This window comes from Simochromis diagramma, unplaced genomic scaffold (assembly GCF_900408965.1).
Source record: "Simochromis diagramma unplaced genomic scaffold, fSimDia1.1 OVJJ01000816.1, whole genome shotgun sequence".
Lineage (NCBI taxonomy): Eukaryota > Metazoa > Chordata > Actinopteri > Cichliformes > Cichlidae > Simochromis > Simochromis diagramma.
The window spans coordinates 16,483,314-16,555,402 of record NW_024386908.1 but is presented as its reverse complement, the minus strand read 5'-3'; the positions used below and the strand labels follow the sequence as shown (position 1 = coordinate 16,555,402).

The window sequence follows — 72,089 nt, the reverse complement described above, 5'->3', positions numbered from 1 at the left end:
GACACACTGTCATCACTACAGGCGCTTCTAAGCAAACCTACACATCGGATTGTGAGTGGTGCAGCTCTTCCTAGCAGACTGTGTGTAGGAGGGACAGAGCCACAGGCGCTAAGTGTCTCTATAGCCCATGTGAAATCACATGTAGGCTGCGATGAGCCTCCAACCATACCGGGCGCAATCACATGGAGAAACAGAGGGAGAGGGAGCTTTAGAAGACCACCATGGATAGCAGTATGGCACAGGATGCCTGGGCTGTCTTCATGTTAAGGCCCTTTTCTTCACTGTTCCAAAGTATTCACCACTTAAAACAGATTAAGAGCTTGGGGAATAAACAGGCCCGATGCTACGAAGTGGGGAAAACACAGGAGGAGGGTTTCAGGAATTAGCGAGCAGGACGAAAAGGAAAGAAGCCTTTCAGGAGATAATGCCTAGAGAAGCAATCAGGATTGTTCCAATATTAAGGCACTTGTGATGAAACAGATGAATAGATGAACAAAAGCGGGGGGGTAGAATAGACACTTGGATTGCTTTATGGGAGAAGAGCTCCTTTTTGTATTTTGAGATGTTCAAAAGCTCAGTTTTGGACTGAAATGAATGGATGACATTGTTATATGGCGTCTACTGTAGTTCTTGTTGTGTTTGTTGTTCAATTACATCTCTTAACTCTTTATTTGAACTAAAAACATCACCCAAAGTAATCCCTCAGGCAATACGGTCAGCCTCTTTCTGTTCATTTTGGCTTGGTTGGAGATGGAGGAGGTGGATGGTCTGATGAAACTTTGCCAGCATGTCCCCATACTCTTGCTCCACATTTTCCCATTCAGTATTTTTGCCTGTGGGACTGCTGAGAGTGGGAGAAAAACATCAGATTAGATTATGTATCAGAGTAGTTTCCTATGGGATGGTGTGATATAATATTTTGGCATTTTGGGCCTTTTAATAAGTTCTAAAGAAGACAACACTGAACACTTCTGATATAATGGGTATGAAACATTTTATTATATGTAACCCTTCACAGCATGCAGTTGCTTAGAAAATGTGAGAAATACAGCACATATTATTGAGAGTTCAAGTAAGTCATTTAACTCATGGAGGTATCTGAGAATGCTTTACTGTACTTATTGCTGGCACGTAGAGCATCTGTATTAATAACAGTAAAGCTGTTTTCACACAGTTTCTTTTTCTAGACATTGATGCAGTTGTTTAGTTAAAAATGTGTGAACTGGCCAATTAAGCTCCAACTGAGGATGTATCCAGTCACCGAAGGAAAATTTAAAGCAAGTGAGAAGGCATCTTCTGTACCTGTCTTCTGTACTTAAAAGACAGGAACAGAAGATGCCTGTACCCTTTCCTGCAATAAGCAGAGTATTTCCAGAAGTTTATTGTGATTATTTAACGCTATTGTTGGATGATTTTGAGTTTTTAAGCTAATATGTTGGGTTTTTTTACAGCACTAAGAAATTAGTGTCAGAAGGAGCTATCTGGGGTTTATGGGTGTAAATAAGTAAACAACTCTATTCAGAAATATTTAGTTCTGTTATTAAAACTAATGCAAAAAATTCTGGTGTAACGTCAACAGAGGAAGATGGAATCATTTTGTAGGTTGTTTTACAAGACGTTTTTAATACAACATCTAAAAAATCTGACACACTTGTGATTACTATTATTACTATTATTATTAATAATAATATTATTTTACTAATATTAAAACATTATTTAAATATCTAATGTAATTTTACACTTTTGTGGTAATGTGATCATGGGTTTTTACAACATTACACTGACAGACAGTCTTCTGTGTGGAAATCCTTAATCTTGGCATTAATTGAATACTACCACGTATCTAAACAATATTTAGACCTCCATAGCGAAGGCAGGACAATGCATTAGTCCCTGACCAAAGAGCCATTTATGATTTGCGAAACATGAGAGCATCAAGGTGTTCCCCCGGCCTCCAAACTCCCAAGATCCCAATGTGATTGTCACATTTGAGTAAAGTTAAGTTACTGTGAGGATCTGCTGCCTATGTATGATACACCACAAAGCAGTGCCAAAGTTCATGTGTCCATGCTCCAATGCATCATAGCTGTTTCTCTCTATTATTGTAGGGTTTTTACCTTACAATAGAAAGCGCTATATAAGTCAAACTGAATGAAATTGAAAAACAGCAAGTGGTGTTAATGTTGTGTATTACAAAGAGTTAGGCTGGGGCTTAAATGGTATTTGAACTAATGTGGAGCAGCTCAAACCTCTGGCTTTTACCCATAAACCACAGCATTAGCATCACACACTGTAAAGTCAGTTACGTTGTAAACTTTTGACATCGCTTGTGAATTTATGTTGTGGTCAGCATGTTCTCGGACAGACAGACAGCACTATCATGAGACTTGATAGAAAAGGTTAAAACTGGATCTCGGCCAAAGAAACGGCTCCAAAGTTCTGAAGCAGGCGCACGCACTGATCAACAAAGAGAGAAAGTGAGGGGGAGCCTGTGAGAGCGAGCGAGCGAATTGCTGTGTATATATAATACAGAACGAGCGCTGAAGACCCGCGTTACAGAAAAAAGGGGGTGTTTAAAATAACATTTAACTAAGTTGCCATAATGATGGTGATGATAATAGAAAATGCCACCAGCGAGCATGGTGGGCGTTATTGTCCCTTATTGGCCCCCCTGCTGCTTTGATTTGCACAAAAGATGTGAGAGGGAGGAAGATGATTACCATAACAAACACACTTGCAGACGCACACTTCCCCAGGGAAGTGTCAATCTAAGTGGAAGAGTATGTTGACATTTATAACCATCTGGGGGGGACATGGTACCCCTCAGATGCTATTTCTCAGCTGCTTAACTTCAATTAGGAAGGCCAGAGAGGGAGGGAGCGCAGGGGGAGCGGGGGAGGGGGGGGGGGGGTTAGGAAATCAGCAATGGGGACGAATTGTTACCGAATGGTTAAGTGGCGGCAGAATGGGTGCTAAGGGGAGAAACACATTTATGGGTGTCTCCTAAAGAGTTTGCATTGTGACTCGGCCTTTGTGGCTTCACATTGATGGAGGACTACTGATGGCTATAGGAGATTATGTATTGACAGAGGATGTAAATGCAGACCGGAGCCTTTTTTTTTTTTTTCTTCTCCATTTGCAGACTGATTACACTGGCGAGGTCTCGCACTACCTTGAAGTTACATCTATTCTCCCGAAACACAAACAAATATCTTTTTTTTAAGGTCAGTGTCAAAAACCGCCGCCCAGTACTCTAAAAATTGAGATGGTAGATCACAGCGGGGTAGAAAAAGAATGAAAGACAGAAAGCGGGGTGACAAAAAACACGCCAATAATAAAATGATGAACAGGGGGAGGAAAAAAAAGGTCCTATTGGACAGGAAATAAAGTGTGCTGTCAGTCAGTGGCTGCGGCGCTGCCAGAGTCACATCTCCCAGGTTATTGCTTATTGTTTACTCCCTTCTGAAAAGGTCAGAGGTCACTGCGACCACATCTATTTTTCTCTCCCACCCACACGCTCCATTCTTCTCCGAGCACATGGAGGAACAAAGAGCCATGGCGGGGGTGGTAGCAGGAGAGGGATGGGGTGTAGAGTTGGGAGGGGGGGGGGGGGCGGTGATGGAGGGGAGTGGAATTAGAAAAAAAAATATAGAAAGGGAGAGCAGCGATCAGACAGCGCTGATAAGGAGAGAAGGCAGGGGCGGGGTGTTGCTGTGAGCTTTTCGGGGGGAGCAGCAGTGGTGGGGAGGATCGCGGGGATGGGGGGTGGAGGGGGGGGGGGGGGGGGGCGTGATGTGTGTATTCAACTCCGGGCTGACTCCTCTTATGCTAATACAGCCAATTTCCTCTTTTATTTCATTTCTGGAGCCGAAATCTGCGATCTGCGATAAGGTTGCCGTGGCGACCGCCTGTTCCCCGGGCGGATGCGGGCAGCCGTGTGATGGAGATGTGTAAGTCGGCGGGAGCAGCAGGGAATGAATAATTTAAAACTCCACCAAGCTGGAGAGATAAGAGAGAGCAGGGCTGAGGCCTCTCTCACTCTCTCTCCCGCTCTCTGTCTCTCACTCACACACACACACACAGACACACACACACAACTCCTCACCCTCCATCTCTCTCCCTCTCCCACAATCCATCACTTCACCTCACCCCTTCTGACTCTAACCCCCCCCTTACACTTTCTATTTCTCTCTCTGGACATCTAAGGCTTCATCCTCCAAAGCAAGTTGACCTCCAAGGTCAAGGGCATGATGGGTAATTGAACCAGTGGGTTGGGGGGACGGGGGGACGGCTGGGATCAGGCCTATGGGTGATATAGCAGAGACGAGCTGAAGGCCTCAATCTGCCCGCTTCTCCTCCCGCTCGATTCAAATGTGATGATTCTGCACTGCTGAGCTGAAACCGCCAAGCATGCGAGCATTCAGCAAACTTCACGTACTTCAAGTTAAGCCCACTTGGCTCGTGCAATTCATTAGTCACCGAAACAACAGCCGCTCTCCAGCGTGCCACAATGGCCCAACACTCGAATGTAAAACATGCTTGGAATAGTTGAGCGTGCTCCTTTAGAAATGCACCGAGGCGGAACAGGTGAGGTGTGGTTAGTAATGTAGTTACAACACTGAACTACTCTTAAAGCTTTGTTGCTGATTTCGTCAGTGTGTATGAATTTGTTCTTTTGATTCTGTAAAGATAAGCACTGTATGCTGTAGGAGTGTGACGGATCTGAAATATGTGATCTAAGTAATTGTCATGATGGCAAACAATGTTAAGGCGTCCAGCTCTTTAAGTTGGTCTGTAGTGAGTTATTACCACTTTATGCATTACAGTATATCCTGAATTGTTATGAGATTTACATTAGTATTTTAAAATTTCCTCCACCTCAGCAATAAAAATTGCAACTTAAATGCTAATATCACTTTTTGCCGTACTTATAAGTGCTTTATTTTTCAGCCAGTAGTAAATGTTTTAAATGTATATATCTTTTTTTGTCACTTGGTGATTTACTCACCACTCTAAGAACATATAAGTTGTATGACTTTCCTGTTCCTTATGGGATATTTCATTTTCAGTATTATTTACTTAGCTCCATTCTCACAAGAGTCATCACTTTGTATTATTACATATTAGAAAGTAAACCTTAGTAATCTAGCAATCCCCTATGAGCACTTGGCAACAGTGGGGAGAAAAACAACTCCCTTTTAATAGGAAGAAACCTCTGGCATAACCAAGTTCAGATAAGGGCTGGTGGATGAGGGCAAAGAGAGGACAGAAAAGAAGAGAGCAGAGATGACAAACGACATTCCAGTAAAGTGCAATATTGAAAAGGGAGATTCCAGGTGATGAGTGCTTTTACTTTCAGTACTTATGCTTGACTTATACTTCCGTCAAAGTATTTAAAAAACAACATTTTATTTATATTTTTGCATTACTACTAAGTTTTTCACTAGAGCCTCTGGACCCCACCATGACCACCAGCGTCACATTAGCATTAAATCATTGACCACCTGTATCCATCTGTTAAATTAATGCCGTTAACACATGTATGTTTCTCATAATCTTTTATAGATTTTTCTGTTCATATTTTATACCTGCTCACACCAATTACCAAGTTCCATTTTTCTTATATATAAACTGATTCTTACTCTTATCTTGGACTTAGTATGGCTGACAGTATATATCTCTTTGCTTTACTGTCCACAAATTGCATTTAAAAAGGAAGCAAAACCAAAAAGCTATAAATTGGTTGAACTGTTAGCAAAGCCTGACATATTATGTATGGAAACGTGTGTGGAAACGTGTGTGGAAACGTGTAACCCTTGACAGCACCACCCTGCTGCTTTAAAGACCCTGTAATGTGCCAGGTACATGGCAGAAAATAGCACTCCAATTTCACCGCTCACTCCTGTTTAAACCAGGTTAGATAAAATGGTTTTGTTTACTTGGGTAATAACCACGATCATTTAGGTTAAAGGTATTTGCATTTTCTACTAATCAGCTAAGAGAAATCTATCAAAGAAGAGGCAAATGGATAGGTTTTTCACAATCATCACTGCACATCAGAACCTGTTGCTGGTTAACATTGATTTCACTGTTCCTGGGCTTTACTGGAATACCTCTACCCCTTCAGTACTCAAAGGCCAAATAACTTTTGAGAGCACACTTGATTTTTGGAAAACGGTGTCTAAAATTTAAATATATACATTTTATGAGGGAAATGAGGTCATTAAGATGATATGCTACAACAGTTTAATTGGAAACTGATGTGAGATACTCAAGGGGATTTTCTTCTTAATTCCAGCTTTGTGGAGGTAAGGTAGGTCACTGGCTCGGCCACTCCGCTGGTTGGGGCGGCGTGTGTTACGTTACATCTCCGACTCCTCTCTGTCTGGCCCCGTCAACCTGTTTTCATTCCACAGCCGTAGCACGAGGTTTTATCGTCATGGAGATAAACCAGGGTTATAAACACCCTGCAGGTCATGTCCAGGTGAGGGGTTCGCGGTGAGGTGTGGCTGGCTGGCCGCCGCCTCCCTTCCCCCCCACCTCCCCGGGTGTACGGACCTGTCCTTAAAAGACACAAGTGGAGGGGAAAATTGGAACAAAAAAGCTGATTCATAAAAAAGCCACACAGGGCGCCCGCACAGGTAATCTCAGCTCAAGCGTGAAGCCTTCATCCCCATGGCGCCAGGAGGCAGCTCGCCCCGCCAGGACGCACAAAGTCCAAAACAAAGTTGGAGGGGTTCAAAAAACAAAACCCTAATAGACTGTATTTAAATGCACCTTCAGTTGCTGATAGTTCACCTGATAATTAAGGTTTAAGCCTTAATTAATGTGCTAATTTACACGATATTTTCCTAAATAAGCTTTTTAAAGCAAAGTCACTTCACAGCCTGTTTGCCCACCGTCTTTCATCTGAGCTGAGCATCTCAGCCCACATCTTCCTTGGTCTTCTTCACATCAAGGGGTTATAACTTGTTTTGTCTGCAAAGTGCAACATCTCACATTCCTTCATCTGGCTTGTCCTGCCTACGAGGAAACACGCCAAACAACACGTACAGCTCAGCAACAAACATGCAAACAAACCAGAGATGCAGAGATCCAAACAGGCTGCGTTTCCTTCAGCAGACACATGGTGGCACTATGTACTTATTGGAGTCCCTGCAGCTGAGGTTCCCTCCATCCTGCCTTGAACCTAGAGTCCCACACCAAGCAGATCAGAGGTAAACACACGCACGCACACACACGCAAACACCTAGCAGATACTCCAGATTGCATTGATAATACTGAAAATATTGGCCCATAGAAATAATACAACACCGTGATAACAGAATGCTATCTGGTTTGATCATGATACCACAACTAAACGCAAGCAGAATATCAACTCCTGCAAACAAGAAGAATGAAGAAACTGGGCCTCACATCAGCGGCATGACAAAATAAAACAGGACTGACATCCTCTGTCGGACACAAGACAAACCCAGTAGCTCAAAAAGCTGCCATATCGATGCAGCTGATGAAAATTACACTGATTTCTTTTAAGTGAGGGGGGGAAGAGTGGTGTTTCAGCTCCTCTATGTGAAGCCATGTAAATAGAGCGGTTTTAAGAGGCTTTCAGGGCTGCGTGTGAGCAAATATGATTTCATTAAACAGGATATGAGCTCTCTTTTCTGATGGGCCTTAATCTAGATTAAGGTTCGTCTGGAAATTCACAAATAGATGTTGGAAGAATCAAGCAAATTAAGCGCACGCCAGTCATCAAATCTATTCAAACAGGGTCAAAATAAAGAGGAATTTCTGCTCTTTATTCAAACATTATTATCTCTTTAATTAAATTATTCCCAAATTATTCCTCTGTTAAAATTGTAATCTATATAAAGGAATAATAATAACTTTAATATATTTGTTTTAAATGAGGAGATTTGCCTGCATGGGATGCACATCAGTGTGTTTTGTTCTTTTTTCCCCTTTTTTGAAAGGCACTGGTAGATTTACATTTGTTTAATTATGGAAGCTTGCGATCGTCTATCTGAACTGCGAATGTGAGGGGAGGAGAAAATAAGGAATTGTGGGGGCCTCAATTAAATCTGATGTTAATTAAATCTGATCTTGTTTTGTGTATTAATCAAGCGGCAATTTTAATCTAGTGAATACACAGGCTGTAATAAGAAATGTGGATATAGAGGGAGAGCAAGAATTATTTTAATTTCATGCTTGTGATGAATGTTTTTTAATATTTTATTTAGCTGAGTTGCATTAGTTCCCAATCTCCCCCTTCTTCTTCACCACCACCACCCCCACCTTCCACTCTCTCTTTATGCAATCTGAGCATCAGATTCATCCAGTGCAAAATGCCTGCACACATATAAAGAGAATGGGGAAACAGCTTGCATGAATAGGCCTACATTCAATGAGGTGTCTTAGAATAACTTCTGGTGAGTTATTATGTGAAGAAGTCTTCTGTGGAGGAAAAAAAATAGACGTATAAAGGGTAATATTTCATTTACTTTCCCCCCCAAAGTGTTCAAAGAAAGGGGCCCTGTTTGCACGTAAGTCACCTTTCTTTTATTTTCACCTGTTATGCTCAAATACTTAATACACCCTTAACCTAATCTGGACTTCTGTTTGTGCATCAACCTCCTCACGAGTGTGTGCCCATGCGCTGCATGTGTGTGCGTCAGTGTTAATTATGTTTACATCAGCATTAAGCCGCGCTCTTATCAGATGTACTATTCCTTTTCAGAGGCAGGTTCTTGGTAGAGTGACACCAGAGATAAGTGGGAAAATTTACTCTGTGGTCAGCAACTCTTTCCATAGATACACACACTTTATTTCCTCTGGTTATTTTAAGCAAATGTTCCTGCTGAATGCAGAGATAGGGAGGAAAAACACAACCTCTATCCAAACCACATTAGGCTAATTAACAAACTCATTTAAAGTCGCAAAAATATTGATTGCCATACATTTGTAGAGGTGGTGGCGGTGGCTGCAGCAGCGGTGGGGTGTGGGAAATAAATAAATAAGAGTGTGGCAGGTGTATGTAAATTGTTTGTTGGCAATGGAGAAATTTAAATTACAGTTCAATCAGAGAGGAGGAGAGAGGGGGAAGAGAGCGGTGAGCACCCTGTGATTTCCCGTCTCCACGCTTAGTTGATATTTCACTGGGTGCGGATTGAGCGCTACGGGTGCATTTCACACCCTGAATGAGAAAGGCAATCTCGCTCAGCCGACTAGAACAATAATTAGAATGGAGATTAAATAAAAATAATTAGAAAAAGTTCATCTAGTTTTGATGTATTAATTATTCCGCCCCTGCTTTATTCCAAGTCTAATTATCTGCTTCAGTGAAAATGCCAAGATTTTCTGTGAGTCATAAAAAATTACATTCATGTAATTATGTCAGCAATTTGGGGGGAAGTCAGCTAAGCAGAGCGTCGGCTCTCTACTCCCCCCAGTTTAAAGTAAGTAACTTCTAACTACTTATAACTTATAAGTTAATACAGTCCCTTTCAAGCCAGGGGTATAAATAATAGAATGCAATGGGAGATTATTTACTCTTTAAATGAGGAGCTGCTCTCCCAGCTCCCGACACTTCCCGCCTTCACACTCACATGCTCTGCACACCACAATGAAAACAAGACGAGTTTTTATCCATTCTTGGTCAGTAGATAATAATTTGCATATAAATGGAAATATTTATTGTGACAAAAAATAAGGAAAGGGAGATGTAGGAAGTAATATGCTCATTTTTCAAAAACTCACGGGGCCCAACTGTGATATCTGTATTTTAGGAGTCAAGCAGTTTAAAAAATAAGACGAACCGAATCTTTAAAAAAAAAGAAGAAGACGACGAAGAAGAGAGAGAGAGCAGTGAGAGAAAGAATAAATAAATAAATATCAGGGGAAGAAAGGGAGAGGGGAGCCAAGGGAACCTTTTAAGATGTTTACTACACAAATGGAGTCTCCAGAGAAGACAGCGTCCTGATGAAATTTGAGAGATAGCTGTCGACATTCTGTACTTTTCTCCTGGCTGTGTAGATGGAGGCAGGCAGGCTGGAGGACTAAGCTGTAATGACTTCCCTTCCTCTACCTGACTCACTGGGGGAAACCAATAAAGTTACAAAAATAAACTTTACAGATGTGGAAAATGTATTACCAAGATAGGAAATAGGTGACTACACTTGAAAAGAAATCACATATTGAAGGTGTGCCTGAAAAAAAGGGGGGCAAAAAGAGGGTATGGAAAGTTAAGGTAAAAAAATTCCAAATGCAAATGTAAACACACGTTACATTTAGTTTATTCAAAGTGTAAAGTGATACATAAAAGCATGAATATCTTCAACATTCTTTTTTTTTGATAAGGCACACGAGGTGGCACGGAACGCAATGCTCGGCTTACACAGTAATCAGTCAGACCCGGCACTTTGAAATGCAGAAAATACATAATTTAATGTTTTTTGGGTGGGGGGTACATGTTTCATGCAAAATGTTAAATGGGCTTTCAATGTGTAAGAGAAATTTTCATTCATAAACTCATAAACACTTTTATAAATAAATTCTTTACAAAGCCTTAAAGAAAAAGTACCAACTTTCTACGACCTATTTTCAAATCCTCGTTACTATTATTCATTAAATTGTAACAAGCATAAAGCACTGTTAGTGCACACTGAGGGTGGTGGTGGGGGTCTCCTATGGGGAACATTTAAATAAAATGTATGAAACCATAGGTAGACGGAGCAGATGTGATTGTGGAGGTGTGGGATGCATGTTAGGCTAAACCGATTGAAATCAATAGGAAACAGGAAGAGGTGTAGAATATTACACAGTCAGTCTTTCTGTTAGCGTGCTTGCTTCCCATGTAATGGCTTCACATGAGCATACATACATATGAGGCCCCACAGCAGTGAGCTCAGAACAGATAAGGGCAAAGGCTCTTTGACTTTCTATTTCCTTTTCAGAAACCCAGCCGAGGCTACAGCGGTGAGGTTCCTGCACCAGTCATCGCAATGTTGTATAAATTTTCTTGATTTAGATGGTCCCGAGTCCCCAAGACCGGTTACAGTTAAATCTCATGAGTGAATGGAAAAAATCCTTCTGAGAGATGAATTTTTAGACCCCCCCCCCCCAAAAGCATGAATTTTACTCATGTCACGTCTGTAAAACGGCATTCAGACAGTAATGAGACAGAAAAATGGAAAAGGTTTACCCAAGAAACCAACACTTTTTTAGTATGTGTGTTTTTTAAGTGGTTTAATGTAATGTTTTCCTTTAGAGAATTTATTTCATATGAGACCAACATTTCTGCTTTCATTCTTTGTACGGGTTGAAATGGCAGTTAGGTAGTTGTTAAACATACAGCTGTCCACACTCTACTGCAAATCTGAAAATAACATACTGCCATATTTTGTTCAATTTAAGCATCAGGGAGCTACCTTTATGATTTGAATAAACAACATCTGAAACTGTCAGTTGTTAAGCTACTACATTCACTAGAAACCTGTGGTCAGCGAAGTAACAAAGGACGGCACCGGCAGCTTCATATCTGATATTTAAATTACCATACTAGCATATATGAAAACTGATATCCATCTTACTATAAAACATATTTTTTTGTAATCGAAAATGTGCACAATACTGCAGCAAAAACGATATTTTTTATAAAGCAACATTTCAATATGACGTGCAACAGGCTTTTTAGCGATATTTTCTCATCTTGTGCAACTTTGGGTTCTTTCTTTTAGCCCTTTATCTATATTTGCATCTGCTGAGGAGACACCATGTAGGAGTAGTAGTTATCAGGCCCTCATCAATGCAAGCAGGAAACATACTGATTAGAATATGAACAGACCACAGAGAGAGGAAAGTATGGCCACGCATACACTCACACAGAAGTTTTGCAAGATATTTGGCCTTTTTCTTTGGAAATGTGCGTGTCGTGAAATGCATCTTGAGCTTTCAGATTATGACCTAATGCAAGAGAATTTTCTTTAAAAGTCTAAAAAAGCTAGAGCGCTGTTCCTCCCTGATTTTAGTCATCCAAGGTTTCGGCACAAAACAGAGGTGACTCAAATCCACATTCACAAGCAGTCCGTTTCTAAAAGCTCACATTTGTGATCACACGAACAGTTTCTGGTACTCAGCTGCTCCTCTTGCTTTGAGAAGCACTGAAGTGTGTACAGGTCTTCTCTGCATTGTGAGGTAGCTGTGACCTGGGTAAGGTTTAAAAGAAGTCCAGGAGCTTAACTGCACTTCCACCACCATTGTTAAAGTTCCAAACATTGACTCTGGCTTTGGCTGGATACACAATACTTAACAGAACAAGCTCTGAAACTGGTACTTCCATTTTTTTTATAGTTGGTCTAAGGGAATGTGTGCTTTACAAAATCCTGTTAATCATTTGATGCTGGGTTGTTTTTCACGCCACTCATTTCTCATTCATCTATTATTTATTATATTTTCTAAATGGTTTATATTTGTAATATAGTGTATATCATTCATGACTTAAATTTGTGCTTAGACAGTTTACTAATATTTTTCAATCAAACCAGGGTATATTTGTTTCGTTGTTTTTTGGATTGCTCATTTCATCAACTAACTCTTACATTCGTTAGAGAGACAATTTGTTTAAATTTACCAGCAAGACTCACTTGGAATTTAGGATAAAATGCTCAGTAAAGTAAAGTAAAGTACAGATATTTGTTTAAAAAAATAGGGGGTAAAAGTAAAAAGTTATCAGAAAAATAAATGCTCGAGTAAAGTACAGATACCTAAAAATTCTACTTAAGTACAGTGTTTGTAAGTATTTGTACCTTGTTACTTCCCACGACTGGAGTAGTATAATCTCGATTACCTTAACAGTTTTTGCCTTTAACTACTGAGATGATGCATTTAATGAATGAACACTGGTGGCAACGCTGCGTTTTTTTCTCAACATTTTATTTTACAAATAATACATAATTGATACATGCACACATGACAGTCCTGTAGCTGGTAAAATTACTTCATAAGGTCAATTAGAGCCAACCAAAAGCCTGAAAATCAGTTGCACACACACCTAAAATGGCTCCTAGCTAGGGCATGTTATCGAGTAATTAAGGTCTTTACTATCCGGTCCCAAGCTCTTTCTGTCCAAAGCAAAACCCCAAATTACTGCTCACTGTTTGAGTGTGGGAGAGACAAGGTAACTGAATCAAACTGGATTGTACACGAGGCAGAAACCTACATAAAAGCACCTTAGAATGGAAAAACTCCAAATATGTTTACTAATATAACACACAAACACTGGAAAAACATGAGATAAGTTGAGTAGTGAGTCCTCACTTTGGCAGACAAGAGTCACTTCTGAGGTAGCTTTGGCTTCCCGGTGGGAATGTCAAAATGTGTGCATTGGTATTTGTGCAAATATTAGTGCTTCTGTGCATGTTAGCTATTAACCACATGGATGTGGATCAAAGGAAAAAGTAGTACAAACCCTGGTCAGTGAGTTGTGTTGACTTACCTGCGGCCTCCAGCAGCTACTTTGCTGGTTAGACTGTGAGTGTGCAGCAAAGAAACATGCAGCTCAGTACACAGCAAAATCTCCAGTGTTAAATTAACACTAGAGAGTGTCTATATGGGTCCACACCTCTGAGTGTTAAATACAACACTGTTGAGTGTTAAATTAACACTTTTGACAGTGTTATATGTTTAAAAGTAACCTAGTCAGTTTTGAAGATTAACAAAGACTAACACTGAGCAGTGCTGATTTTCTAACACTGGAATATTTCTAACATTTTGAGTTATTTTCCAGTGTTAGAAAATCAGCACTGCTCAGTGTTAGCCATTGTTAATCTTCAAAACTGACTAGGTTACTTTTAAACATATAACACTGTCAAAAGTGTTAATTTAACACTCAACAGTGTTGTATTTAACACTCAGAGGTGTGGACCCATATAGACACTCTCTAGTGTTAATTTAACACTGGAGATTTTGCTGTGTACATATATTATCACAATGTGTGGAAATGAATTCATAATGAAAAGAAAGTTAGAGCCCTAGAAGTTTTCATTTGATAATTCATTCTGATGATGATGATCTTCAAAAAAATCTTATGTACCCGAATGAATGTTGTTTGACGACAGTTGCTCTAATATTTACTCAGTTCTAAAATATTTGGACTAACCATACATTTAAAAATTTATACTGAGCATTATCTCAAGAAGTAGTTCTCAATTAAGCAATCAGTCAGTAAGCAATCAGTGCTTAATGTTTATTCATCATGAGTGCATCTGAAAAAGACAAAATGAAACTTCTTTTCCATGACCTCACCCTTGCCAAAAAACATGGCCATTATTTTCTCTCAAATATCCATTAACAACAGTCATTGACCCGTAAATTCCCAAATAAACAGCCAACAAAAACACAGCACAGTCACTCCCCCAAATCAAATCAAAAAAAAGAGAAAGAAATACAGTTAAAAATTATTGCAACCCATTATTATCAATGTTTCCATTTTGGCTGTTACAAACTAGAGTCCAGAGATCGTATCTGAAAGTCAACTTCCTGTTGTCGGACCAGTTATTCTGTTTTCTGTTTGTGTGGTTTGTATTGTTTCTGAGCAGCAATCTTTTTATATACCCGGATAAGGAAGCACATAAAACCAAAAAGTGACCCTGCCAGAAGGTTTTATGGCAGATTTCTGACTTGAGAAAGAGTCATGATTATGTGCAGTGTTTGCTTTAGATTGCTATTTAAGGCCAGTTGTTTTTGGCCAACAGAAGGCGCCAAGTGGGGGGATCGAAAAGCGGGCCTATCAGTTACTGACCTCAATGGTCAGACTTATGGCTCATTTGGACTCCCATACTCTTTACACACACACACATGGGGCAAGCCACAGGTTAAGTCTAGGGTTTTGGAAAGATCCCAAAGTGAACATTAATTTCTTAATGCATTTTGGGTCCCGTGGGGGCTGTCCTCAGGAGTAAGCCACATGGGATCACTCTGCCAACTCTCATAATAGGATTGAGTGACAGTGCAGTAAGTGATGCAAGAGACTGTGTTTTGTCTGTGCAGTTAAAATGTTAGACTTTTATAAGTAATGATTTCTTTGACAGCTCTAATTTTCATAATTTCCATCTCTCAACTGTTTTCCATTTTCTGTTTTGTGTGCGGTTGTGTGTTTTGGTTTGGTGGTTAAAGTCTATACCATACAAAGTAAAATAAAGCCGTTATTAATTAGCAAGGTTGAGTTCCTCCTCTAGGAGGTTTGTTATTGCTATGTCTGAAGCTGGAAGAAGGCTGACGCCTAATTGATCGACAAGCTCTCTGGGACTCAGTAATGATAATCAATATTGACACATGTTTTCTGCCCTCACCATAACTCATAAACATCACTATGCAGGCTGCCGCACAACCAGCTGTGTATGTGTATGCCAGCAGCAGCCAAACAAAAACAACCAGCATGTTCAAATTTAGACTGGAGATGAAATGGAAAATGTGTGCTCAGACAAGCCTTTGACCTCTGTGGGTTACAGACAGCTGATTTTTCATTCTGGTAATTTTGGATGAAAAATACAGAAATAATAAGAAAAAAAAAAGAAAGTAAAAGTTTTCCACTGAATTCCTACTTAATTATGATCAGGGTGAAAGTTTTTGTCCTTTGAAATTACCAATAATACAGTAATGCATGCCTTCAACTCTACTGTTACCATCGGGTTCTATTTCAAACTATTTTCTAATTAAGAGTTGGTTATGTCAAGTTAAGTCAGTATAACTCACGACAACGAAATAACAAACCAATGTTTGTGCGCAACTTTGCATCAGTAACGATTAAAAAGACATGCTAGCTACCGCATTTTGTGAAAATAGGCAACCTGCCAAGCTTCTGATCGCTCAAAATATTAAACTCTTCTACAGTGAAAATGGCAAATCAAAATGTCAAGCAATGTCATAATACATGTATCATTTTAATGCATGAAAAACGCTGGTTATTTATTAGCTAGTTAGCATGGGCATTGCAATCCACAACTGACAACATATTGTGATATGTTATATGTTGTTGTTCTATGCTATTCTGTGTATTTAAGGTATTTGGGACATGTTTTATGTGTTTAGTTTAGTTTAATACTTTGTTACAAAGTAGTTTTCAGACTTTGTGATACAGTAAATAAAGAACTTTTCACTGTCACAGCCTCCCTCCATGTTAGCCCCCTAGCCCAAAAGGGAGAACACTGATTAAAGTATTCTTATCATTTTGAATAATGCAATCAAAATCATGTATTTAAGGACGTACGCTTGCTATTTAACACGTAGCTTTGGTGCAAAAGCTGTTTTAATGATGTACAGTATGTATGTTTTTGGCACATTTTCACCATCAAACCTATACATCAACTACATTTTAGATTCTGCAACAGATTTCTTGTTTGGAAGGTTGTTAGGAGAAAGCATCTTCCTAAAAAGAATTCAACAGCAAGGCTTAGGTTTGCAAAAATTTAATCTGAACAATGGACAAGACAATTTGGACACATGAGACCAAAATGGAGATGCTAATACACAGCATCATGTTTTGTCAGAAGCAAAAGCAAACACAGCATATCAGCACAAACATCTCATGCTAACTTTCAAGCACGGTTGTGGAGGGATGACGATTTGAGATTGTTTCACAGCCACAGGATCTAGGCGTCTTCCAGTCATTCAGTCCACCATGACCTTCCTTCCATATCAAAGTATTCTAGAGTCAAATGTGAGGCCATCTTCACATTTGACATGCATCAAGTCCTGTAGAAACATACTTGTCTGCACAACTGTAAATTTGATAATGTAGTTTGCTGGCTGCTTTGGTCCAAAAATAATAGTCTTAACTACTCCAATAAAACACCATATGTGTAGGAGAACAACAGTGTAATGTAGCAGGAGTTTAAAAGGCAGAAGGCAAGAGTCTTATTGGCACAAGTGGAGGGGAATATGGGTGTGTGTGGGGGGGGGGATGTGAAAAAGAACATTTGGGTCACTGGGCAATTACCAAGACTCTCCATCACAATAAATGGATCCACACATACTTCCCCCTCAATTAATGCATTAGTGGGGTCAGGGGTTATGTAAGCATCATCCTCTCTGCCAGAGCAGGGAGGGGTGTTGTAACCCAGGAAGTGTGGTGGTTGAATGTGATTGGTTGTGTGTGAATGTTTAGCTTATGTGTCAAAGAGATGTAAGGGAGATGAAGAAAATGCTGTGCTGTGTGAGTTTTGTTGGTTGTAACTGTTTCATTCAAAAAAAAAAAAATTCTACCACTCGGCCAGAGCACCTGATTCTTTACATTTTAATATTGATAGTAAGGATAGATAAAGCACAAGTTCACTCAGATGCTAAAATAGACTTCCTCGGTATTTGTATAGTAAGAATGAACTTTTTCTTAGGAATCACTTAAAGCGCTTTCTGTGACAGGAAACTCTGGAGGAAATTTTACATGTCTGGCCTGTATATAATAATACCACAAGCTTAACAGAAATTGCAAGTAACTGAACTTTGTTTGGATAGGGGCCCATAACAGGATGAAGGCAACACAAACTCCCACAATGTGCCACATGCAGAAGCCCTCTGTTTATTTATTCAAATTGTGCCCTGAATGGTGCATTATGCTGGCTTTCATCTGTCAGGTAAAGGTGCAACACTTTATTCCCCTCTCTCTTCCTTCCCCTCTGTGTTTCTGTGAGGAGGGTTTAAAGTGAGAGCGCCATCAGTCGTTGTGCCTCAGGCCAAGTTCCACATTCGTGTTGAACGTACGCACAGCAGCTCTCACACACACACACACACACACACACACACACACACACACACACACACACACACACACACACTGCACTAGTTAAAGCTTTCTAGGAAATGTGAGTTGACCTGTCCTTTCATCATATGCCACCCTTTAAAGAGACAACGAGAATTCAGACCTGTTTTATTGGGTAATAATGAGGTAAGTGATGCATGTGGCTCTTTGTTTTGTTATGAGGTACTTCAAGAGATGAGATCAGGTTTTTTTGCTTGTGGATAGTTTTATTGTAAAAAATTATTCATCATTCAAATATTTGCAAAGTCCTTAAAGTGAAGAATTCAGAGAAAACACTGAGTGACATGCACCACATACTTAGAACCAAAAGGTTATTTTGCATGACAAAAGATACAAAATATAAGTGTGTTATAATGCTGTGTGACAACAGTCAGTTAACATATCCATGACAAAAACACGACACTTAAAACACAACGACGTAAACAGAAACCACCATATCTGATGAAGTGTCTCATAAACACAAATTAAACATCTGTCAGCAACATTTCAAAAAGCATAATGACATTTTGAAAATGGGCACCAACAAAATGGAAAACAGAAGTATGAAAAAAAAAAACATTTCAAACAAGACAATAAGCAAAAAAACACAACCAAAACCTAAAATTCTTTTGGCTGTTTGTTTCACCTTTGGATCAGTGTAGACTTTTATGAGATTTTTTACAAATTAAAATCCTCTATCCAGTGTCAGCTATGATTAACCACAGACCCTAATTCTCAATAGTTTCAGAGAGTTGATATGGTTTTATATTTTACAGAAACCACGGTTACGCGCCAAAAAAGTGATTTTTTGGTTGTTTTTTTTTTAAATTTTGATATTAGATGCTCCAAACTCGCTGGATAATCGCAAATCTGTGGGTGAGGAACGTCTGGATATCGACTCATATGCTTGGTTAAAGAAATATTTTGACTGGGTCCATTTCCTCTGACGAAGGATATGGGGTATCTAAAATGACTCACTTGTTCATTTATTACAGAACAAAGCCTTTTTATGCTCACATTTGATTATCAAGCAGATTTCTGATTACAAGGTTGACTCATCATCCTTTTCCACAATTACCTAAAAGTTTGGCGTCATTTGGTAGAAAATAAACATCTATTTGATAAAGCATTGTCGGGTTTTACGCAAAACGTATACGCACAATGGGTACACGCACAATTTTTGTCATTTTTAATGGTGCTACATTGTGACTGGGCTCTGCTAGTGGGAACATATTTTGATGATGGTCTGACTTGTTTTCTTGGTTGAATGTGATGAGAAAGGAGGCACAGAAGGGTATTTCCTGGGCCTCTTGCCTTTTATCTACCACAGCACATCAGCATTAAATCTCAGATTAAATGTTTTTTAAAAGAGACTTTTATGTACCTTTAGAACTTACATTTACCACTTTTTTCCAGAAACTAAAATACTTATACCTCAAGATAGGTACTGCTGTTCTTCTCACAGACATGAGAAGAGTGACCACTAGTATGTAATGTTTCACAACTTGTACCTGTACTGTTCTCACATTTGGCTCTGTTAATACTGGACAGGACTCTTGTGCGCTATTAATTTTTCATATGCCGAGTTTGTTATTAAAGCGCTGTGAAATTTGTTTGCGTTATTACTCAAATTCAGTAGCAGGATTCACCTGTAGCTCTGCAAAATCACACATCAGTCAAATCCTGTTGTGCAAGTAGAATATTCGATCGCAAAGTAAAGTTCAGATAGTCCATAAAGTTGCTAAAAAAAGAGAGCGCAGGGTTGCACACCATCACAACCAGTCAATCATTCACCAATAAGGCCAGTTAACACCCCTCAAGCACTCTTTAGATTTCCTTGTACGAGTGTGTATATTTACAAAGGTAGTTGAGGCCATGAGTTTTAAGCGCGTGTGTACGTGCGTGCAAGGGGGTTGCACACACAGGGGACAGACTCTCTTTCTCAGTGGCGAGACTTTGAAGTTGGGGCAGTTCTCTCTTTGAGGTGGTCTATCCCCCGTTCTCAACAGCGTTAATCATGCGTGAAGAGAACATGCTCACTCTGTGGTCGACCAGGCATCGCTACTGATGGCTTCCCTCAGTCCCTGTGTGCGATGGAGGGGTTGGGATCAAGGGTGGTGGTAGTGTTGAGGGAGGATTAGCATGGCCGTAGGCTAATGCACTAAAAAGAAAGCGCAACAAATAAATGTACAGGGTCAACTCATTCAAGCATAGCTACAAAGGTGGAGTTTGAGGCAACTGATTTTTCTTTTCTTTTTTTACTCGCTTGCCTCACCCTCCAGTAGATGAACTGTGCTACAGATCACACATAGGGATATTGCGCATATATGTTGAGACTCTATGTTGATACTCTAGGAATAAGGCTTTAGGTCTCAGACTGGTTTTTCATAGTTTGTGTTAACATCATAGTCCCAGTTGAGGGAAATACAGAGAGTGCAGAATTATTAGGCAAATGAGTATTTTGTCCACATCATCCTCTTCATGCATGTTGTCTTACTCCAAGCTGTATAGGCTCGAAAGCCTACTACCAATTAAGCATATTAGGTGATGTGCATCTCTGTAATGAGAAGGGGTGTGGTCTAATGACATCAACACCCTATATCAGGTGTGCATAATTATTAGGCAACGTCCTTTCCTTTGGCAAAATGGGTCAAAAGAAGGACTTGACAGGCTCAGAAAAGTCAAAAATAGTGAGATATCTTGCAGAGGGATGCAGCAGTCTCAAAATTGCAAAGCTTCTGAAGTGTGATCATCGAACAATCAAGCATTTCATTCAAAATAGTCAACAGGGTCGCAAGAAGCGTGTGGAAAAACCAAGGCACAAAATAACTGCCCATGAACTGAGAAAAGTCAAGCGTGCAGCTGCCAAGATGCCACTTGCCACCAGTTTGGTCATATTTCAGAGCTGCAACATCACTGGAGTGCCCAAAAGCACAAGGTGTGCAATACTCAGAGACATAGCTAAGGTAAGAAAGGCTGAAAGACGACCACCACTGAACAAGACACACAAGCTGAAACGTCAAGACTGGGCCAAGAAATATCTCAAGACTGATTTTTCTAAGGTTTTATGGACTGATGAAATGAGAGTGAGTCTTGATGGGCCAGATGGATGGGCCCGTGGATGGATTGGTAAAGGGCAGAGAGCTCCAGTCTGACTCAGACGCCAGCAAGGTGGAGGTGGAGTACTGGTTTGGGCTGGTATCATCAAAGATGAGCTTGTGGGGCCTTTTCGGGTTGAGGATGGAGTCAAGCTCAACTCCCAGTCCTACTGCCAGTTTCTGGAAGACACCTTCTTCAAGCAGTGGTACAGGAAGAAGTCTGCATCCTTCAAGAAAAACATGATTTTCATGCAGGACAATGCTCCATCACACGCGTCCAAGTACTCCACAGCGTGGCTGGCAAGAAAGGGTATAAAAGAAGAAAAACTAATGACATGGCCTCCTTGTTCACCTGATCTGAACCCCATTGAGAACCTGTGGTCCATCATCAAATGTGAGATTTACAAGGAGGGTAAACAGTAAACAAACACCTCTCTGAACAGTGTCTGGGAGGCTGTGGTTGCTGCTGCACGCAATGTTGATGGTGAACAGATCAAAACACTGACAGAATCCATAGATGGCAGGCTTTTGAGTGTCCTTGCAAAGAAAGGTGGCTATATTGGTCGCTGATTTGTTTTTGTTTTGTTTTTGAATGTCAGAAATGTATATTTGTGAATGTGGAGATGTTATATTGGTTTCACTGGTAAAAATAAATAATTGAAATGGGTATATATTTGTTTTTTGTTAAGTTGCCTAATAATTATGCACAGTAATAGTCACCTGCACACACAGATATCCCCCTAAAATAGCTAAAACTAAAAACAAACTAAAAACTACTTCCAAAAACATTCAGCTTTGATATTAATGAGTTTTTGGGTTCATTGAGAACATGGTTGTTGTTCAATAATAAAATTATTCCTCAAAAATACAACTTGCCTAATAATTCTGCACTCCCTGTAAAAGGAACACTAACCCCATGTTATATTTGTCATTTCTTTCCTTAGTGATTTCATGCATCTTAGGTAGACTGGCAGGTGTCAGAGATCAAAGAGCATTTCTTTTACTGGCTACGTTGTACAATTGATTGAATCTTTATTGACTATGTGGGCCAAAATCCCAATCAATGTTTGCACTCCTCTAATCCAGCAAAAAGCATCTTAACTAAATTATTTAAAATGGTTATCTTAGTATGAGTCCGAATGGACCATGTTCAGCGTCTCCATTGCCGAAGCTGCTGCATTGAGCTGCGGCCCCAAGGTGGTTGGTGCCTGCCGTGGTGGTAATCCCCGAACCAAATGGTGGACACCAGAGGTGAAGGGAGCCACCAGGCTGAAGAAGGAGTCCTATCGGGCTTGGTTAGCCTGTGGGACTCCGGAAGCAGCCGACAGGTATCGACAGGCCAAGCGGAATGCGGCTCGGGCAGTGGCTGAAGCAAAAACTCGGGTGTGGGAGGAGTTCGGAGAGGCCATGGAAAAAGACTTTCGGACTGCCTCGAAGAGATTCTGGCAAACCGTCAGGCGTCTCAGGAGGGGAAAGCGGTGCTCTACCTGCACTGTGTATAGTGCTGGCGGAGCGCTGCTGACGTCGACTGAGAAAATTGTCAGGCGGTGGAAGGAATACTTCGAGGACCTCCTTAATCCCACTGACACGTCTTCTGAGGAGGAAGCAGAGTCTGGGGATGAGGGGAATGACCCGCCAATTTCCGGGGGCGAGGTCACTGAGGCAGTTAAACAACTCCTTGGTGGCAGAGCCCCTGGTGTTGATGAGGTCCGCCCCGAGTTCCTGAAGGCTCTGGACGTTGTAGGGCTGTCCTGGTTGACACGCCTCTGCAATGTTGCGTGGAGATCAGGGGCAGTACCTGTGGACTGCCAGACTGGGGTGGTGGTCCCCATCTTTAAGAAGGGGGACCGGAGGGTGTGTTCCAACTACAGGGGGATCACACTCCTCAGCCTCCCGGGGAACGTCTATGCCAGGGTGCTGGAAAGGAGAGTTCGTCCGCTAGTCGAACCTCGGATACAGGAGGAACAATGCGGTTTTCGTCCTGGTCACGGAACACTGGACCAGCTCTTTATCCTCTCGAGGATACTTGAGGGTGCATGGGAGTTTGCCCAACCAGTCTACATGTGTTTTGTGGACTTGGAGAAGGCATTCGACCGTGTCCCTCGGGGTGTCCTGTGGGAGGTGTTGCGGGAGTATGGGGTGTCTGGCCCATTGCTACGGGCCATTCGATCCCTATACAACCGTTGCAAGAGCTTGGTTCGCATTGCCGGCAATAAGTCGGACTCGTTCCCAGTGGGTGATGGGCTCCGCCAGGGCTGCCCTTTGTCTCCGGTTCTGTTCATAATTTTTATGGACAGGATTTCTAGGCGCAGCCAAGTGGTGGAGGGCTTTCGCTTTGGTGGCCTCAGAATCTCATCTCTGATTTTTGCGGATGATGTGGTTCTGTTGGCTTCATTGGGTGAGGGCCTCCAGCTCGCACTGGAATGGTTCGCAGCCGAGTGTGAAGCAGCGGGAATGAGGATCAGCACCTCCAAATCTGAGGCCATGGTTCTCAGCCGGAAAAGGGTGGAGTGCCCACTCCGGGTCGGGGATGAGTTCCTGCCCCAAGTGGAGGAGTTCAAGTATCTCGGGGTCTTGTTCGCGAGTGATGGGAGAAGGGAGCCGGAGACCGACAGACGGATTGGGGCTGCAGCTGCAGTAATGTGGACGCTGCACCGGTCCGTCGTGGTGAAGAGGGAGCTGAGTGTAAAAGCGAAGCTCTCAATTTACCGGTCGATCTACGTCCCTACCCTCACCTATGGCCACGAGCTGTGGGTAGTGACCGAAAGAACGAGATCGCGGATACAAGCGGCAGAAATGAGCTTCCTCCGAAGGGTGGCTGGCCTCTCCCTTAGAGATAGGGTGAGAAGTTCGGCCATCCGGGAGGGGCTCAGAGTAGAGCAGCTGCTGCTCCACATCGAAAGGAGCCAGCTGAGGTGGTTCGGGCATCTGATAAGGATGCCCCCTGGGTGCCTCCTGGGTGAGGTGTTCCAGGCATGTCCCACCGGGAGGAGGCCCCGGGGCAGACCCAGGACACGCTGGAGAGATTATATCTCTCGGCTGGCCTGGGAACGCCTTGGTATTCCCCCGGATAAGCTGGAGGAGGTGGCTGGGGAGAGGGAGGTCTGGGCCTCTTTGCTTAGGCTGCTGCCCCCGCGACCCGGCCTCGGATAAAGCGGATGAAGATGGATGGATGGATCTTAGTATGAAAGAGTTTATAGCTTTTATAGTCTTTCAGGTTGTCTTTTGAATCCATAACTGGTTGGTGATTCCTCACCTGCACATGTTGCACTTTAGTTCAAATAAATAAACAGTCTCCCTCCTCTTTTAGGACATATAGACAAGTCATGGTCTGGTCACATCAGTTGGGAAGCAAACTATTCCAACAGGAGGAAAATTAGTTGAACCTGTAGCCGGATTCAAGTTATACTATTTTTTCCCCCAACTTTCCAGGAAGATCTTGCTCACTCCTTTTATTCCTCAGCATTATGTATGCCAACAGCAGTAAAATGCTTACTGCACAGCAGTACATTGCCTATATTTGAGATGCTCAGCTTGGATCTTGCATAAACTTTGTATTGGCAGTGCATTTAAAGTTCTCCACCATGCCAAAAACCTTCTTTCACTGCAGTTTACCCTCCCATCTTTCCATTTCATATCTGTCCTTAACCCCAATTCACTACTGGAGGAGAACAACATACATATGTGATCACCAACGCAAGTTGGAGACAAAAAAGTGCTGCATTTAGCTATGATCAAGTCCTGGATGGATATCTTTTTTTTCCAAGGTTCCAAGTTGTATTCATATACATTCCAAACGCATTTCAGTGAGTACTCAAATATTTTGTCACAAACATTTTTAATCTATTAAGAAAATGCTAAAGGTGTAAAAGCATACAAAGGCAAAATGAGTCACAGCCTTTTGTAACACACATTACCACTCAGACCTTTAGTTTCATTCCAACTTTGTGCCAACAATTTGTCAAAGGGCATTTCTTGTGTTAACAAGAGTGTACAAAATGCTGTAATGTTTTTTTCTCTAGGTGTGGAAGAACTTGACAAGTCTTAACCTTAATCCTGTCAAACATCTGCAGGAGTGAATTTGAAACCTGTTTCCAAGAATGTACAGAAAGCAAACCTGAATGACTAGACGCTGCTCTCTCACCATGTAATAATAATATAATGGTTTCTGAATGAGATTTTTGTATCCACATCTTTATTTTTCTCTGTTGTCTATTAGTATCAAACCTTACCAATTCAGCTGCCTGAAGTTATTCATAATCATAGTTGCACAAGGAGCTTTGGATTGGTCAGGAAAGAACTGTAAGAGATTGCAAGGCCCAAGAAAAGAATAGCAGAGTAGAGAGGAAATGGGGGTGGAGGGGAGCACTTTAAGCACGGGGAGGCACAGACAGTTGAGTCATATTTCAGGCCTGATTGGAACTGACAAAGTGTTATTGGAGGACTCAGTCCCCACAGCATTGTTTGCTTTAGAAAGTCAGGGCCAGATTTATTATGACTGAAAAACATTAGAGAGATCGGAAGTGGGGACAGCGCAGGGAGCACGGCATGTCTGTCTGCACACAGAGAAAAGGAACTTTAGAGGGCTCATATGGAGATGTATTAGGCCAGATCTGACATTTTATGCCATTCATAAAATCTTTTAAAAGTGTGCTGTTGAAATGTTAATGCAGTCAAAGGAATCACAGAATATGGCTAATATAAAGCTTTCGGTGCCCCCAGTCTGTAGTTCCACTCATGGAGATAAATAGCTGCCATTTGCCACGTGTTATGGCTATTGGAGTTGAGAGGCTGAGAAGAAAAATGCATACATCTCATGAGTATACATTCTTTGTATACCATCCAAAATCAAAACTCACTAAAAGTATGCACTTTAACTAACCATACATTGTGTAATAATTGGTTATATTATTAATTATTCCAAGCAATGGTGTCAGAGACTGGGAGCAAAACGTTTTTAGTTTCTGCCTTAATTGCCCTGTGTATTATAGTCAGTAATGGAACAAACAACCCTGGCTTTTTCAACCGTAACCATAACTGTGCTCTAAAAACCCTGCAAGTCAGCAGAGACAGATGGATTTGGGAGTTTTAAGGAGGCTGCAAATCCTCAGTTGTCAAAGCAGGTATCTTTACATTGTTAAATTATTTTAAACAGTACTGCAAAGCTAGGTAAAGTAGCACTTAGCTTATACTCTTTTTTGTTCATATGCACATTAAGTTTACTTACCTTTTGTTTCATTTTCTGAACCTCTGAAACTTTCCATCTGACTGAAATGAGTGTAACATAACCACACACCAGTGTATTAATTATCTAAATCCAAGACACTTTTGACTATATTTAGTTTCATTTTTGTTATCATTATCTTGCTATATAATATTTGTTTCTGCCAGTCAAGGCTTTTGCAGGTGCTGTACCTTGCAGACCCCTGTTTACTGTTTGTGTTGTTGTTGAAAGAAAAGATTCAACCTTCACTCCAAAACTTCTAAAAAAAACAAACAAAAAAACCCACCAGATGTGCTGCTGTATTCATATCAATCATTTGTTCCTGTCTGTCACCATATAGTATAAGTATTCTTGAAATTATAAATGTGACGAATTCTATTTACGAGAGTAGCACAAACACTCTTGCTAACTCCTGAGATCTGGAGTTCCATCAGGAAAATATATAAAGTTTCGTGTTTAAGCACTTTTTTTTTATAGAAATTTGCACTCATTTTGGTTTTCTATGACTGCTAAAACTTTCTAGCTTTGAAAAGTTTAGATCATATTAAGAGCTTCCACATGAAAGGTTTTTTTCAGCTAGTTAGCTTCAGCTAAGCTATTCCAGCCTTACTATCTCTTAAAAATTGTTGGAATTTTGCTTGTTCATTGTGAGAATTTATTCTAAATGAATTAGTTAACATCTAGAGTCTTAGCAATGCTGTAAGGTTTCTGGAAACAGAACGGTGAGAACATGCTAGGCCATCTTTAGATTGCTAGCTTAATGCTAACTTCTAATAGTCTATTAAAAAAAACACAAAGCCATTACTTGTAATTGCACAACTACAGTTGCCTGAGTATTTTGCTAGATATTCCCATCTAACAGCTAATACAGTATGAGAACTAATTAAATCTAAAGTAGATCATTTAACAGTGACATTTTTCATAACCTATCAGGAAGTCCTACGTTTTGCTTACTTTCTCTGGATATCTCTGGCTGACCTCAAATAGAGACTCATCTTGTCCCGGCATCAGGAAAACGTCATATCAGGCTCATAGCCTTTTTTCTTCTTTATTGTATTCATGCATACTGGGATGCTACACTTGAACTATCTGAGAAAAACAGATACCCTGACTACTATAGTGGAGTTGAAGGAATTCAAGGAGATTTTTTTTGGCACCTTAGTGTTAGTTTGGCTTTGAAAACCAGCAGTGCTTTTGGACCTTGGCTGAAACCCCAAATTGCAAAGTAAATGGAATCTGTTGGAAAAGTGCATGTTGCTTGCATAGCCTTTTCCTGTCTGTATATACACTGCTTAAAATTTAAAAAAGTATAAAACAATGACAACCAGAGCAGGGCGCTGTCATCCTGCGATCACACATGTTTTGATAGTTAATGGACAGCATGGAGAGCCTAAGCTCACTGTATTTGAGTAACCTCTTCCTGACCCCCGCCTCACCACTCCTCTCCTCACACACTGGGACAGCGAGCAACAACGAGGAAGAAGTGAAGGAAGAGGGAGAGGCGGCGGGGCCACAGCAGCGCTTTTGGATCCTAAATAAAAGAAGGCTCTCACTTGCCTGTGCTCTGTTTGTCTTGGCTTTAATGTGTCCACACAATGTCCATGCAACTGTCCATTTAATACTCCAATGTTAATTCGGTTAAATTACGGATGCTAAGCTCGTGAAAAATATTTTGAATCCCGTGTGGAGGAATATACAGTTTAAAATTTGTTATGGAATAAAATGTATGCATAACAGCTGAAAAAATTAATAATACTTTAATAATATTATATTTATTCCTTTGCCCTAATATTACAGGGAGGTCAGTGCGTATAAGTCTGTGGGACACAATAAAATATTTTAATGCCATGTTATACTTTATTACTTATAATTACTCATAATCATAATTACTTTTATTTTGGAATATAAATCGAAATTAATTAACAAAATACAGGAATTGGTAAGATAAATGATAAAATATGTAATTTTCTGTTCAGAATAAACACCTGATGCACGGCGAGAAATAGCTCGTTTTTTTTCTAAGCAAGCATCACGTAGTCTAACGTGTTTAAAGACTGCAGGCGGCAGATGAATTGACGACAGACTAGAGGGTTTCTTAAAGACACAAAATAGACAGAGATGATTTCATTGACACAAAAAATAGATGGAGATGCAGAGATCAGAACCGAGAACGAGTGTGGGAGGAAAAGAAGAGGAGTGGGCTAAAGGGAAAGAAAGAGAAATAGGCTGGCAGATGAAAGCTGTGGCACAGTGCAAAGCTCTTTTGCAGGAGAGAAATCCAGCGAGTCCTGAGCAGGTGGTGAGAATGCCAAGAACTGAGCTGCCTGACAGATGACAGAGAGAAAAAACGAGGAAGGCGATGAGGTGAGGTAAGGAGAAAGAGAGAAAAGGCAGTAGGGGCTCTCACATTCTGGAGATCCAAAAATAGGCCAAGACAGATGCCAGTTTAAGATTTTGGAATTCTTCATTTATAAACTCCGTTCTGAGACTTGATGGTGCAATTATAGTTGTTATAGATATTTTGTTTAACTTAAGTTATCATTCATTATATCATTATGTGACCCTTTTGTTCACACTTCCCATTTTTGGGGTGTGAGAGTTCAATCAAGGTGCCACTTCCTAATAATATAAAACCAATTTTCACACTTAAGGGATCTGGTCATATCCGTACAGCCTTTGAACCTTTCTCTCCCGTCTACCTATAAGCAACAGTAAGGGTGGGGACTGGTTTTTGGAGGAGATAAGTTCACGGTCTGATCCTGTGTGAGGTTCCCTGGCCGGGTCATTGGGTTATACCAGGGTCAGCTTGGATTTGCTGATCTGAGAGAGATTAGCATTATACAGTTACTCATGATATGAGATGCTAGCACAGCCAGGTGTTAGCTGATGAGCCAAAGCTGTTTCCTATAGGGGATTGTGGCCTGATGTAGGATACTTCCGAACACAAGTGAAAGAAGTTTGGGGGGTTAGTCTTTACTTCCAGAAGAACAGGGTGTAAGGCCCAGAGGCCAGAATCAGCCCAGCAAAGACTCCAATCCAGTCCGCTGGAGTGCATAGATTTTGATATCTCTGGTGTAGAACTATAGCAGGTCAGGTACACAACATTTGTTCAGGTTACAGAGATTAACCTGAAAGGTCTATTTAAAATGAAACAATTTCCTTTAGTACTTTCTTAAATGATTCACTTGATTAAACTCTGGCCTAGACACAGGCTTTCCTGTGGTGTCTGGCAACAAGGTGCTGGCATGCTGTGGGGCCTCTATGCATCAAACGGGCATCACAGAACAGGTTCGGTCATTTATCATTATCTTTGAGTCTTCGCTTGACAGTATTTGCGACGTAGATCATTTTGTGTGACTGAATTTAACAATTTAACAATTCAGACACTGATCTTCGTCACCACCCCAGCTTCATTTTTTTTTGGCAATTTCTGAGTTTGAAATTGGAACAAGACAAGTAAAACAAGCACACTAAGACACTCTACAAAAAGGAAATCTCAAAAGGATTATGATGAGAAGAAGAGAAAGAAATTGAATGTGTGGAGCCGACTGGTTGTTTGACCTTTGACCTGGGCATTGCTCCAAGTTGGTCCAGACGGGCAAACAGGCACTGTTGGTTCTGGCTGACACTGGCTGTGATATATGTTTTCCTGGAACCAGAGAGAAGGAAGTTGAGGCTTTTAAAATAGAGTGGATATAATTTATTTTTAATATACTGGAGCTTGGATGGTTTGCAGAGCATTTTGATTCTTTGAGTGCAGTTCGTGCCATGAACACTGCTCTTTTAAGACTATAAGTTAAGTAAATAACAGCTGCAGACTGCTGTTTTAAATCCTGCTTCTTTAAACCTCTCATCCTCAACCCTATAAGAACACTGTATGTTTAGTTTGTGTAAGGACGGAAACGGTAAGGCACAAGGCATTACTGAAGGCTCTCAGTGGTGCAGATATTGTATCTGTCACGGTTTGCCCTCTGCAGTCATCAGCACATACAGAATTGACCTTTGCGCCACACACTCATGTTACCTCCACTTTATCCTGTAAAGAAATCGGCCAAAGTGAAGGATGGAGGTTTGATACCTTTTAAAGAACTGTGGGAATGACCCAGATAAGTTTTGGGTCACCAATCTTTCCTGTGAAGTTACTACTGTGCATCTTAAGGCTTTAAAAATCTGCTGCTGTTTGTTGTTGCATCCAAATACGGTTGTTTTTTTTTTTTTAAAAAAAGAAAGGACGGATAGGCCAGTTTTGAGATTTCCGAGTCCAGTCTGGTAGTGAACTTGGAGAACAACTCAGCCTTTACTATATGACCTTTGGACTAGTGGCTTCACTTCTACTGTAGATAGATCATGACATTGTGTTGACACTGCCTATCATGCTAATCTATGTTAGTAAAACTAAATATAATTTCAGGACACAAAATCACTCTAGAATCAAATTATCAAAAGAAGGAATACCTTACCAGGAAGCCTCTAACACGAATTCCCTTTAATCCAGGATTTTATGATTTGCACATCAGAAAACACTGCAAGAAAAAGGCAAATGCAAACAATACACTTACTTGAGCCCTTACAGCAGTCATTCTGGTGGTTCTACAAAGTCCCTCTTGTTGGAACACCTGGTTGTTTAAGGGGGCTCCTCAAGGACCTTGAGGTCCACAGGCCAAGCCTGGAGATTCCTTAGCCCAAGCTCCAGGGCCACCACGTCTTTTGTCCACAGAATGGCAACACTGCTCAGATTCCTCGCTCCTATTCCCAGCTCAGTAAGAGAATACCCCAACTACATGGGGTCCAAAGAGTGGTCATGACCACAAGTGCATGTGAATGCATGCATTTATGTGTGTGTGTGTGTGTGTGTGTGTGTGTGTGTGTGTGTGTGTGTGTGTGTGCGCGCGCGTAAGTTAGTGTGTGTGTGTGTTGTGTGTTTGTTGATCTCTGTCCTTAATTGAGTAACGAGGTGGATGTCCTTGTGCTGCAGCTGACTGGAGCTCAATAGCACACCTGCATGACTGATGTTGATGTAAGAAGTGCACCGCCCTGACCCCTCACCCACATCTTTTGGCTTGTAACTGTAAACCTGGAAATACAGGAATACAGCAAGGATGTAGCAGACCTCCTAAGGTAGGCCCACTGTTTGGGTATATGAGTAAATTTGCATTGTATCTATATCAGGCTGTGCATGAGAGCATGTGTTCTAGGTATGTGGTTGGATCATCTGGATTCCTTTTACCTTGAAGCTTCAAGGTAGCGCTTGTTGATTGAAAACACAAAACTTCCTACATGGTTGAACAATAGTGTCAGAGAACCAAGTCCAAGGTTCAAACAAAGGGCCCAGGAAGCCTACAAAAGACTGTTTGGCAGCTTCAAACATGTGAAGCCAGCTGTGAACGACATTAGGCTGTGACGCCAAAACCCCTGAGAGTTATAGTGTACAGTATGTTTGAGACGAGAACTCGGAGACAAACTCCACGCCTGGCCCAGCTGTCCCTTTAAGAGCTGGGTTATTACTGGCTTTATTGTTATTACTGCCTGTTTTTTAAAGGGGGAAGCCGAGCTGGGGGAGTAATCCGCCCGTCAGCACTCACATTAATGGCCTAATTGGTCTCTTCTCTCACAGTCAAAATGCAGACCTCAGCCTTACGGAAATGCTAAGCCCTCAGAGCCCCTCGTGCTTAAATACCCAAGAAATGCATGATGTTTCTGCAAAGTGGGGCTGTCACTAACTTTCTTTCTCTCATTCACATTGTTGCCATTCTCTGATTTTTCTCATCTCTTTTCTGTTTCTTTCCATCATGTTATGTGTGATTTGTGACACCAACTCAGAGGGAACTTCAGCGGGTTTAACCTCAAGGTTTAAAATGAGCAATGCGTTGTCAAGCGGAAGGCTAATATTTCTACATGTGAGAAGTAGCATAAATGTATATTTTTTAAAATGGCACTCTGGGGTGAGAACTTTTAATAGAAGGATTTTTTTTTCTTTTCAAATACAGTTTACTTAATTTGTCGTCAAGGGTTGTTGCTAGGCTCCTAAGCTGTTATATACTTGGTAAGTTGACATGCTCTTACTCTGCACGACCTGCAGTATCATACCATGCATACAAATGATGTAACAATAAATTTGATGCGTAAATCTCATCCCTTTCTTGTCTCGCTGACATCCATTGGTACAATACCACCACAGACCTGTAAATGTGACTGTAACATGTGCAGTTTACTGATTACTACTTCATATGATTTAATAGGCATCAAAGTTCAGGTCATTCACTTCACTATCACTGCTGCATCCTTAAACACCCAAATAAAGCTTCACTCCTGGCCTGCTGGCTGTTGGGGGGGGGGGGGGGATTCAAGTGGAGCAGTTTGAGGTGTTAATGCCTTGCTTGAGGGCACAATAGCAGGCGGTTTTTCATGGGGGAGTCCCTGGATGACATCAGAATCCACCACTTCAAATCTGCAATTTAGTGCCCCCTTGTCAATTCTCAGTATAATTCCCAAACTTGCCTCAAGCGTCCTTGTATGTCCTTGCAGGAGACTTTCCCCTTGATGGATGATGTAACACAAATTAGAGTTGATGCAGGTCCCTTGCAGAACGTATCACAATTTTTCTCTCCGTCCACCTTTCCCCTCCACGTTTAGACACCAACTAAAACACCACTTTCAGTCTGTTAGCTCTGACTATTAGTTTTATAAATGATCCTCCCAACATTTGTTCCAAACACAATCATAGTTTCTGGAAACACTTGAGATGTGGCATCATGCTCCGACTTCATCCCTCATAATCTAATTGTTTAGATGATGTGAAACATTTTAAAAGTTCCAAGTATCACTCCGGGAAGCTTTCCCCACGAGTCGTGAGCAGGAGAGGTCAGCCACAGTGTGAACGCAGCTATCTGCAGACTGGGGTTAGGCGGCTAAATGAAGAGATTAGTAGAAAGTGAACTGCCACAGGTGGATGCAGTTATTCTATCATTTCCTAAACTTAATTAAATCAGTGACAGAATGAGACCGACTGCGAAAACAAGGAGCCATCGACACCTATGGAGCTAACCATCGGCATAACTGACTTTTCAGTGGTTTAATTTTCAATTTAGTTCCTTCTCCTGCTTCCCTTTAACCAGCTGAAAAAGTAGAACACACACACACACACACACACACACACACTGGTGCTTCCTTACCAGATCTGCCACGATGGAAGGTTAGGGGTTCAAGGTTGGAGGTTGGGGAGGTGAGGGACCAAAGCTCACTTAGCTGCTTAGCAGGTTTGTGTGTATGGTTGGGCGGGGGTTTGAGGAGAGCTCATGTGTTAGTGTAACTGAAGCTGTCATCCAGCCCCAGGGTCACCTCCCCAAAGCATGCCGGCTGTCTCTTTTAATAGACTAAACACATATGTCTCTCTATAGCAACATATGATGAAGAAGCGGAGGAGTGAGGGGGAGTCTAGGAGGGAAGAGCGAGGATTGATTCATAATTGGCTTGTCACAATTTTCTAATGGTTAATGGAAATTGACACTAACATGAGATGTTGCCATTTGGCAGCATGTCACACCGTTCTTTGCCTGGAGTAGTCTGCAACCACTTACATGCAGCCACAATCATGTGCTTGTGAATTCATCTGAAATGTCAATCAGTTAATGACTGAAACCAAGAAAACCAACTCACCCTTTTTGGTTAACACTTTCTGTGACTAGCACTATACATATTTATAGCATGCATAATGAGACAACCAAGGGAAAAGATTAATCTCCCTCTTAATGATGGTGGCTGATGCAATGGCGCCATGTTTGTTGCGGTTCTAAAATGTAGTTACATATAAACATATATATACATATATAACGTCAGAAGCATTGTTTCACTTGATCATGTTCCAATTCAAATGTAGATTTATAAATATATATATATCTAAATATCATGTGTCAGAGCGATCTTTATTAATGAAATCTATTTCAACTGTACTTTCACTTTAAATGATTATTAACTTGTCAGCCTAATCCAGCAGTAAAAATCTGTAACATTAATAGAAGCGTTAGAGTCTAGAGGGCAGCATCCTAAAAGATGAAAAGTGTTGCACTCTTAGCTTAAAAGTATTTATCCTGCTCAGTTGCATGCTTGATCAGATCTTAGCCGCACCACTCTACTTATGTTCTGAGAAAACGGTAAGATTAGCATAAATATCTACTTAAAGCCTATGAATAAGGCTTTATGTAGAAAGATGATGTGCTTTCCTTTCACCCTCAGAAATGTTTTGTGAATTTTACCACTAAGCCTATCCTTGTTTTCATCTGTGTTATTGCTATTATGTCACTCTAATGCTTACGCAGGAGTCAAACATGAGAAAGAATGAAAGGAGGGAGATTGACATCAGTGTAACAGGTTTGAGGTAGTGAGTAAAAAGCATCTATGCACAACAGTTGAGTAGTAGTTCAGTTTTTTTTTTTTGACACACAGATACAAAAACTATCAAAGAAATCTAAAAAAGGCATAGGTGAGACTGGGATTTAAATGTGTCTAACACTCAAAAGAACTTGTGATATGCAAACTAATGACTTTATTTTCAATATTAGTAAACAAGATTTTCTCATGATGCATTATGTATTTAATGGACATTAATGGCTCTTTAAAATTCAGAAATGACTCAAATGTACCTACAAAACTAATCAGCTATTTCAAGCTTATTTTTTTTTAGTTACATCTTAGCATTTCTGTCAGACTCCATTATCTGTGTAGTTACCCGCATTCTGCCATTTAAAGCCAATTTTTCTTAAAATATTTTTTGCAGTGAAATGAAAAACTTAGTCAAAAGCATATCAAGGTGGCAGGAGAAAATGTCACTTTGTTCAAAACAGTCTTAGTCAGGTCCTTCAGACAAATGTCATTGCTGATTGGTTAAAAGCATTGCGTGGTTTAGTTTTATCTAGCTGTATAGCTATGATGGTCATCTCCGGTTCATGCCTGCTAAAAGATAACCAGTGTGACGATCTTCAAAACATCACTGCACCACATGTAACTTTCCCTATGCATTCTTTGTGCTTATCAAAACGTATCTTTTTACACAAAATAGTTTGTCTAACCAACATCATAGCTCAACACCTCCATGCTTTATGACTCATTTTGGTGAGTTTAAGCATTGATAATAATAATTAATAATCTTCAAACTGGCTCAGGATGCAGATATAAGAAAACAGGTTAAGTGCAGTGTTACCGTTCAACGGGACTAACTGACGAATAATGAAGTAAAGGTGCAGAACAGGTGCTGCTGATTTTTTTTTTTTTCACCAGCAGTATGCCGCAGTACACCAGCAGTACCACCAGTAAGGGTTCAGAAGCGATTCAGAGGAGCCTCCACCCCATCCCCACCCCACACATCCCCCTGTCAAACAGGCAATAGTCTCTTCAGAGAGCTGCTGGCTGGCTGTGCTGTTGAACTTGGCCTTGCCATCACTCCAAGGTAACCCAACACCCAGCACAGAGGGGCCTGATAGACCCATGGACGAGGAGGGGGTTGGGAGGGCAGAGGCCCTCTGGGACACAGAGTGCATTTCAAACCCATCAGTGTCAGTTAGTTCACTAAGTGGTGACATAATCACCATCGCCATGGCTGCTCCTCTGGGAGAGCTAGGCAAGGAGGGAGAGGTGGTGGGAGCTCCAGGCCTCCTCCTCCTCCTCTTCTGGTGGTTGTGCTTGTGAGAGTTTGTGGGTGGTTTCAATGAACTCTGCTTCTGTACTTTTGTCATAGTTTTATGGTATTATTGTAAGTACTATATAAAATGCAACACTCACACCAATATAAAATAGAGGAGGACATCTAAAAAGCCACACCGTGTATTCAAGGAGCTTCATCAATGTTTTAGCATTATTCAGGTTATCAAATGAATACATTCAGATCATACAACTTTAACTTTAAAAAAATGTATCTCAATATAAATCAGCTTTTAAATTTAAAAATTCTGCAGCAAAAGGTCATCGGAGTGATATAATAATAAATGACATGCAAATCTATGCAAAAAATGTAAAGAGATTGATAGACTCAGAGCCCTACGAACTCTTCAGAACATACAGCTCCTGGTACCCTCTAAGGATAAACACAGTAAGAACTACGTAACTTTAAGGATCTTTTTTATCTTTTTGCATTCACACTGCGAACAGAAACTCTAGCCTGATGTATCAAGCGACTGCCATTTTTACGTGTTGGTCGCCTAAGCAGTGCTTTTTAGACCATCGTCTAAATGTTGCAGTTGTGTACTGTCACCAGGGGGAGGAACAACTGCTCTATGAGGCTACTGTTGCTTGCTTCGTGTTGGTCCTTTGGTTTAGCCCATGCAAAGGAGAGCAGCGAAAGCCTAATTTACAAAGACTTAACTAAGGCTTCCTTTGTAGTGAAGCGAAACTGAGTGTTAAAAACAGCAGCCATTGTTTATGCTTCACATGCATGTTTTTTGATCTTTGATTATTTCTTCGTGCTTCTTCCTCTCTGTGGTGAACTCTGCTATAACTCTCTTCCTGTTCTAGTCCACTTTTTAACTAGTCAGCATGCTACCTAGCGTCATTACTGCCGGGCTTTGCGCTGCTGGGCATTTTTTATTTTATTTTGGATGAGTATGTTTATGTAGAATTCATGCCCAGAATCGTTCTCTCTACATAGCCAAATATCTGTGCAAACCTGTCTGTGTAGCTTCTCTGTCATCCAGGTCATGGTAGTCTTAAGAACCTAAAAAGAAAGCGACCAGACTTCTTTAAGATCTGTTTTTTGTTGTTGTTGTTTTTAAATATTTTTTGAAGATCTCTTATCCAAGAGGCTTCTTCAGTTCTGAAAAGGTTTAGAACTGAAGATGCCTCGTGGATGAGAGGTGAAACATCATTAAAAAAAAAAAAAAGACTCGAAGACGTACGGTATCTTTCTTTTCACACTCTTACCCTTAAGATCTGTGCCGATACAAACAATGACTTCTCCTTTAGCCAGCTGACAGAATAGCAACTACATCAACATGATGGAGGACTTCTATATTGGAGCTATGTGCTAACTGTGTGTGATCAAGGGAGACAGGGGGTTGAAAGCACCAACGTTATAGTTTTATCAGTCATTATGTTATGATTGACTATTTTGTTTTGAAGTCTATAAGCCAAAGAACTTTTAGCCTCCAGAAGCCTTATCTTTCTCCTCTAAGGTTATGAAAGTATAGACTTCACGGTCTCTGCAGTTCTCTAGGTTTTCTTCATTTTTTGAAATTATATGGTGTTTACACAGCTAATGCCATAGTTCTGCTATTGAATTTTTTTTTTAAACCCCCCCAAATATGTCATTTGCTGGTGCTGCTCTGCTCAAAGGTTTGCCTGGAGAGTACCTACACTCTGAAGCAGGTTCTAAAAAAAACCCCAGTCAGGGTTCTAAGAGCTTCAATTGTCATTAGTTTCTGCAAAGCAGTCACAAAAAAGAGGGGGAATTTCTTCAAAAAGTAATTAGATATGAAATAATTCTTGTGGTCTGAAGACACCTGTAGGCATGTGAAGCAGAAGAGTCACATGCTAAAATTTGGGAAAAATTGTTGTATGCTTTAACTTTTTTAAAAAACTAAAACAGAACTTGCAACTACAGGGGACTGAATATACTGGAGCACAATTAGCAGCCCTATTTTAATAAAGTAAAGTAATAACATGTGGATGTTACATAAGATGCATAAGATGTATGGTGCCTCAACATTCATTTTCATGTATAAGTATTTTCAATAATGTACCATACTGCAACACTTCCTGTTTTTTTTTTTTTCTTTTAAACATAAATTTTCCTACCTTTTAAGCCTACAAGGGTTGGTTTCCATTCATTAAACATTAAACCAACTTTCAGTGATCTGAAACTTGCTTCAGTTGTGTTTTGACTGAACATCCTGGAAAATAGAAGAAAACAGTTTAAATTGGCTTTTTTAAAATAAAGATTTGTTAGCATTAATGTTAAGTAACATATATGTCACTATAGGTAATGGACCACAACATCGCACCCAGGTTTAAACAGCACTTTCACACGCAAAGACACTTCAGTTAGCGTTAGAGCAAGTCACTCACGCATGGCAATAGAGGTAAGTAAATAAGAATTGCTAAAAACAATCTGCAGTAAATCCCATTTGATATTTTATTGTTCTACAACTTTGCATCAATGCTCTCTGGAGGAATTGACATTTTTGCATTTAATTTATTAGATCTTATGTTGAAAGTTCTAGTTAAATATAATCTGGTAATGTCTGCCTAAACAACACTTGCCAATATTCACATTTACCGCATTTTAAATATTTTACAACTTTAAGAACTTCAACTTTTCATGTTGAGTTAATGACTGTACCGTTGACAACATAAAATACTCCTAATGAAGTCGCTCTTGAGCAACGATATGTGGCAGTGAGTTCGCCACTGTTTTGCTTCCTGTTTCAACCACATGAATAGTGAGGAAACTATCAGGGCTGTCACAGGAAGACAACAAGTATGATCCAAATGACTGGCAATACTTTTCACAGAGAAGTTGAAAGCAATGCTGTTTTTCACATCTCACCTACATGTTTCCATTTCAAAATCTGAAAAATAAGGGGCTTGTACGGCACTCTGCACCTCCGTCCTTCCTACTGCCACTGTTAAAAGGTTGCAGGTCACCTTACCTTGCAGTACTGTGTAGTTCTCTTCCATGAATTTTTCAAAAAGACAGTAATGACTCAAATGATTTCTCTTGCACACTCAGATCTAGAAATACAGAGGAAATGCACAATTTGCTGCACACAGAGTCGAGCTCTCCTTCCCAAGAGATAGATGTGGCTTAATTGGATCATTTTAGGTGAACATTTCTATTTACCTTGGCTACGTTAGCAAGCACATAATTACTTTATTATAAAATGTCTTAATGTAGTTGTTGATGTTAATATTCACGTGAGTTCACTAAGCTAACCATGACCGAAAACCTAACTTCTTGTTAATTCATGTTGTAAATCAGTGTTTCATAGTGTTTTTAATACAACTTTACATCCACAATGAAGTTAATATTTAATTATTTCATAATTCAATAAATAACATTCTCATCCATGCTGCCTATCAAGCTAATACCAAATATTACAGCAAATAGCTTCTCTATTTCAGAGAGGGTATTACTCATTAGGCTGAAAGTTTGACTATAAAATTAAAATTCAGTTCGCTGATCATTTTCATGTCATTTTCCTTTGGTTTCTTTTGAATTACATATTTAATTCTCAGTGACCAGAATAGATGGGATAGGAAAGACAAACATGGAGAAGAGAGGAGGGATAGTGGATATGCTGGGAAAAGGATGCTAAATATGGAGCTGCCAAGCAGGAGGGAAAGAGGAAGACCTCAGAGGAGGTTCCTGGATGTAGTGAAGTGGACATCCAGAGGGTTGGTGTGACAGAGAAGAATGCTAGAGACAGGATAAGATGGAGGTAGATAATCTGCTATGCTATGGTGACCCCTAAAGGGACCGGTCGAAAGAAGAAAAAGAAGAATTTACATCCCAAATAATGAAGTTGGTTCGAGTTGAATCAGCTTAAAAGAATTCACAGTGTAACATGTGCAGGTGTGCCATGGCAGGAGTCTAATGGTTCCAGAGATAGAGATCGCATGAGTGCATTCAAAGTTGAGCATAAAAGACAAAGTGCAACAGTCAAGAATCAATCAACCTGATTTGAGGGCTCAGCTCTCCTAGCTAAAGCAACCCAGAGACCAAAGTTCATTTGCCAGGAGCTGTGCTGCCAACTGCCAAAACATATTACCAAACTCCAAAGCACTGGGCAGAACAATCTAAGTAGATATAAGCCAAGCTTAGGTAGACTGGAAGAAAGCCATTAAGGAACAGGGGCAGCCCAAATTCCATCAAAAATGTGCCACAAGGTTTGTCCATGGTGCAAAAACGTATTTACAACTGGCCGTGTTGGTGAGTGAAGAACTGTAGCAGCACCAATTTTCACTTTTTGTTAGTCTAAGTGCAGTTGGTTCTCTACTCAGTCTCAATAGTTTGAACTCTTTCTTCCTTGAACACCTATTCAGGGTAACCTTTTTTCTCTTTTCCCAACCGAGCGATTGGCCTCCTTTGATAATAAAATGAATAGGTGTGCATCATTCTAACCCAGAACCCATTCTAATGCTCAACCAACCACATCTTTATTGATATATAACGTGGTGTCAAAATCATTAAGGTTACAGGGAAAATCATCAAATGTTATTGTTATGAAAGAGTTAAAGACCTAAATTGTGTCTAGAATGTGAAACAATAACCAAGGTTTGCACTGAATGGCTGATCAAATTGTGATCAAAAGTCCTTAAATTGTGGAATTATTAAAAAGTATTGTGCAAAAACTGTTCAAACTGAGTCAAACTGGAGAAATAAACACAGAGGAATAACTATTTCTTGAATAGTATTGATTCAATATTTCCAAAGTATCTTCTTTTACAGTAAATTGGTAAGGTATACAGTTTAATTGCCTTCTAAGTGTGCAAGTACAAGTGGTTAGCATTAAAGGGCACGTATTACCACCCATGTGTATTTCTTTTCTAATAATTGCATGCAGATTTGTGTGACTCATACCACTTTGAAACACGTTTTCATAATGCTATACCATGAAATAGTGAGTAAAAGATTCTCACCTATAGGCAGCCATTCATACAAAGATGTGCATGGGATGTTCTGTTCTGTGCCTCATCTTCACTGCCGCTGGGGTACATAGAAAAAAAAATTTTTTTTTCTTTCTTTCATTCTGTTTTTTTCCTCATATTTTATCTGTTTGTGGCTTCTATCTGTCAACACCCTAACCTAAAGAGAGGTGAGTCTAATCTCGGAGAAGATGGTTATCAAACTGCAGAGCTGTGAGACTTCACTTTGTCATTGTACCAAATACAGCTGCCAGTGTCAGCAGCGTTACCTGCATTCCCACACATAGTGATCTTTACTTGATTTTTCCACTGCTCAGTCATTTCCAAATGACTGGGATGAAATGCGAGCAAGTGTTTGGATGACGTGATCCTCAATAATGCCTCCTCACTCCATCGGCGCTGGCCATCTAACGATGGACAAGACAAAGAAGCTTATCAACCAGAGCAGATAACACGGCAGCCAATTAAGATATGCTCTCTCTATCACACAATATGCATTCACTATCGGTATCAAAGGGTCAGGAAAAGTGAGTGAAATGAATGAGATCGGTAAACGAAGAAGCCCCTTAACCCGAAGGAAAAGAGTATTTTGAAATGTGTTACGGTGAGATATAAACTGGGAAAAGCAATGTGGGAATTTGTTTTGTAGACAACATACATTTGTAAAGAAGGAATCGGTACACCAGTACCAGTGTGGTGGGCACTAGATGGCACTAATGAATGGTAATCATAATGATGTGTCTTTAATAATAATAATAATTAATTACTTGTAATAAGTCAGTGCCTAGATACTTTAAAGCAGTATATACTATTTGAAGACAATTTCGGTATTGTAGAGCTAATTCAGATGGTCTTCTAGATATGATTAAAAATATAAATTATGATTTCTATATATAGACATATATGCAAAGATGAATTATACTGAAACTTAAGTCATGAAATATATATAAAAAAACAAAAGTTCAACTCCTAAAGTATAATTAATATATTTATTAGTGTTTTTTTAATTATTACAGTATTTGATCAATGTTGCATTGTATTTCTACACATATTCTATATTTCCGTGTTGTATTTTGTGCACTGTATGCAGCAGTGCAGAATGTCTAATGTAAATTACACCTTCTCTGATTTATTGTACATAGTTGGAATTAGTGACCTTTTAAGAACCTTTTGACCTTTTAATGTCATGTTGTTATCTTCGCCCTCTCAAATATATTTTTGGAGTTGGACTCATGCTCTTAGTCAGAACTGGGACTATTTGCAAATGTAATTATACATTAGCCTTACATGCAGTAATTCCTGGAAGAAAATCTTAACCTTCTCGGATACAGATTTGAAATAGTGAGGTGTTTTGCCCTTCGTGCTTTCAAGTGTGGGCATTGTGTTTTCTTCAAATTAACATTAAGTTTTTGAAAACGGTATTCTGATTCATGACAAGATAATGATATCATGTCCTTTACATGTCATAAATAATAAATCTTTTTTAAAGGGTTAAAATGTCAAAAGCTATTTAAAAATATAAGGCTTTTAATCATATATTGACTGACAGGTTTATGAGGGAAAAAACTCTTCACTGTTCACACAGTTGTTTACATTTCTTTGCTCTGTACAATAATTTAATATTCTGAAATAGAATAGGTTTTAAATGGTCAATCACTTTTAATATAAAGTGAGCCATTTAATAGAATAGGCCATGCAAAGTTTTCAGTATGGATACAAGAATATAACAGCTGTGTGTGCGTGTATCTGTATTGTTACATACGTATATGTGTACACATATATTTATATAACACACATTATTTAGCATATTTAGTATTTTGATGAAAAAACTGTCACAAAATGAGTGAACAAGTGCTCAGAGCTAAGAGTTCCAGCTCCGTGCAGTCCGGTCTGTGATCACACCTTTAGCTCGCTTTGGCAGATACGGCCTGAGACGTGTCAACTTAGTGCAGATGTCAAACCTCGGGTGCTTATGAGAAGGCCAGGGAGCAGAGCGATAATAGCGGCCTGCGATGTGGCGTTAGCTATCGTACAAACGGGGGTCGTCGGTCTCGACCCCTCTTGTTCCAAGGCAGTCGCGTAATCGTCCATCTGGGCTCCATGTACTGCCTTCCTCCCGTTTGTCGTTGGGCCTTATCGTTGGCAGAGGCTTAATCTGCTCTGGCGATAAGATGTGTGTTACTGAATACACACGCATGCACGCACACATTTGTACACACTGCTCATGCTCCTGCTGTCGCCCAGCGATGCAGTGATATGTGTGAAGTTGCGTCATTTACTGTTGCAGATTATTTTTTGGCATTTTGAAATGCGGGAAACTCCCTTATTTCCATGTCATTAATTATCTGAATCCGGTGTGATGAGTCATGCACAAAAATATAAAACAACCAAAAAAGCAAATATTTTTCTGCAGATACTTGACTATGAGGAAAAAACCAAAATGACCAAAGTAACCACGGTAACAGCAAATGGGGACATTTATCCTGTCAAACTGCGTTCGTACTTGGACTATTTCCCGCTCAGTTGATGTTATCTTCCCACTTTCACACACTTTCTCTCATTAACAGCTAAAGAATAGAACAGAAAATAAAGAGCAAAAACATCTGATTTCAAAGATTAGATAAAGCAAGTCTAAAAAAAAGAAAAAAAAGAGGTTTATCTCTAAGTGTTCACATCCTTGAGTTTCTCTGAAGGCTGCCATATAAGGTCAGTCTCTCTGAGGCGCTTCATGTGGTTAAGGTACGCTGAGTGAAGCAGGGAGAGGTGACGAGGAGAAGAAACGTAGAGAGGAAGACAGAGCACCTTGACGCGACCCCAGACTCTCCTCTGCGGTGTTTGAGCCCATTGCAGGCTGCAGCTCTGAGCTGAGGCGCAGAAGCGCTCGGCAGTGCTGACAGTTTCACTGCAACAGCAGTTCAAACAGGTGGTGAACAATAACAATTAACAGCTGACGCTTGACATGAAAGCATTTACTCTTCAAAAAAAGACTGGAATGAAAATTTGCACAACTATAATTGATTAACAAAAAGTGTCCCCCCCCCCCCCAAAATTAGCAACACCCCAATTCTGTTTTGTTTGTTTTTTTTTATCTGAAACTAATCTGGTTTTTGCTGATTACAATTCAACAAAATCTTTCTGATTTATTAGGGCTGGTTACATTTGATCTTTTACTTAACATGCAAACTTATCCCAGCAGGTTCATTTTTAAATATAACCTTTATGTTTAGGGGAAGTTATCATTTTAAGATAAACTCCAAACCTCGGCATTCATCCCGTAATAATCTACGCATTAAAAAACAATTATGGAGTGTATCAATTTTGCAGTGTATCGCTGCACTATTTGTGTAACCTGCTAAGTTTGTTTATAACATTGGACAGATTATAAAGAAAGTGTGACGTGTTCACACCTTCCCATAGCTAGTTATGAATGTGGTTGGCAGCAGTTTTGCAGCCACTTCCTATTTAATATGCTTGTCTTGGTCAAAAACCACCCAGAAGAAAATCTGGCAAAAGTTAGACACCATGCCAAAGTTGGTTTGCACATCTTTAATACAAACTCTAGATGAAGTGGTAACATTTTAACATTTTGCATTGCACACTTCTTGAACATCTAAAATTACATTAATAAGAATAAGGTGTTACTAACCTAAATGCTAACATGTAAGCCATATAACAAACGGATTTGCTGAATAACTTTTCCCAAAAAGGGTCACAAATAGCATAAAGAGGTCAGTTAATCCTTTAAATGGTACAACTTCCTGTCAGATATCACATATCTGCTGCTGTTTATATACGTTTGTATTTACTAGGCTTCATACCCTACATTTTAAGTCATCTTTAAGTCATTAGCAACTTCAGCACCTTGAAGTTGAAGCTGTGTAATGACGTAATACGTGCGTGATGTGGGTGCTTGCACATATGTTGCCATACTGATAATTGTATTTTTATATATTATTTTTAAATTTAGTAACTCCTATGTTATGTTTGGATTTCCATTTTGGGAATTTAATTCAAAAAATAAAAGAATACATCAAACGGGGAAAAAATCCATCTTTTTGTCACAATTACTAAGAAAAAGGTCTTCTAATCATTTAATTTCTTTCTTTCTTTTCAGTAGCGTGTCGTCTGTTTTAAAAACTGTGTCTTTAAGCAATTTCGAGAAGTCAAGTGACATACATGTCCACCACCACGAATTGCAATTTTACAGAGCCCAGTATCTTCACAGGGTTAATAATAATAATAGCAGATACATGACCTGACATTTTAAATCAGCTCAGGCAGACAACTCCAGGCATATTTTATTTTTCTGCCTGCAGCCCTGTCATGTCAACATCTATTCCAAAGCAACATGTTTACTCTATAAGATACAGGCTGATAGAAGGTACAGAATTTTCTCCCTATTCAAAGAAACGCACGGAAAATAGAGCATTGTGGAAAAACTGTGTGCGAGTTTGCAGGAGATTTGATGGTGGCGGCAGTGGAGGGATAGCCCGGTAACCTGAGAGAGCCTCACCGTCAGTGCTGGACCGTCGCCCATCTCTTTATCACCACCGCAGAAAAATACACAAAACGTGTTTACGACGCCCTGATAAAATCCAGCACTCTGCAGCCATGCACGTCTACGCTCAATATTAATAGATATTGTAAAGGGCACAGAGCAAAATGAAGATGCTGTAGTGCTGTTATTTAACTGTATTTTCACCATTAAGTCAAAGACAGTTGGATTCCCAGTATATAAAGTGATGGAGAAATACAGTTTCAGCTAATGATTTTGATGATTCTTTAACGGGATTATTTTTATTTCCATAGGCTGTGTGCAGTTTTTCTAATAGCCAGCCTCTCTGTTTTCATACATATTTGCTTATCAGATGCAGTGTGAATATCGATTTCCCGGATATGGGGTGATAAGGTCTTTACAAGGCCTGTCCCTCTATGAGCGCTGGTGAATATTTTATCCACCGTGGATTATAATGAGTGATTAAGCTCAGTGAGAGCCATATCACTAGAGCCATCCCTTTTAATAATTCACTAGAAAAACTGTATTGATAAACACGCCTAATGCGATTCAGCGAGAATTTATAAGCCGCTCGCTGGACGTTAACATAGAAATTGTGATTTAATGCAACGACAACAAAAAAAAAAGCCCTAAGCCGCTGACACAGCCTGGTGCTGTGCCTTCTCTCAAAGTTCCCCAGTGAACAGTTTGAATTGATTACAGTGCTTCGAGATGCTGTGTGTGTGTGTGTTGAAGGAACAGACTTGAAGGAGCCTGAGAGGGAGCCATGTAATGGTGCCTGATGACAAGGCAAGTGATCTGGGCTAGTTGGAGGCGAGCTGCTTGGCTGTAACCTAAAACACACCAAGAAAAAAAAGCAGAACATACACACACATACATACACACACTGAAAGACACACATTCATAGAAATACTATCTCCTTCTCACTTTCTACAGTACCTGACAATATGCATGTCTACCTCCTGTGACTAAGCATACGAGTGAGGAGGCGGCCATGAGGCACTTTGTTTTCTATGAATTCTCCAATGGTTTAAAAATCACTGGAACTAGTCACACTTCGCATCACAGTTTCATACCCAGAATGTGATTTGCAGTTATGTGCCTGGTATTGTTTTTACATAATTTTCCTGTGTAACAAACGTGTATTTTTAAAGAAAATATATATATACATGTAGTTTCAGTCGACAGAGTGAAAAAGAAAAACAAAGTTCAAGAAACATTTCCAATGGAGGGAGTTTTCTGGGTTTTCTAAAAATAAAATTCTACAAATGAATTCAGATTTTCATACCTTAACAGGCACAAAGTGAAACACGTACTACACCTTGTTCTAAATCGAGGGAACTTGTGTAGCTCGCGTTTCTCGTATTTATTTCTACTTGGAGAAAATGGCTGTAGAAATATGATGGAGGGCAGCACAATGCCACCACAAGGTCTTCTAAGACAAGTGTGATTACTGTTGATCTTTTGCCCTTTAACGCTGGCTTTTTTTTTTATGACACACTTTCAGCAGTACAACGCTGGCTGTAAAAGCAAGGACAAAATAATAGAGAGATCAAGACCTTATCACGCAAGTTAAGATAAAAAAAAAAATAATTCCCCCATATATCCATCCATCTCTCTCGCTTCCCTTCTCTCTCTCTCTAGATTTCTATATATATAAATATAATTTTTTTTTTCCCTGGACCTTTTTATTATTCAGGACAGGCAGTGTACAGTGCATGGTTGTGAAAACGGGAATAATCTCATGCAGCAGATTAAGTGGATTAATTAGGGTTTTATTCATCAGGGTGAATTGGTACCTAAAGAGCTTCCCCCTGCAATGACAAGGATTTTTCACCCTTAATTATCTCGGGCTGTGGAATGCAGTCCTGCATGTGCGGCGCATCGAATAAAGAGGAGGCATATCACCCTGCAGGCTGACTGTGGAAATGTGAATCTTTACACCCTCTGAGACTCGACTTTGCTGCCATTTATTTATTTCAACTGCAGCTCTTTTAAAAAATCTTTTTCCTGTTGTGAGTTGTGCAGAATTCAGGCTGCCCCTGCGTGAGGTCACATTAGACCGCAAATACTATCTCACGATCAAGCCCCTCATCAGGCCCATCACTTATCTTCTGATCATTTTCCACTTAGAGAGGCTTCTCACACAGTCTCACCCTGTCAATCAGAAATTCTAAAAAGAAAAAACCACTTACCGTACTGTATATGCAACCACATGTGCAAGCTGTTGGCATGAGAAAAGACAAAAATGAGTCTTAAGTAAAAAGTATTTCCATTTGCAGCACTAATAATGATAGTGAGATAGGTAGGATTGAGTGTAAAATTTTTGTCTTAAAATTTATTGAAATAAACATAATAATACTTGTATTTGATCTAATTTAGCTATTTTGGTAGTTTTCTTTGGTTTTCTTATTCATGTTTCTTTTTTCACCACAGCAAAAAAAAAAGAAAGAAAGTAATTCGGGAGAAAAATGTGAAATGCAAAAGTTTCCCCTCTTTTTAAATTAACTGAATGATGAAATCAAACTTTGCAAATGTAATATAATTATAATACATATAATATATATTTTTAAGCATTTTAAAAGTGCAAAAATCTGTTTGTTTTTTTAAAAAGCACGCTCATTCCGAAACGCACCGAATGCATAAGCCCGAGTACGCTACACACACCGTCGTCACTCGCCGAGATAAGTTTTAAAGTGGAGTCCTGAGTAATTTCAAAAAGTACAGAAGAAAAAAGCTGGTCTGCAATCGACACGACCACATCAAGACAATTCATTGAAATGCGCTATTTCATTACCACTGATGTGAAACTGCCAATGCACATAGCCACTAATACTGTACTGTGCAAGGACTGGGGGGCGCTTTTTCAAACTCTCTTTTAAAGAAAGTGGTGAAAGTGGACTTTGAGACCCATTCAAGATGGGACAAGAGCTTCTCAGAGACACAAACGTGGACTTTCTCAAGTTCCAGGCTTTCGCCATCGAGCACAAAGCGGCCAGGGAGGAGCCGAGCATCCCCAAACGGGTAGATAACAAAGTTGGGGTAAGGATAGGGGAAGGAGGTGGAAGGCTATAAAGAGTGGGATAGATGGTACCGAGGTGGCGGTGGGATGGAGAGCAAAAGCAGGGTGGGCATTCACCAAGCGGGTCAGACGTAACGCTTGACTGGCGAAATGTCAGATACACATCTACGGTCTTTAGTCTCCCCTCAGCTGACTGACAGGCTGTTCTGTAAGAGGAGGTGTGTGTGTGTGTGTGTGTGTGTGTGTGAGAGAGAGAGAGACGACATTTAATTTGTGTAACGGCAAGAACAGTAACATGTTTATGTGTTGCTAGTATTATATAAAAACCCAGACTTATCTCCAAAATATCACATTTTGCAGACTTAAAACTGTTAAAAATAAATTTTAAAAAAGTCTGAACAGTCTTTCTGAAGTTATACATGATTATACAATGGATACTGTTTGTTAACTAATAAATGCATGAATATGACCATGTGAAACGCTAATAAACCCAGAGAGAAAAGCCAAACGTGACTAATTAGAACGCAGGGAAACTTGGGTCAGGAAACAAAAGCAAACAGGTTTGTTTTTAAAAGCTTGAACATTCAAAGTCCAGACCGTCTGGGATGATAGAAATGGGATTGTATGATTTTCTAAAACAAACAGCTGCAGTGATTCATGCATGCATGTACAAAGCAAACTGCTGTACATTTCTCTGTGATACTGAATAGACACTCCGGCATGTTAAAAAAAAGAGAAGAGCAAACAAATCTTTGGCTCTCAGTGAAGCTTAAGTCTGATCGCTATTTTTGTGACTTGGGTAGAAGATCAGACAAGAAAAGATGCTGTAACTCTGTGACCTAGAATGACAGTATGAAGGCAGACTTAATGAAATGAATGAAAACTTCAAAGGCCCCTGTCGATAAGTGACATTTTAATCTCTGGTGTCAATCGTGCTGCGTATGCTGCTCTCTCTGCTTCATCAGCACCAGTAGTTTTGTTTGTATTACTCGGAGGTGGCACGGATGTGTTACTAGAACTTCAAACGCGTGTGCACTTTTTGCCATAGTTTTCTGAAATGACACCCCCTGCACGGGCGGTTTGTGGGAGCACAAGCGTAGGAAAAATTACTGAAAATTTCGTCACGCAAACATTAAGTAATTGATTATAACGCTTAGCCATCTGTATTTCGAAATGACGCACTCGTTATGTTAAAGCACAAATAAAATTGCCATGAACTAAGTTGTAGATTTTGATAGAATTATAAATGATGCCGCCGAATGTGTAGTTTTATCGATAATCCTGCTTATAGCTTAAGAAAGTGTCATAGTGAAGGCATTAGTAATACTACAGAGCAGTACTGGGACTACTGCAATGACTTTTTATTGCTGTTGCTTTTAGTGTAGTAATGAAATCACAGAGAACATAAATTAAAGTAGTCAGCCATATAGTTTAAATACAGGTGCAGTAATTTTTAACTCATTATTAGCCTTGTTTGTTCTTATGTATTTAAATGCCTGGTAGTAATTACATACGTGAGAAATATATCTATAAAATCATTAAATAAAATACAAGGTGTAAGGTTTGCAATTTAGGAAAAGGCCCTCAATAAATTTAAGAGTTGTATATCTTTTTTTATTCATTTGATCTATTTTTAGACAAAATTGAGCAAGAAAATTTACAATGTAAGAATGTATGTTTCTAAAATACAACTGTGACAGTTACTACTGTATATAGAAGCTTGAATGTTTAAATGTTTTTATTCATTTATTTACTAATTTTATGGAATTTTGTTTCTTTATTTTGCGAGGTTGAAATAACTCCACCACTATGCCAACAATGGATAACATAAAATCTAATTAGAATAAAATTAAATCATGGCCTTCTTTGTATTTAAGAATAAAGACTTTAATCAGACACTAAACTGAATTGAACACATTGTGAAGTAAACAAACTGACAAGGATGCGTCAGGATCAACAACAGAAGCAAGGATATTTCTGCTTACGTCATCCCGTTTGCCCCTCCTTACCGAGTTGTGCCGAAGGCTTTCCCAATTTACCGCTGAGGCTGAGCGAGCCTTGCACACTGAAGTGATTTTTATATCTTTTTTTTCCCACAAATGTTTGATTTTATATACTAGTGTAATTTTATTTAGTTATTCACTTACACACACTTTGTTGAATAAAACTTTGTATCCATAACTATCATTTCATACTAATGTTGTGATGGTTCTATATATATTTTATTATCTTATCACTTGCATGTCCAATCCCTGCCCCCCTTTTTTTCTCACAGCTTTGCATGACATTTTTACAAACTGCACATTTCCTTGGAATAAATTTAAAATTGTGATTTGAAGGCTAATAATACTCAATAAAAACACTTGATCCCGTCCTCCCAACAAGCTGTTTAAACCTCCAAAGGATACTTCCCTTTTGTAATTAAGCATAACATGAATGATAGTGACTTCCTCTATGTTCTTCATCACTTTCTCTTTCTGCTAAAAGTAGGTCAACAGGGATTTCCTGCTCTCAGACGTTTTCTTTCCAGTCAACACCTGGTCTTTGTAATGCCACTTAAGCGCGAGGAAACATTGTGTGCACTTGTGTATATACAACATATGGGATCTCAAGTTAAAACAGCTTGTACGTTTTTTACCACTGTGCAAGGAAACCTAAGACTGCTATCAACCTTTGTAGCGCAGCCAGGGATTCAACTCTCGCAGAAACTGAGAAACAGACAGAGCTGAAGATTTAGCTGCAGCTTCGGGCTGGGATTTTAAAATGCACAAAAACAACAGGCGCATGTTTATTCTGCTAATTTTTCCAATTTAAAGTTTTCTTGAGACATGCAATATGAAACAAAAGCCTGCATTACTTTTTTTTTTTTTTTTGGAGACTGAATTATTAACAACCCGAGGCTTACCTTTGCATTTCTAATTACACCACGCGGAGAGATGGCTCTCCAACTCTGCAGGCATCCAGTTAGAGTGTCATTCTGAAGGATAAATCCATTGCAAAGAGGCTAATTCAAAAAGTAGGTTACAGAAAAAATTCTTCTGCTTTAAACGACTGACAACTAATCAAACACGTCTGCACTCAGAAATCTGATTTCTGCGACTTAGCCTGATGCATTTTAAAAAGTGGCCAAACAAAGCGAAGTTCTGTCATAATACTCTTCAGAACACTGAATTACTATTCATTATGAAACAGCAAAAAAAAACCTGATTTAACAACACGGGGAGAATAGAAGATAAAGAATGAGTTGAAAACAAAAGAGGTTTTTGATCTGTTTTGTTATTGGCAAAGTGTGATAGCTTGATGGGTGATTTTTCACATTAATTTTCTCACCTATTTTTCTCCTTGTTGCAAAGGCGCTGATCACCCACAGTGGGTATGTCATCAAAGAGGTGCAGAGTGTGGTTGAGGGGGAGGGGACTAGGTTTTGTGGCAAGCTAGACAAAATAATTCATCATATTTAGCCGATGTGGGATCACAGCAAGCTTCTTAGAACCAAAAAGCTCAAGAACACAAGTGGGGGAATACTCACTTTTGCCTCAACGCTTTCCTCTTCCTCTGCTGATTTCTCTTTAGCAAGCTCCCTCCTTCGCAAAACACTGACACATACACGCACGCACACCTGCGCAGTGATAGGCCTGGCAGTACACAATCATGCTCAGAGTCATACTGAGAGGACAATGCTGTAAGATTCTGAGAATGTGATCATTCTCTTTTTCTCAACCTGATCTTTCTGAATGATTAATTTTCCGTTTCAGGGGCACCACTGAGTGTCACAAATATGTCAGGGTTCAAAAGCCTCTCTAAGAATTATTAAGTCACAAATACATAGAAAACTCCAAGAGGGGCAGCTCCTTTAACACCAAATTTCTAAGACTTCAAAAACAAAACAAAAAAAAAAGCATGCTGCCTGCAGTAAAAACACAAACCCACACACTCTTAAGAGTCAGTTGCACCACTTTTCCGACCTCTGGATAGACTGTGGGGTTGCAGAGCCTCCCCTCCAGAGAGTGTGCTCGCCTGGGTGTGGTTTTACCCTTGGTCTGCTTTCACCCTTTCGTGCTGCCTTTGTGGTCATCTTTTCATCCCCCCTGCCCCCTCCCCACTACACATGACAAACACGTGGCAACCATGACACTGACGTGCTGTTTCGTGCTGTCTCTCACATATACAAAGAATCCTAGCCACAACCACATATTTATGCAAGTGTTTTTAAGATGATCACATGCTTTAGGCTTAGGTGCTGTGGGGGGCCTTTTTTAGATCGTTCCTAGACGATACTACGAGATGGTTCTTGCAGTCTCCACAGTCTTTTACTTCGCAGCTAAATGACCCCTTGTCACTGCTTTTGAATGAGCTTCAAAGTGTTGTGAAGGAGCGCATACCATCTTTCACTAAATCTGACCAATTAGTAGCAAGAACTGTGTGAAGGTGAAAGTAAATGAGCAGACAGCTATGTCTTTGTGCACCGCCGTAAGGGCCTCAGGGGGCTGAAGCCTCTCCTGGCTAATATTGGGCAAGTGGCACAGTACAATACAATACAATACAATACAATACAATTTTATTTATATAGCACATTTAAAACCAAAGGTAGATCAAAGTTCTTTTACAATAATGCAATAAGTCATTGTTATAAAATATTAAAGTACAAACACAAGCACTAGTACTAATCCTAACAGATGGGAATCACTAATTAAACCAGGAGTGTGGGCTAAATAAAATAGATCTCAGGCCTCAGTTCAGAGACAGGGTCATTTCAAAATGTAAAATATTATTTAGGAGAATCAGGAATAATGCAGTAAAAAGGTTAAAATAGATGAGATAAGGGCACTAGCTAGTGGGGAATGCTAAATTAAATAGGTACATTTTCAACCGTGTTTTGAAAGATTAAATAGAGTCCGAAGCATGAATAGCAACAGGAAGACTATTCCAGAGGTTTGCTGCAGGTGAGACAAAACCACGATCACCCCGGTCTTCAGACTAGACTCTGGGTTGAACCAAGAGTAGTTGACCAGACGATCTTAAGGCTCGACTAGGAGTATACAAGCTAAAAGATAGCTAGGCGCAATATACTATAATTTTAAAGGTAAGCAACAAGATTTTAAAAATCAATACGATGTTTGATGGGTAGCCAATGTAAGTCAGCAAGAACTGGAGTAATGGAAGCAAATGTTCCAGTTAGGAGACGAGCCGCAGCATTTTGAACAAGCAGAAGTCTATGAAGGTGGACAGATTGAAGACCAAAGTAAAGGGAAGTGCAGTAGTCTAATTAAATCAACACAAAGTTATTCATCAAACCAAATTTCCGTAACCTTGTATGATACAAATTTTTTAATTCTTCCTGAAAATGACAAAAAAAATGTTTGGCTTTAGTGATTTGGCGCAATTTGACTACTGAGTACACTTGTTTATCGAGCTTAAATGAACTCTCCAGGAAAACACCTAGATTGCTTACAGTGTCAGAGAGGGAGCTGGCAACGGGGCCAAATATAACGGCTAACTGGTCCCGAGGGATGTGACTATCAAACACCACAATCGAAGTTTTCTTTTCATTCAAAATAAGAGAATTGGCTGATAGCCAATCTTTGACCTTTTTCATGCAATCTAACAAGCAGTCCAGTGAAGATGACAAATCATCAGTCAATTGAAAATAAATTTGAATGTCGTCGGCATAACAGTAGTAAGAAATGTTATATTTATCAAAATTAGAGCCCAGAGGTAGCATGTACAAAGAACAGACTTCTGGGGCACACCACAACAAAGAGGGGCCACGGTGGACGAGTAACATCCCATCTTGACAGAGAAAGACCTATGCGAAAAACAGGATTTAAACCAGTTAAGGGCAGAACCCTTAATGGCTACAGCATGTTATAGCCTCTTTAAAAGAATATTATGGTCCACCATATCACAAGCTGAGGACAAATCCAATAAACTTAAAACGGCGGGGTGACCTGAGTCAGTAATTAAAAGATGAACATTGAAGACCCTCAGCTGAGCTGGTTCAGTTCTGTGGCGTGGTTTAAAGCCAGACTAAAATTTAAGTTTAAGTAGGCTTGTAGTTGGAAAAAGACAATTTTCTCTAATACTTTAGAAAAGAACGGGCGTTTTGGAGACAAAGATTGCTATGTAATAAAAATATTCAAGCACTTCTGTAAGAAAATAATGTTTTTGTTAGTCAAATCTATAAGCCACGAACCTAGCTCTGATCTGAGTGCACTGACCACCACCATGTTGGTTTTCTTTGGAAAAAAGTTGTACGCACGAGAAGGGCCGGTGCTAGGTTATCAGCTGAATCTAACAAGCTGCATTCATAAACCACACTGGTGCAAGACGCAGCCACACACGTCTGCTAATATGTGTGCGTACTAAGTAACTGTCTGGTGGTGCAGTTAATGATACTAGGCTTTCGCTCATTAAAACTGAATCACAGAATTCAAATTCATGTTTCAAGTCCATTAAAAATGCTCTAGAACAGCGGTCCCCAAATCCCGGGCCACAGACCGGTACCGGACCATGAGAGTTGAGGCTCGGGTGTGAAATTTATGGTTTTCAGGGTTTTTATCATAAAGTTTTTATCATTAACTCGGTTTCCCCGGGTTTTTGGTACCTGTACTGGTTTTATTTTTTTGTATTTATCCGCGACACCTTAAAGGCCGGTCCCTGAAAATATTGTCGGACATAAACATGACAGTTTAGAACATGACAATGGCATATAGCTCTATAGACATTAGAAAGGCACGCCCCTAACATTAAACTCCAAACTTTAATCCTTATCAATACCCAAAGAGTTATCAATAAATTCACCCACCATATAGTTGTATGAAGCAGGAAAACATCCACAGGAACCAAAACTGTTCTTTGTAAGTGTGTGATTGTATTATTACTGATGGTTAGTTGGTCATTTTACCATGACGAGTTAGAGTTAGTTGACTCAAGTGGCTATTAGTGGAACTGCGCTTGTTTTTACACTTTTTTTCAGCCTTGGAGATTGCTGTTTGTCTTCATACACCACTTTAAAAAAAAGAAGCTGAAAGACCAACCTGATTAAGCTTAAACCACATATACACAGCATTATGATTGAGTCCATTTTAATTCATTTTAGACTGGGTGACAGATGCTTTACTAAAGGCAAAAGTTATGCGTGAGTTTGCACTCCTACAGTTTGGAGCAGGTGGGCTTTTCAAGTATTCGTCACTACTTTCAGTTGTGCATTTCCTCTTCTGTGAGACCATGCCAGTTACTGCAGTATTGAGTGCTATCATCCTGAGGTGTGTGTCATTCGTGGTTGAAGTGTGTCATTTGTTATTTGCTTTTCTTTACTGCTAGTTTGCTTTTTACTTTGACAATAAGCATACGGTAATAAAGACCTACTCACCATGTAATTGTGTTAGCGTGTTCATTTTCAGTGGTTTTTCTAAACTGCATTTGATCAGTCAGAGGTGTTTTTACAACTTATTTTTTTTCTTTTAGATATAGCACTGTTCTGAAAATAGATCTAATAATCCTACTTATTTTTCACTTTAATTTACAGGCTGGGGGGGGATCTTGAATTTGTTTTCTTTGTGGAAATCGAGAGATGAGCACTTTGTCAGAAAATGTAAAACAAACTCAAGGTCAGACACACTTTTTCACCTCATTAACTAACCGTCCATTCTGGCACGTTCTCGTATCCTCCCCATCGTTCTGCCTCTCAATTTCAAATCAGGAGTTTAACCTCCAAGCAGATTCTGCTCACGAAATAACGGCGGACCTGGCCACGCACCATGGGAGAATTACCTCCCATAATTATACCGTAATTATGACCAAGATACAATCAGCATTATTCTAAAAAAAATAAAACGAAGAAGAAGAAGAGGGGGGAAAAAAGTTTAAATGAGTAGTGGGAGGGAGGGATGGAAAGAGTTGGAGCTTTAGTGTCTCTGAGGGGATTGGTGACAGTCCTGTGAAACAAAAGGAGGCGAATGGACAGAAAACCGTTCTAATTAAGCACAGAGAAAAGATGGTGTCTCTGGTAATTATAAAAGTGTAAGAGATTCTTAACTCGCTTAATTTTGTTTCAGTTCTGCAAATTTTAAAAGTTGACTCCAAATGTTGGTTGGGGTGGGCGACTAAAGAACAAACTTTCATGGTTAAAAGTGTAAAATGAACAAACGTACTGCTTATTTATTTGACCTAAGGATACGATCATAAAAACTACACAGTGTTTTTCTAGCTGGCCACAAGAGGCTCTGCGAGCGCTCTGCTGATAGAATCACTCCTGGCTGCAGAAAGTAGGGCCTGCAACAAATAAGCTCTGCCTTCAAATATCCTCAAACTGCCATCCACCTTCCAAATACAGACATCCAAAAAAAAAAAAAAATGTAGGAGGTTTTAAGGCTCCACTTTCCAGCTAGTCATTCTCAGTGTGTGTGCAGCTTTAGTCTGGAGCTGGATAGCAGCAGACAGGACATCTGCTCTTCATATCCGCCTGGTGTGTTGCACAAAGTGGACTCTCTTAGCTGCAGCCATGGGCCCAGCGGCTGCACGGTGGGCACAATTCCCTCTCCAAACACAATTCGGAAAAGGGACTTGTTTATCCAACCATTCAAGGTTTGGATCAGAGGCAGATAATGTCTGGACGGGTCTCCTTTTCCATGTAGCGGCACACATCTGTATCTGAGCTTTCTCTCGAGGACAAAAAAAGAGCCGGTGAAGTGGTGTAAGCTGAGCTGGTGTACCATATACAAACAGAAATACGCAGGTAGGTTATGCATTGCCAAGTATCTGAAGAAGACAGTCTCCATTACAAAGTCACACAGAACTTTAATCTGCTTTATCCTGTTTGAGAAAAAAACTGTTTCTATAGGTCACAGAAAAGTCTCGAGATCCATTTGTACTGCACTTTCATCACTCCTGCGTCACATTTCTTTAATAAAACACCAATCTCAAACATACCGTCACCCTTTTAAGGTCAGTGTGTGTGTGAGGGGGAAAAAAAATCAAACATTTAAAAGCTGCAAAAATGATTTATAACCTGTATATTTCAGATATGTAATGGCTGCAGAGTATCTGCAGGCAATGCCATTACTTATTTCTGAAGGCCCACCTGATTGTAGTCAGACAGACTCACCTAAAACACCTAAAACAGCTCAATAAAGCACCTTGAGCCGTGATTGGGATCTCACTCATATTCCCTCGTCACGAAGATGAATGCATTCGGAGACGAAGGATGAGAGAGTGGGCTGAGTTTTAATAAATTCTGCATCATGCTTCTGCCACGGCGCTCACAAGCTAGTGACAACTGCATTTATTTAAAGACGGGTTGATGAATTAATTTGGGTTTTTTTTTCGGTAATATTATTATTATTATTATCTGGAGAAATATACATTCACAGACAAAGAATGATCATGACCGAAAAATGGAAGCGTTACCGAGACAAAGAGAGAAACTATCTTTCCCTTCCTCCATTTTTATTATTCTTCAAATGTGTTTGATGGGAAGAAGGAGAGGAGAGAAATCCGTTATTGTAAGTCTTCGGCGCTCTTGCCTTATTTCTGCAAACTTTAGTTACTTTTGGTTTTTCGGGGGTTTTCCATCAATGCTCGCTGGATCTCGATAAGAGAAAACGAGAAAGATCAGATAATTGGCCAGAGGTCACTTGTGCATGCAAACGCCTCTGCAAACGTATCGCAACGCAGCACGCAGATTCACCAGAAAAAGCTGATCACATGTAAGATTTTTTTTCCAAGTTCCTGCATTAAAAACAAGCAAACCATTCATATTAGTATCTTCTGCATCTGCACACATTTCAGGCCGACCGGCAATATCCTTCAGAGGACAAAGTGTACGAAATGAATCAATAAACTCAAAAGCCCTGAAATCTCAAATCCATTAGGCCTGCGACGAAGCACATATTACTTCAAAATGGAGTTGCATTAAGTGTCAGATGTCCGTGATAAGGCTGCCTTCATTTGGGTTTTGCTGTTTTTTCCCCTGATGGGACGCATGAGTGGTGTCTCCTTATCATTCATGCCATAAAGTGCTATCTGTGTCTCTTATCGCCCGTCTCTGCACGAAAGAGGAAAAGAGACTATGACAGGGAGGGAGAGAATGAAGGACAGAACGCAGCGGATGATAAAAATCACTGCTGTGGCCACATGCATGTACACCTGTATGAGTGGACACGGACGCTGTCTCGCTGCCTTAACACGCGCGTATCAAACAAGGCCACGGGTCTGACATGCTCTTATCTTGTGCAGCCTTTCCCTGCGAACAAATGTGCTGCGTTACCCACTCATAGCGCAGGAGGAAATCAAACTGTTGCAGAGGATCTGAAGGGTTTTTTTTTCCTCTCCCTGTTCACTGATGGCCTGTTGTTATCTTTGCAGATGAACTCAGACTCTTCCAGCCAATAACTTTTCAGATGAACTCGCTCTTCCAGCAAATAACTTTTCAGATGAACTCGCTCTTCCAGCAAATAACTTTGATTAAACTGTCAGAATATGTAGATTTCCGATCTTAATTTTGTTGAGACGTGAAAATTAAACCATCCCCCCCCCCTCTTTTCTACTGCATCATCACTTTGAACGCGGGGGAAAATGTAGTGTAAAGTTAAATCCACATTTTTCAGCTCCGAAGAGTGTCATGGCTTGCAGATTGCACGCACGATGCGATGCGTTGACCCCCCCACTTGATTTAGCTGATGCATCCTGATTTTTCTGGGGTTGGTTTTCTTTTTAAATATCATCTGAATCTCTTCACTATGCAAGCCATAACCTTAATCTCGCTGCCTTTAACCTTGCCATTCTCCTCCTCTATCTCTCCCTCCTTCGCTCTCTTGTTCCCTCTCTCCCAGCGTTTGTTTATCCAGCACTCTCTCGCTGCCTCTCTGATGAGTGTTTTATCTTGCGGCCCACCTTTTCACACTGCCGCGTTCACAATCACGAGTATCACCCGTAATTATCTCGCCGTATTCCCCCTTCTCGCCCTATCGGCGGCATTCATCTCTGCGCTGGAATTATATGCGTTTCAGCTGGGTGCCGCCGCGCGCCCCCAACCCCAAAGGAGAGGAGGAGGAAGAGGATAGGTTTGGAGGAGGAGGAGGAGGGAAGGAGAACGAGCAGGGCCCAGGTTGGGTAAAGACAAATCTAGTGTGTCGCAAGCTGGAGATTATAAAGCCAGGGGATCCTGACCTGCATCAACATACAGCAGCGCAGACCCACATCTCAGGTGTAATTACTTTGTTTCACAGCTTCCTTTATCTCCCATCGACTTTGCATCTGTCCCCTTTCATACTCCAGCACTCCTGTGCATAATATAGTTGTGGCCGCTGTCAAAGTCGCCTTGACCTTCCTGCTTTCTGCCAGTGCCATTGTACCAATAAGAAAACCAATTAATGACTTATCCGTCCATCTCAATGTCAAGTCTTTTTCTGAGGTGTACTATTATGTCTGCTTTTCCGACATGCCGTTAATTAACTCTATGCTTTCGCCTCCTCCATCCAAGCCTCCCAGCGCTCACTCACCCAGCCACGCCGGCATTCAGGGCCACATAATAGTACTGTAGGTGCGAGGCGAGCGGTAGCAGCAGAGCTCGCGCTCACACTCGCACACAACCTGAAACTTCTGAGAGCAACAGAATGTAGAGGGACGGTGGAATGGCGAAGAAGGATATGAAAGGATTTAATGAACAAGATGTCTAAAGGAGAATTCAATGGAGAGGCCAGATAAGGTTCCAAAGTCGTTAAGAGTGGGCAGTGAGTGGCGCGTCTGCGTCTTTAGGTGTAGACGACAGAGCAGTAAAAAACCCCACTCGTATCCTCAACCTTTCATGAGGGAAGCCCTAACACCTGCTCGGTGTGAAGCCTTTATCACTTTTCATATTCAAATTTCTGAGTGAAATGTCAAAGATGATAGACATATCGCATTTAACTTTTTTTTTCTTTCTGTTACACCAGCCAGCTCTAAAATGCTTTTCACAGCCTGGTTTTAAAGGTGGAAATAGCCTCCGGGGCTCTTGTTAGTGTGTACTTTCAAGTGATTATTCATTTCATGAAAAAAGGCTTTGAGCTTGTGGTCAAGCTTAACATTTACTTACCTAATAATATGACCTTTTTTGTGACTCGGACAAAGCTGACTGTATTCACAGAAGTACGATTTATGCAGCTGGACAAAGCCTCGGATAACCTGTGGCTACATGATGTCTATCTGTTTCACTCGTCCTTATTTCCATATTTATTTTAATTAGAGTTTGGCAGAGTATTGTCCTTGGGGATAACTATTATGAAAATTATATCCAATATCCTAATATATAAAATTAGAGCTGCACTGTGTATGCTGTGGTTTTTTTTCTTCTTTTTTGAACTTTCTAGTAATAAATTATAAACTCACACAGTCAGAGTGAGGAGCTAGCCCATATCTTTTTTTAATTTTCTAAATGCAATTCATTGCTCCGTACTCGGATTCAAAACACTAATTAATTTGTATTTGATAATTTGCCCACTTTCACGGCGTGACATGAGTGCATTTTTTTTTTCTTTTTTAAACTTTGCACTGCATGCACAAGTTTAATTAAGTGAGAACTCTTCACATTATCAACATTGTGAATTGTACAATTTTGAAGGAGGAGGGAAAGAAAAAAAATGTAGGTCTGCGAGGCTCTTTTTCCACTCGTCCTCTCCATTCTCGCAAATTCCTGCATAAAAGAAAATTTTCCGAATTGAGAGGAGCAATTGCTGGAGGAGGTATACATTTCAAGTTAATTTTACATTGACCTTGTAAAAGGGATTGCGAAAGAGCGTGGATAAGTAAAATAGTAATGAAAAAAAGAATTAATGCACCTTCATCTGCCTGCACTGAACTGTCTCACTTACGGAGCACCCACTCCTCCTCTCAGCTTCGGTACAGTCACACCGTACAGACGCCTTTTATGGACACGTTGCCGGCCTACATTTGAGCTAAATTGTACATTAAACAAGATTAATGAGATTTTGGTTTCAGGGGGCTGAGTTTTAGCATGTCTGTCGCTCGGCTACTGGAAAGAATTGTCTTCATTTTATGTCCCGACCATGAAGAATTGTGCACTTCTAAATTCCTTCACTAAGCCTTCTTTATTAACTCTGAAAAACTTAAAATCAAGCCTTACCTGCGTGAGCAGTCAAGTAGGACAGTGTTCGTGTGAGCGTAGCTGATTTTGTGTTTTGAAAGTCATTATCACAGAAATCTCACCTTCACTCTGAGTTTTGCGCTCTGCTCTGTTTTTGAAAATAAAGCAGATTCACAGAGATTTGTGTTTTGGTTTAGGACGGACTCGCTCGCTGAACTACTTTTGCTTTGCGTTTCATCTCACATATTACGGCTGAATGTCTTATCATGTATTTGTTATTCAGGTTTCTTAAAAGTTAATACAAAAAACAGCGTCTATATCTAATTAATTTACTAATTATAACTTCATGCAAACTTTGGATTTTTAGTTTTATAAGGTTTTATAAGGTATATGGTTTGAATAAACCACTATTACTGTGGCCTGGTTAAACCACTAGTGGGGTAGGATGGAATCTATCCAGTGAGGTATACTTTTGACCCTGTGTGGATCACAAAAAACCCCAAATAAATTCAAGCTTTTGTACCTAATTCTTCTTTTCCAAAGTTAGGAAAGATGCATGGATTCATCCATGTCCTGTTCCTTGTGTATAACAAGCCCTCTTACCCAGCTCACCAATTATAATGCTACTAGTTCAGATGAAACATACAACATGGTTATCATAAACAAATTAAAGAAACACACAACAGACTTGTTAACGAAACAAGAAATACTAACATCAAATGACAGCATGTGGAAGGTAATTAAATTACCCCTGTCAGTATAGCAGCCTGGTAATCCATGCTCATTGGCATTGCCTATGTGTTGTGTATTGTCAGAACAAAATTACCTGGTTAAGGTCTTGTCAAGCTTTTTCTCAGTTAATTAATTGTTTGCAGAATACAGAGAGACAGAAGAGCAACTGGTCATCCATGCAGGGTACCAGGTATGGTGCAGTTACAGTGCATCTGCTACGCCAAGTGGACACCCAACAGCTGTCCAAGTTTTCAGTCCAAGTAACATCATATTGGCAGCCAAAAAAATACTTTAATTACACTGACCCTTGCCCAAATGGGCCTTTTCTATGCATAAATTACAGTAATACTTAATGCTTATAAAGGGGTCATTTGATTGTTGGGGTTTCCTCTGTATTATTGCAGGGTCTTTACGTGGTGGTGGCTGCTGCTGTAATTTAATGCCATATAAATAAAATTGAATTGGTAATTGCTTGCAAATGCAGATAAATTCAGAGAAGCTAAATATGGTCTTTTTGTTCTCCATATAGACTTCCTTACTTGAATGCATGTTTGGTAAAGAACCAAAGCATCTGAACAGAAACCTACAAAAATGATCATCCCTTCATTACATATCTTGAATTTTCCTATGAAGATTAGGACATGTTCATTAATTCATTCTTCATTAACGAATTCGTTCAGCACGTTAAGAACAACATGCTTTCCACCTGCTTTGTATGTTAAATTAAATTCGTTATATCTCTTGAACAAACTATCAATCTTTCCTCTTTGCTATTCGTTGACTAAAATCTCAAGCACAATCCTCTCGCTGTCGGATCGCGAAACCATGTCGACCTCCGACGTGTCCATTTCCCCTTTCATTAGCTTTTCGTTTTGTTCATCTGTCACAGTACAAAAAAGTTGACGGAGTCCTGGCTGGGCCCCAAGCCCAGAAAATCATTTAACAGTCCAATCAGAGCAGGGGCCGATCCCAACACAGCCATTAGGGAAACCTGAGCACCTACCCGACCCCCGTCTCTCACAGCCTCTTTGACGTTTTAGACGCTCTACAAATTGAGCATCATCCTCAAACCCTCAGCAGCCATTTTGTCAGTGACGGGTCCAGGAAAGAAGAGGGAGTGAGAACAGACATGAAAATGATGATCATTGGGTTTATGGAAGAGATGGGGAGAAAGAGATAGAAATTAAATATCCCCGCCGACTAGAAGGAGGACTCTAATTCTCCTCCCTCCCCTCCTCGTCTCCTCTCTGAACCCCAACCCTCAGTTCACTGAATCAAAACCGTGATAAAACCCTATTTCTCAGCTTTCATTCTTTCACTCGTCCTCTTTTCCTCTTCGATCCCACCACAAGGGAACACTCAGACCTTTGTTCGCTGAATTGGTTTTCAGATGTTATTTTTTCTTCACTCTTTCTTTCCCTAAGAGCATGTGATTAAAATCACCTCAGTCGTTTAGCACTGATGCCTTTTGTCTCTCCAGTCCCATTCTGCTAAGAGTCAGAGGGCTTACCACTCTACATCTCACAGGTAGGACATAATAGGATTTCACCGCCGCGCTTCCCGTCGGTCCGCATATTTAGAGTTTAAATACATGCATATGTATAAATTAAGGCTCAAGGTAATAATCACAGCTTTTAATAAGAAGCAGGGTATAATTTTAACTTTTAAGTCTGCAGGGAGTGAAAACTACTGGGAATATGAATATTTTCCATGGCCAAACATGGCTGTGTTTGGCCAAAGTTATAGCACTTTCACAAAGGTTGTATAGTACCGCTCTTATTCCTGAAGAACAAACACAAGTTATTCATGAGCACGGGTTGGCGCGTACGACTTCAAGCTATAAAACTTAATAGAAAGAGAACAAAATGATGACTGTTAACTCGATGAGTAAACGGTAAAACTTTGCAAGTCGAGCTCTTTTTAACCTTTTGATATTCATTAAATAATGAAAGTATCTTCAAAATTGTCATTGAATGTCATCTAGGATTCAGCAGAATCAGAAGTGTCACATTTGTGTTCTGGTGATGGTTTGTGATGCATATAAACTTTATATGTAACAGCAGAGGCAAAAAATATCATGAACATATACGGAAGTTGCAAGATGACTTAATAAAAATCTCTATATTTAATTGCTTTCTTGTCGCTCAATGAAAAGCTTCCCTGGAACTGAAATCATAAACTAACAAGTAGCAGAGCTGTTGCAAATGCATGATCAGATGAACGTGCTTTATACTTGGTATTTCTAAATTTAGTCACGTCCTTGCGCTAAGCTCAGAATTGGTTGTTAATTCAAAAAGGTTACTTGTAAACACACAGTCCAACATCGACTCCAGAGGACACCTCTCACGTGTCTCAAGCAGTGACCTCTGCATGACCTCTGCATAGCATTGAAAAAACATCAAGTCAGATGTATTCTTTCACCTGGAAAGGCTGATGCACGGGTAGTGCACATACTCGGATATTTACCGTCTCTATTCTCACGTGTGAACGTTTGACATTAAACAGCGCTTACATGATCGAGCTGGCAGGGTAACGACTTTTACCCTGGTACTCAGGGTAATGTTGAGGAAAGTTCAGGGCTGCAGTACGGCTTCAGAGACGCAGGGGATGGGAACATGCCGTATATTTATGTTTCTCTAAAAAGAAGTATCTTTTTAGTATCTGAACTTTATCAGCACTCGCATCCTGTGTCATAAATACCAAGCTATATTTAGCTCTGAAGGCTTTCAGAAGCCTCAAGTGAACAGAAATGGTGCAGCTTTGGCTTTTTTGTTCAAGGCTGTCTTACGGAGAAAGTATAACGAATGGTATCCATAACAGGAATCTGACATTTTAACCTGGGTACAGTAGTTGAGATCATTTGCTTTATCTCTTAATTTTGTTGTGGGTGGTGCTGCACTGATGTAACGGTGATGACTGGAGTTGTCAAATGCTATCAAAACGCTATTATCCATAACCCCCCCCCCACCACCCCCACCACCACCACCACCACCACCACATCCTCCCCATCTCCACAAGTTATTAACTAAAGTTTATGATCACAGGCTCACCTTAGCCTACACACCCACAGTGAAGGTGAAAGAGAAAACTCTTTTCCTATCCTGCCTTTCTTCTTTTTCTCAGTCCTTCCTCCTACCTGTCTTCCTCTTGGTTCAGCCGCCAAAGGCCTTGATTAATGGTCTGCTTTAATTAATACCTTTACAGTACTTAGAGCAAAGACCTTGCAATTAGCATTGGCCTAAAGAGCGTAATCACCTGAGCTCATCCAGATCCTTATCCACAGACTGACTGACTGACTAACTAAATGACTGACTGCTAGGCAGGGGGAGCATGTGTAAGCTTGTATAGTGTAGATGTTCGTTTATTTTTCTCTGAGGTATTGTGAGCTCACTCTTAGAACTCAAATCCAACTTTTTATAGGGAGGAAAAATAATTTTGGCACACCGTGCATTGCAGTAGCCTGAGGTGATATCTTACTTTCCATAGTCTACCTTTCAAATACAGGGAGATTTCCCAAAGTGATCCGCCATTTAAATTTAAAGCGATATAAAAGCTAACACAAAAATCAGGAATGTCTCTAATGTCTTTTCATTAGTTTATGATCGACACAGCAGAACCTGTTCGTTTATCATCTTCTTGGGCACATCAAAAATCCCTTTCACACGACATAAATAGGCCTTTGTACAGTTTAAAAAAAAATTCAGATTCTGTGTATGTGAACCATTACATACCTCATTCGTCTCACTGGAGCAAGACAAGCTGACCAGATAACAAAACGCCATAACATTACCTCACAGGCCAGAATTCAAAGTGGCGCGGGGCATTTCAAATATTTTTGTTAGCATGACGTCTGTATATTTTTGCTTCTTTTACTTTACTTACACTCGGCGGTCTTTAGGGTCCCTGGGCAGGTTTCACCATGAACATCCAGGTTGTCTTGTTACCCTGACCACTGCATGCTGTGGTGGACTCAGGAGCAGCAAGTGTGATGGACTGCTTATTACTCTAGCATGTCAACATGCTAATATTTGCTAATTATGACAAAAAGTACAAAATGGGCCTGATAAATGTAGGCAGCGGAATGATGACGACCAAGCAAGTTTTAGGGAAACATGAGCATGGACTGAGATTGGCTGGTTGGAGATGGATCTCATGGATGCGATCATTCTATCATGAGCATAGCAAGGACGTAGCTTCCGTTTCTGAAAAGAAGGGTCAAAGCAGAAGTTTCCTAAACCTGCAATGCTTCTAATGGCCAGGAGGGGGTATCTCCTCTGGTTGTATAGGTAAGCTGTCCTCGGCTCTCTTGATCTGTGACACAGCAAACACTGCCCTGTTGAGTTTATAGTCCCAGTCAGCAGTTTTAACTCCTGCTGGATAAAAGATTGTATAAATTATGCCCCCTTTTGAAGTCAAAAAGTTAAAGGATAAGGCAAGGAAGTGCTTTAGGGTGGACAGACACGTAGCGGTGTATGACCAAAGCAGTCAGCCACTGATGCAGCCACCCAAGCTATGTCTATCTTTTTTATACAGTCTGTTAAAATGACACAAAGTGAGCAATGACTGATGGACCTGGGTGGACTAGACGTGCATGTGTGTGGGAGGAAGTAGTGGAAGTAAATGATTAAATTATTTATTTGCTTTTGCAGTAGAAACTGTTTAATATATCATCCCTTGGTCACTGGTTACGCAGTAAAGTTTGCAGTTTGTTTCCAATTCATTCCACAATCCGCCTTAATACCTATTACTACAGAGCACATAAAGACGACTGCTTTATTTATTTTTCTGTTTGTTTTAATGGGAACTGGAAAGAGCAGGCAGCGAGGGGGGTGGGGAGATGGGGGAATCACGGCATTAATTACAAACTGATTAGAGGCTCCTTTTGCAGGAGGCTGTATCATTTAATTGAGGGGAAAATAATGATCACAATTCCAGCAACTTCTAATTAGAAAAACAGCTCAAAATCTTATCAGGGCAGCTTGATGCATGTGGAACACACACTGCTTTCGCTTGTACACAAAAGCGCAGACATACACACACACACAGACACACATACACATCTGGAAATAAACTGTTTCTATGGAGTGTATTCTCTTTTTTTTTCTTTTCTTGCTGGGATACACACTCGTGCAGGCGTCCCACTCTGAGACAGAGGAGCCAGTTTAAGCACATCAAGTCAACGGCGGATTATGTTTGTAGATATTACCCGAAGAATCAGCGGTGCGCTTTCTCAAAAGAGACACAGACAATTACAGATCTGATAACCCCTGAGTTGTATCGCAGTCGTTGCAGTGTGTTTACACTATCTGACATGGCTGAAACAACAGCACAAATAAGAACAGAGAGAAGATTCTCATCTCAACTTTCCTGACTTGCCGCTTATCACAAACCACAAAAATCACAGTGTCAGACAGAAATTGGAATGGAACCAAAAAGCCAAAACACACACACACACACACACACAAAACAACAACAACAAAAAATCAAACCAGCATTACATCAAATTTTTCATCCTGAGATTTTGTATTTATTGGCGGCGGCTGGGAGTCTTTTGTAATACTTAAAAGGATATTTCCACACAGATAAACAACAGCTGGAAGAAACCTTTCCAAAATGGTTTCTGTTAAATTGGCAAACATTGGTTTGTGTGTCTATGTGCAACCTCGGGGTAGGGGGGTGTTTATTGCATACAGTATGTGACTCATGTTGTGGCTGTGACGATCAGAAACTGCTGCACTCTCACTGAAGGACGTATTAGCTTCCCCGCGGGTCATCGCAACACTTCCATAACGTCCCAAATGGGATTCTCATTCAACAAGAGTCGCGCTGAGTGGGGGGTAACTAAATATTTGTTTACTGTCTTTGCTGCTCGTGAAATTTATACACACACAGCTCTATGATTAATAGGCAGTTTTGTCATTGGTATTATTAATGGGAAACCGCCTGATTTATGGGCCACGTCTAGACACACTAACTGCTTTTTGCTCCCTGGCAGCCGATCAACTGATCAGCTTAAATGTGAGTTTGTGCGTCTTTGAAACAGACAGGCGACGGTTTTGTTGCCATTAATCGACTCTGTGTGTTGTTGCTCGCTTGCTTGCAGGGTGAAAATGAGCGCTGTGTATGTGGGTGGCTTCTCCAATTCTTTATAAACAGAGTCATTACAGTATATTAGGCAAGACAGCAGTAAATCAGCTCGCTGACAGGCCTGGCAGAACAGCACAATTGATGGCACAGAGTTGAAAGAAAAAGACGGGCGGCACAGACTAATATTTGATATTGCACTCTCAATTGATTGACTGTATATTTGCAGCTGTCATAATGGGGCGGTTGCAAAATTTCACTCAGAATGAATTGAATTCAAAACATCCACTCTCCTGCTTTTTTTTCTTCTAAAGATCCAAAGCTTAACAGCCAGCAGCCATATTTCTATCCAAAATGGTGAGAAAACGACTCATTACAATACATCAGTCGCACAATTGCACAAGCACACACAAACACGTGTACACACACACACGTGTATACACACACACGTGTACACACACACATCATCATCATCATAAAGGTATCCACTTGAGGAGAAATTGGAATCGGCCACTCCCTTGGATCAGTCAGAGTATTCCTTTACCATGCTTCTCAGGCTTGGATTAGGATGCTGTGGCGTTTTGTATGTGTGTGTGTGTGTGTGTGTGTGTGTGTGTGTGTGTGTGTGTGTGTGTGTGTGTGTGTGTGTGTGTGTGTGTGTGTGTGTGTGTTTCGGGAAGGGAAGGGGGGTCAGGGCTGAGTATGTCCAGGGAAAGTGTCTGCTTGGCCATCCCTGGCTGAGATGTAAACCTCGCCGGTAGTGTGCTGAAAACCGACCGTGTTGTCGCCGGCTGCAGAGCCAAAATCACTGATGCATTTTCGAAAGAGCCCCCCGGTGCCTGAGAGGATGGGGCTGTTAGGCAAACGCACACGCTCACACATGCACACACACGCACACTCGTGAACATGTACAATGCTGTTGCGTGCGCACGCACCTTCTCAAACAATGCTCAAACAAAAGTGCAGGCATATAGCGTAACACTTTGCCAAAGGTACACCCTTGAATGCGAACACACACACACACACATACACATAGTATATGTGTGTGCTTATACACACACACACACACACACACACACATACACATAGTATATGTGTGTGCTTATACACACACACACACACAGAGCAGCGAGCCGAGTCGATGTGCCAGGTGGCAGGGGGAGGCTCTCGGCTCAGAACGAGCCGAGAGGAGTAGGAGAGGCTCTTGGCCGGCCTTGAAAGCGAGAGGCACAAACGACAGCGGCGATGCCCAGGTTTGGAAACGGCCAGGGGAGCCCTGGAGGGGTTTCCTGAGCATGCGAGCAGGGAGGATGGGAGGGTTGCTGGGATGGTTTTTGGGCTGCTTTTGGGCTGTGGTCAGCCCCCTCTGTAACAGAGAAGTGTGATCCCAGACACAGCTGTCCTGTTCTGAGCCGGACCTTCTTGTCCACAGGCCCAGAGCTACGGAAGGAACAAGGATGCTGCAGTGGGTTAAGACTGGGCTTACACACACCTCATTGTTCCCCACATCTGTGCTAGATACCAAATAAGATGTACTTTTGTTTTGGGTTTTTTTCCCTCTCTAAGCTGTGTGTGTAGCATGCTGGGTTTAGGACAAACGGTATGCTAATTATCTCAGGAATAGAAATACAACACCTGGAGATAAGAAGCTGTGTGTTCGCACCCGGCCCGCTGAGGTGATCAGATAAGAGGGAGCTGACTGGATATAGTAACCAGATGGATCGGCTACCTAAACAGAAGGAAAAAAACACAAAACATGAATCTTACATGAAACTGAAGGAAAAGGAAATCTGCAAAGAAAAACGCTTAAATGCTTAAAACACATCCCAAAGATACACCTCCACTGGTTATTTATCGGCTGCCGTAAACTTTAAACCACAAGGGAGCTTCCCATCTCACGGTATCCATTGTCTGTGTTGCCCCTGAACTCTCCAACTACCACAAACAGGATCATGTCCCGGTGGAGGAAAACTCTAAGAAAGGACGACTGTGAAGAGGAGACAGGTGAGGGAGGGAGGGAGGGGTGAAGAAGAAGAGACCAGGTGGAGGAAGGCTGAGGATAAGGGAAAAAAAGGGAAAGGAAGGGAGTGAAAGATGTGAATTAACAGAGTGCCGGTGAGGTATTCTGGTTGGGGCAGGCTCACGTAAAGTGAGCTGTGGGGCGTGTAAAGTGAGCAGGGGGCTATTTGGGTCGTTTTCACATGGAGCCTGGCCAGACTCCAGAACTGAGCGAGGGACGAGAGAGTGTGTGGGAGAGAGAGAGACTCCTAATGGCTAAGCCTTTCACTAGGCCACACTGCAGTGAGCCGTAATTGAAGGTAATTGTTGGGAAGAGCCGACACACACAGCTTCTCCACTGTTCCCCGGGCTGAGATGGACAAGCCTGGGATGACAGAGCGGGAGAAAAGGAGGGAGGGGTGTTGAGGGTGAGGACCGCGGGGAGGCCAGGTGAGGGGGAGAGAAAGAGCGGGAGCATAGAGGGAGATTGCATTACCCCACCTCCACCGTCCCCAACTGTCCTACACGGCATTTGTCTGCTCGCACAATTGCGTAATTGTGTCCCCGCTAAATGGTCCGAAGGGCTGCTGCAGCGTCTTGGATGCAGGTGGGCAGAGCTCGGATGACACAGCGACGGACTGAAAGAAGACAGAGAAAAGACACAGTGAAAGGAGAAGAGACAGAGCTGGATGTTAGAATGCCAGCAGCTCATGATGGGACAACAACTTTAAAATAAACAAAAAAAAAAAAACTAAAACAATTTTTTATTTTTTTTTGATGAAGGCTGCACTGCAGTCCACTAAATGTGATCTTTTTTCTTTGAAACCCTCCAATGAATACATTTTTTGCTCTTTGTCACACACATACACAGACATTAAAAAAAAATTTCATGAGGTTGTGCTGAGGCAGTGATGTTCACGTGTGTGACTCTGAGCACTCAAGTGTGTATGTGTGTGTGTGTGTGTGCGCGCGCGTGCGGGCAGGAGATGGAGGAAATCACCTTCCCCACTTTGCCTAGCCTCCTCGGTTGGATGGGTTTAGCTCCATGAGCGCACTGGAGCAGGAAATCCAGATTCGCAGCCTATCAGCGAAATAGCACATATATGACTCCCTGGCCTAAGACGGTCTAATCACGCCTGCCAACCCCGCTAACTCCACCACCATCATCACCAGGCGCCAGATTGACTCCTGAGCCCAAATCGCAGCTCCTGCTTTACGCCATAAAATGATTCCTGTATTGGTTTCCCCTTAAACCTGGTGAAGCTAATGCAATGTAATGTAAAAATTAGAAGCACAGTGCTACTGTGCTGCGTGTCAGCAAGTGCAGATTAGACTGGACAAGGCCAGGGGAGGGAGGGCGAGGCCGGCCGGACTTACCGAAGGGGGGAGGTAAAAAAAAATCAACCCAATTACCCAGGCGAGTTACTGTTCTGCAGCTTCTTGCGAGTAAAGGCTGATGAATGTGAAATGTTGTAATTTGCGAGTGCTGATAGTGACAGAAAAGTAGCGCTAGATTCAGTAGAATTAGAATTAGAGGAATGAAAGACAGGATCCGATTTTCCCTATCAGAAGTTTTTTTTTCCCCTCAGCTTCTTCCTGCTAAATACGCTCGCTCATCTTTTATTTCGGATGTAACCTTTTTGCCTTAATTACCGAATATCTGTGATCCGGAGTCCTGCGTCGCTGTTGGCATCGGGGCGGGGGTTAGGGGGAGGCTTTCGCTGGACACACACACACACACACATACACACAAATGCATCGGGACAAGCTTTGATAATTAACCAAGAAAAATGAACTTTAATTCTTTCTTTTCAAATGCTAGATCTGGACCATAATTACCGCCGTGTAATTAAAAGTCCCAATCAATCTTTTTTGGGGGGATTGCAGAGTCTCAATGAAAGAACAGGAGAAA

At 40.6% G+C, this 72,089-nt stretch overlaps 1 long non-coding RNA gene across 1 annotated transcript; it reads right to left on the bottom strand.

Annotated features, from left to right (window-relative positions):
- Positions 1-24,890: 24,890 nt before the first annotated feature.
- Positions 24,891-53,368, bottom strand: LOC120736118. The gene is made up of 2 exons (XR_005696415.1): positions 51,188-53,368; positions 24,891-47,484 (listed from the first exon to the last, which is right to left on the bottom strand). It is a non-coding gene; the product is annotated as an uncharacterized LOC120736118 (long non-coding RNA).
- Between the last annotated feature and the right edge of the window lie 18,721 nt (positions 53,369-72,089).